This window comes from Zea mays, chromosome 2 (assembly GCF_902167145.1).
Source record: "Zea mays cultivar B73 chromosome 2, Zm-B73-REFERENCE-NAM-5.0, whole genome shotgun sequence".
Lineage (NCBI taxonomy): Eukaryota > Viridiplantae > Streptophyta > Magnoliopsida > Poales > Poaceae > Zea > Zea mays.
Window position 1 is genome coordinate 218,228,682 of NC_050097.1, and position 51,883 is coordinate 218,280,564.

The 51,883-nt window shown below is 43.9% G+C and overlaps 1 protein-coding gene across 1 annotated transcript; it reads left to right on the forward strand.

The window, feature by feature from the left end:
• The first annotated feature begins 42,867 nt into the window (after positions 1–42,867).
• LOC100193070 (Aldolase-type TIM barrel family protein-like) lies at positions 42,868–48,431 on the forward strand. The gene is made up of 12 exons (NM_001308364.1): positions 42,868–43,070; positions 45,366–45,512; positions 45,588–45,712; positions 45,794–45,840; positions 45,953–46,030; positions 46,117–46,241; positions 46,499–46,562; positions 46,685–46,747; positions 47,220–47,289; positions 47,431–47,531; positions 47,766–47,870; positions 48,024–48,431. Exons 2-12 carry the CDS (start codon positions 45,367–45,369, stop codon positions 48,201–48,203), a joined length of 1,104 nt encoding a protein of 367 aa, NP_001295293.1. The 5' UTR covers positions 42,868–43,070; position 45,366; the 3' UTR covers positions 48,204–48,431.
• The last annotated feature ends 3,452 nt before the right edge of the window (positions 48,432–51,883 follow it).

Consider the following 51,883-nt stretch of genomic DNA (forward strand, 5'->3'; position numbering starts at 1 on the left):
CATCAAGCACCAAAACGGGATCAATCTTGGCCCCTTAACCCCATTTCCTCACCAAAATCTTCAAATAAGAACACAAAGGCAATAAGAGTACATGAGATGAACTTGGAATAAGTTACCCTCTCATCGGAGTGCAGTGGAAGTCTTTCATGGTCCAAGTCCACCTTTTCCCTTTCAAATCTCTTTTGAGACTAAAACAAGCAAACTCAAGCATAGGGTTAGTCTCAAAGGGTCAAGTTGTAGCACAGCTCCCCCTAAATATGTGCATCACTTGCAAAAAGGACTTGTGAGGTCCAGGGAGTGTTTGTACAACTTGAGCACCACAATAAGCAACAAAATGCAGAATGAACATGATCAAGGGCATAAACACATGTATGCTACAATTCAATCCAAGTTCCGCGAATCTAAGACATTTAGCTCACTACGCAGCCTGCAAAAGGTCTTCTCATCTAGAGGCTTGGTAAAGATATCGGCTAGCTGATTCTCAATGCTAACATGAAACACTTCGATATCTCCCTTTTGCTGGTGGTCTCTCAAAAAGTGATGCCGGATGTCAATGTGCTTTGTGCGGCTGTGCTCAACAGGATTTTCCGCTATTCGGATAGCACTCTCATTATCACATAGGAGTGGGACTTTGCTCAGATTGTAGCCAAAGTCCCTGAGGGTTTGCCTCATCCAAAGTAGTTGCGCGCAACACTGTCCTGCGGCAACATACTCGGCCTCAGCGGTGGATAGGGCAACGGAAGTTTGTTTCTTAGAATTCCATGATACCAGGGACCTTCCTAAGAATTGGCACGTCCCCGATGTACTCTTCCTATCGACCTTACATCCAGCATAGTCGGAATCTGAGTACCCAATCAAGTCAAAGTTAGACCCCTTTGGATACCAGATCCCGAAGCAAGGCGTAGCGACTAAATACCGAAGAATTCGCTTCACAGCCAATAAGTGACACTCCTTAGGATCGGATTGAAATCTAGCACACATGCATACGCTAAGCATAATATCCGGTCTACTAACACATAAATAAAGCAAAGAACCTATCATGGACCGGTATGCTTTTTGATCAACGGACTTACCTCCTTTGTTGAGGTCGGTGTGTCCGTCAGTTCCCATCGGCGTCTCTGCGGGCTTGGCGTCCTTCATCCCAAACCGCTTTAGCAAGTCTTGCGTGTACTTCGTTTGGGAGATGAAAGTGTCGTCCTTGAGTTGCTTCACTTGGAACCCAAGGAAGTAGTTCAACTCGCCCATCATCGACATCTCGAATTTCTGCGTCATAACCCTGCTAAACTCTTCACAAGACTTTTGATTAGTAGAACCAAATATTATGTCATCGACATAAATTTGGCACACAAAAAGATCACCATCGCAAGTCTTAGTAAAAAGAGTTGGATCGGCTTTCCCAACCTTGAAAGCATTAGCAATTAAAAAGTCTCTAAGGCATTCATACCATGCTCTTGGGGCTTGCTTAAGTCCATAGAGCGCCTTAGAGAGCTTATACACGTGGTCGGGGTACCGTTCATCCTCGAAGCCAGGGGGTTGCTCCACGTACACCTCCTCCTTGATCGGCCCGTTGAGGAAAGCGCTCTTCACATCCATTTGGTACAACCTGAAAGAATGGTGAGCGGCATATGCTAGCAAGATACGAATTGATTCTAGCCTAGCCACAGGAGCAAAAGTCTCCTCAAAGTCCAAACCTGCGACTTGGGCATAACCTTTTGCCACAAGTCGAGCCTTGTTCCTCGTCACCACCCCGTGCTCGTCCTATTTGTTGCGGAACACCCACTTGGTTCCCACAACATTTTGCTTGGGACGAGGCACCAGTGTCCAAACTTCATTGCGCTTGAAATTGTTGAGTTCCTCCTGCATGGCCAACACCCAGTCCGGATCTAGCAAGGTCTCTTCTACCCTGAAAGGCTCAATAGAAGAGACAAAGGAGTAATGCTCACAGAAATTAACTAATCTTGAACGAGTAGTTACTCCCTTGCTAATATCACCCAATATTTGGTCAACGGGATGATCCCTTTGAATCGTCGCTCGAACTTGGGTTGGAGGTGCCTGAGGTGCTTCTTCTTCTTCAACTTGATCATCCTGTGCTCCCCCTTGATCATGCGCCTCCACTTGAGGTACCTGTTCGTCATCTTGGGATGGGGGATGCACCATAGTTGAGGAAGACGGTTGATCTTGCTCCAATTGTTCCTGAGGCCGCACATCTCCAATCGCCTTGGTGCGTATCGCGGCCGTTGGAACATCTTCTTCATCTACATCATCAAGATCAACAACTTGCTCTTTTGGAGAGCCATTAGTCTCATCAAATACAACGTCGCTAGAGACTTCAACCAAACCCGATGATTTGTTGAAGACCCTATACGCCTTTGTATTTGAATCATAACCTAATAAAAACCCTTCTACAGCTTTGGGAGCAAATTTATAGGTTCTACCTTTCTTCACAAGAATATAACACTTGCTCCCAAAAACACGAAAATAAGATACATTGGGTTTGTTACCAGTCAGCAGCCCGTATGAAGTCTTCTTGAGGAGGCGGTGAAGGTAGACCCTGTTGATGGCGTGGCAAGCCGTGTTCACGGCTTCCGACCAAAAACGCTCGGGGGTCTTGAACTCTCCAAGCATAGTCCTCGCCATATCAATGAGCGTCCTGTTCTTCCTCTCTACCACACCATTTTGCTGAGGTGTGTAGGGAGCGGAGAACTCGTGCTTGATCCCTTCCTCCTCAAGGAACTCCTCCACTTGAAGATTCTTGAATTCGGACCCGTTGTCGTCCTTATCTTCTTCACCTTGAGCTCAAACTCATTTTGAGCTCTCCTGAGGAAGCGCTTGAGGGTCCCTTGGGTTTCAGACTTATCCTGCAAAAAGAACACCCAAGTGAAGCGGGAAAAGTCATCAACAATAACTAGACCATACTTACTTCCTCCTATGCTCAGATAGGCGACGGGTCCGAAGAGGTCCATATGCAATAGCTCCAGAGGTCTTGAAGTGGTCATCACATTCTTGCTGTGATGTGCTCCTTCCACTTGTTTACCTGCTTGACAAGCTGCACAAGGTCTATCTTTTTCGAATTGTACATTGGTTATACCTATCACGTGTTCTCCCTTTAGAAGCTTGTGGAGGTTCTTCATCCCCACATGTGCTAAGCGGCGATGCCACAACCAGCCCATGCAAGTCTTAGCCATTAAGCATGCATCTAGACCGACCTCTTCTTTTGCAAAATCAACTAAATAAAGTTTGCCGTCTAGTACACCCTTAAAGGCTAGTGAACCATCACATCTTCTAAAGACAGACACATCTACATTTGTAAATAGACAATTATATCCCATATTACATAATTGACTGACAGATAGTAAATTATATCCAAGAGACTCAACTAAAAACACATTAGAGATAGAGTGCTCATTTGATATTGCAATCTTGCCTAAACCTTTCACCTTGCCTTGGTTCCCATCACCGAATATGATTGAATCTTGGGAATCCTTATTCTTGACGTAGGAGGTGAACATCTTCTTCTCCCCCGTCATGTGGTTTGTGCATCCGCTGTCGATAATCCAGCTTGAGCCCCCGGATGCATAAACTTGCAAGGCAAATTTAGGCTTGGGTCTTAGGTACCCAACTCTTGTTGGGTCCTACAAGGTTAGTCACAATTTACTTAGGGACCCAAATGCAAGTTTTATCACACTTGCATTTTGCCCCTAATTTCCTAGCAACTATCTTCCTATCCTTTCTACAAATAGCAAAGGAAGCATTTAAAGCATGATAAATTGTAGAGGGACCATTCATAACTTTTCTAGGAACATGAACAATATTCTTCCTAGGCACATGATGAATATTTTTCCTAGGCATATCTCTACCATGCATATAGGAAGAACTGGAAGCATACATAGCATAAGAGTCATAGGCATGTGAATCAAAAGCATTACAACTCCTATGAGACTGTCTTCTATCATTGTACATAAAAGCATGGTTCTTTTTAGTACTACTTGCCATAGGGACTTTCCCTTTCTCCTTGGCGGAGATGGGAGCCTTATGGCTTGTTAAGTTCTTGGCTTCCCTCTTGAAGCCAAGCCCATCCTTAATTGAGGGGTGTCTACCAATCGTGTAGGCATCCCTAGCAAATTTTAGTTTATCAAAATCACTTTTGCTAGCCTTAAGTTGGGCATTAAGACTAGCCATTTCATCATTTAACTTTGCAATAGAAGCTATGTGTTCACTACAAGCATCAATATCAAAATCTTTACATCTATTGCAAATAACAACATTTTCTACACAAGTTGTTGATTTACTAGCTATTTCTAACTTAGCATTCAAATTATCATTAATGCTTCTTAAGCTAGAAATTGTCTCATGGCAAGAAGATAATTCACAAGAAAGCATTTCATTTCTCTTAACTTCTAAGGCATGGGATTTTTGAGCTTCTACAAATTTGTCATGTTCTTCATACAACAAGTCCTCTTGTTTTTCTAAAAGCCTATTTTTATCATTCAAGGCATCAATCAATTCGTTAATTTTATCTACCTTGGTTCTATCTAGGCCCTTAAATAGACATGAATAATCTATTTCATCCTCATCACTAGATTCGTCCTCACTTGAAGAAGCATAGGTAGAGTCTTGAGTACATACCTTCTTCTCCCTTGCCATAAGGCATGTATAACGCTCGTTGGGGAAGAGAGATGACTTGTTGAAGGCGGTGGTGGCGAGTCCTTCATTGTCGGAGTCGGACGAGGAGCAATATGAATCCCACTCCTTGCCAAGATGTGCCTCGCCCTTTGCCTTCTTATAGTTCTTCTTTTTCTCCCTCTTGTTCCCTTGATCTTGATCACTATCATTGTCGGGACAGTTAGCAATAAAATGACCAAGCTTACCACATTTGAAGCATGAGCGCTTCCCCTTGGTTTTGGTCTTGCTTGGTTGTCCCTTGCGCCCCTTTAGCGCTGTCTTGAATCTTTTGATGATGAGGGCCATCTCTTCATCATTAAGTCCGGCCGCCTCAATTTGTGCTACCTTGCTAGGTAACGCCTCCTTGCTCCTTGTTGCCTTGAGAGCAAAAGGTTGAGGCTCATTGATTGGACCGTTTAGAGCGTCGTCCACGTACCTTGCTTCCTTGATCATCATTCGCCCGCTTACAAATTTTCCAAGGACTTCTTCGGGCGACATTTTGGTGTACCTGGGATTCTCACGAATGTTATTCACCAAATGAGGATCAAGAACAGTAAAGGACCTTAGCATCAATCGGACGACGTCGTGGTCCGTCCATCGCGTGCTTCCGTAGCTCCTTATTTTGTTGATAAGGGTCTTGAGCCGGTTGTATGTTTGTGTCGGCTCCTCGCCCCTTATCATCGCGAATCGTCCAAGCTCGCCCTCCACCAACTCCATCTTGGTGAGCAAGGTGACGTCGTTCCCCTCATGTGAAATCTTGAGGGTGTCCCAGATCTGCTTGGCGTTATCCAAGCCGCTCACTTTGTGGTATTCATCCCTGCACAATGAAGCTAGAAGAACAGTAGTAGCTTGTGCATTCTTATGAATTTGCTCATTAATGAACATGGGACTATCCGAACTATCAAAGTGCATTCCACTCTCTACAATCTCCCATATACTAGGATGGAGAGAGAACAAGTGACTACGCATTTTGTGACTCCAAAATCCGTAGTCCTCTCCATCAAAATGAGGAGGTTTACCAAGTGGAATAGATAATAAATGAGCATTTGCACTTTGAGGAATACGCGAATAATCGAAAGAAAAGTTCGAGTTAACCGTCTTTCGTTTGTCGTAGTCGTTGTCGTCGTTGTCCTTGTGGGAAGAAGTGGACTCATCACTGTCGTCGTAGTAGACGATCTCCTTAATGCGCCTTGTCTTCTTCTTCTTCCCATCTTTTCGTGTATGACCCGAGCCTGAGTCAGTAGGCTTGTCATCCTTTGGCTCGTTGACGAAAGACTCCTTCTCTTTATCGTTGATCATGATACCCTTCCCCTTAGGATCCATCTCTTCGGGCGGTTAGTCCCTTTGTGAAGAGAACGGCTCCGATACCAATTGAGAGCACCTAGAGGGGGGGTGAATAGGTGATCCTGTGAAACTTGAAAACTTAAGCCACAAAACTTGGTTAATCGTTAGCACAATAATTGCCAAGTGGCTAGAGAGGAGTCAAAACACAATAACCACAAGAAATCAATCACAAAGATGACACAGTGGTTATCCCGTGGTTCGGCCAAGACAAACGCTTGCCTACTCCACGTTGTGGCGTCCCAACGGACGAGGGTTGCAATCAAACCCTCTCAAGCGGTCCAAAGACCCACTTGAATACCACAGTGTTTTGCTTGCTTTTTCTCAATCCCGTTTGCGAGGAATCTCCACAACTTGGAGCCTCTCTCCCTTACACTTAAAGTTCACAAAGAAGCACAGAGCAAGGGAGGATTAGCAACACACACAAGACACAAGAATCAGAGTGTCAACACGCACACAAGTCGCAACAAGAGCTCGCAACACAACTCAATGAGTTCACAACTCCACTAGAGCTCTATATGCTATCACAATGAAACAAATGCACGGAATCGAGGTCTTGGTGCTTAGAAATGTTGTAGGAATGCTTGGGATTCTCCTCCATGCGCCTAGGGGTCCCTTTTATAGCCCCAAGGCAGCTAGGAGCCGTTGAGAGCATTCTAGGAAGGCTGATCTTGCCTTCTGTCGACTGGCGCACCGGACAGTCCGGTGCACACCGGACACTGTCCGGTGCCCGATTTCCTTCCAAAAATGGCGCAGTCGACCGTTGACAGCCTGAGAGCCGTTGGCGCACCGAACATGTCCGGTGCACACCGGACAGTCCGGTGCCCTCTTCTAGCCGTTGGCTCGGCCACGTGTCTCGCGCAGATCGCGCGGCCGACCGTTGGCTCACCGGACAGTCCGGTGCACACCGAACAGTCCGGTGAATTATAGCCGTACGTCTCCAGAGAATTCCCGAGAGCGGCCAGTTCGCTCGAGCCAGCCTGGCGCACCGGACACTGTCCGGTGCACCACCGGACAGTCCGGTGCTCCAGACTGAGCAAAGTCTTGGCTGCTCGAGCCAAGGCATTTTCAATTGGATTTTTCCTGTTTCCAGCACTTAGACACAATACATTAGTCCACAAAACAATGTACTAAGTCTGAGAAACATACCTTTATTCTTGATTTGTACTTTGTCCACCTTTTACACTTAGGCACTTGTGTTGGACACTAAATCACCAAAATACTTAGAAATGGCCCAAGGGCACATTTCCCTTTCAATTCTTTTTGCCAATCTTAACATGCAACAAAAAGAAAAGTTGAATGAATTGATTAGTGTTATTCATGAGAAGGATGAACTCTTGGATAGCCAAGAGGACTTCCTTATTAAGGAAAACAAAAAGCATGTTAAGACTAAAAATGCTTATGCTCAGGAGGTAGAGAAAAATGAAAAATTAACTGGTGAGCTTAGCACTTGCCATGACACTATTTCTAGCCTTAGAAATGAAAATGCCAAATTAATTGCTAAGGTTGAGAAATCAAATGTTTGTGATGATTCAATTGTTAATCTTAGAAATGATAATGCTAGTTTAATTGCTAAGATTGACATGTTGAATGAATCTCTTGCTAGCATTAAGTTTGAGAATGAGAAATTAATTGCTAAGGCTAAGGAATTAGATGTTTGCAATATTTCTATTTCCAATCTTCAAGATGAGAATGCTATTTTACATGATAAGATTGTTGAATTAAATGATTGCAAACCCTCTATATCTACCGTTGAGCATGTTTCTATTTGTACTAGATGTTGAGATATTAATATTGATGTTATTCATGATCACCTTGCTATAATTAAACAACAAAATGATCATATATCTAAACTAGATGCTAAAATTGCCGAGCATGAACTAGAAAATGAGAAATTTAAATTTGCTCGTAGCATGCTTTATAGTGGGAGACGCCCTGGCATTAAGGATGGCATTGGCTTCCAACAGGGAGACAATGTCAAGCTTAATGCCCCTCCTAAAAGATTGTCTAATTTCGTTAAGGGCAAGGCTTCCATTCCTCAGGATAACGAGGGCTATATTTTATATCCTGCTGGTTATCCTGAGGACAAGATTAGGAGAATTCATGCTAAGAAGACTCATTCTGTTTCTCACCATGCTTTTATTTATAAGAATGAGGCTTCTAGCTCTAGGCGTTCTACCCATGTTAAAATGCCTAAGAAAACTCCTATTGCATAAAATGATCATAACATTTCATTTAAGACTTTTGATGCTTCATATGTGCTTACTAACAAATCAGGCAAAGTAGTTGCCAAATATGTTGGGGGCAAACACAAGGGCTCCAAGACTTGTGTTTGGGTACCCAAGGTACTTGTTTCTAATGTAAAAGGACCCAAGACCGTTTGGGTACCTAAGAACAAGGCCTAAATTTGTTTTGTAGGTTTATGCATCCGGGGGCTCAAGTTGGATCATCGACAGCGGGTGCACAAACCACATGACTGGGGAGAAAATAATGTTCTCCTCCTACGAGAAAAACCAAGATCCCCAAAGAGCTATCACATTCGGGGATGGAAATCAAGGTTTGGTCAAAGGATTGGGTAAAATTGCTATATCACCTGACCATTCTATTTCCAATGTTATTCTTATAGATTCTTTAGATTACAATTTGCTTTCTGTTTCTCAATTATGTAAAATGGGCTACAATTGTCTTTTTACGGATGTTGGTGTTACTGTCTTTAGAAGAAGTGATGACTCAGTAGCTTTTAAGGGAGTGTTAGAGGGTCAGCTATACTTAGTAGATTTCAATAGAGCTGAACTCGACACTTGCTTCATAGCTAAGACTAATATGGGTTGGCTCTGGCATCGCCGACTAGCCCACTTTGGAATGAAGAATCTTCACAAGCTTTTAAAGGGAGAGCACATTTTAGGACTAACAAATGTTCATTTTGAGAAAGACATGATTTGTAGCGCATGCCAAGCAGGGAAGCAAATTAGTATTAATCATCCACACAAGAACATCATGACGACTGACAGGCCACTGGAGTTACTCCACATGGATCTATTCGGTTCGATAGCTTACATAAGCATCGGCGGGAGTAAGTACTGTCTAGTTATTGTGGATGATTATTCTCGCTTCACTTGGGTATTCTTTTTGCAAGAAAAATCTCAAACCCAAGAGACTTTGAAAGGATTCTTGAGATGGGCTCAAAATGAGTTCGGCTTGAGGATCAAGAAAATAAGAAGCGACAATGGAACGGAGTTCAAGAATTCTCAAATTGAAGGCTTTCTTGAGGAGGAGGGCATCAAGCATGAGTTCTCTTCTCCCTACATGCCACAACAAAATGGTGTAGTGGAGAGGGAGAATAGAACTCTATTGGACATGGCAAGGACATGGCAAGGACCATGCTTGATCGGTTTTGGGCCGAGGCAGTCAACACCGCTTGCTACGCCATCAACCGATTATATCTACACGAATCCTCAAGAAGACATCTTATGAACTCCTCACTGGTAAAAAGCCCAATGTTTCATATTTTAGAGTCTTTGGTAGCAAATGCTTTATTCTTGTTAAAAGAGGTAGAAAGTCTAAATTTGCTCCTAAGGCTATAGAAGGCTTTTTGCTTGGTTATGATTCAAACACAAGGGCATATAGAGTCTTTAACAAGTCTACTAGACTTGTTCAAGTTTCTTGTGACATTGTGTTTGATGAGACTAACGGCTCTCAAGTATAGCAAGTTGATCTTGATGAGCTAGATGATGAAGAGGCTCCGTGCATCACGCTAAGGAACATGTCCATTGGGGATGTGTGTCCTAAGGAATCCAAAGAGCCTCCACAAGCATAAGATCAACCATCTTCCTCCATGCAAGCATCTCCACCAACCCAAGATGAGGATCAAGCTCAAGATGATGAAAATGAAGATCAAGAGGATGAGCCACCTCAAGAGGAGGACAATAATCAAGGGGGAGATGCCAATGATCAAGACAAGGGAGATGAACAAGATCCAAGGCCGCCACACCCAAGAGTCCACCAAGCAATCCAACGAGATCACCCCGTGAACACCATCCTCGGTGATATTCATAAGGGGGTAACCACTCGATCTCGTGTTGCTCATTTTTGTGAACATTACTATTTTGTTACCTCTATTGAGCCACACAGGGTAGAGGAAGCACTTCAAGATTCGGATTGGGTGCTGGCGATGCAAGAGGAGCTCAACAACTTCATGAGAAATGAGGTATGGCATTTAGTTCCACGTCCTAACCAAAATGTTGTAGGAACCAAATGGGTCTTCCGCAACAAGCAAGATGAGCATGGTGTGGTGACAAGGAACAAGGCCCGACTTGTGGCCAAGGGGTATTCACAGGTCGAAGGTTTGGATTTTGGTGAAACCTATGCACCCGTAGCTAGGCTTCAGTCAATTCGTATATTACTTGCCTATGCTACTTACCATGGCTTTAAACTTTACCAAATGGACGTGAAGAGTGCCTTCCTCAACGGACCAATCAAGGAAGAGGTCTATGTTGAGCAACCCCCAGGCTTTGAAGATACTGAGTATCCTAACCATGTATATAAACTCTCAAAGGCGCTTTATGGGCTCAAGCAAGCCCCAAGAGCATGGTATGAATGTCTTTGAGATTTTCTTATCACTAATGGCTTCAAAGTCGGAAAGGTCGATCCTACTCTCTTTACTAAAACAATTGAAAATGATTTGTTTGTTTGCCAAATTTATGTTGATGATATCATATTTGGGTCTACTAACAAATCTATTTGTGAAGAGTTTAGTAGGATCATGATACAAAAACTCGAGATGTCTATGATGGGGGAGTTGAAGTATTTTCTAGGATTCCAAGTCAAGCAACTCCAAGAGGGCACCTTCATCAGCCAAACGAAGTACATTCAAGATATACTCACCAAGTTTGGAATGAAGGATGCCAAGCCCATCAAGACACCCATGGGAACCAATGGGCATCTCGACCTCGACACAGGAGGTAAATCTGTAGATCAAAAGGTATACCGATCGATGATAGGATCCTTACTCTATTTATGTGCATCTCGACTGGACATTATGCTTTCCGTATGCATGTGTGCAAGGTTCCAAGCCGATCCTAAGGAAGTTCACCTTAGGGCTATAAAGAGAATCTTGAGATATCTAGTACATACACCTAAGTTTGGTCTTTGGTACCCCAAGGGATCCTCTTTTGATTTATTAGGATATTCTAATGCTGATTGGGCAGGGTGTAAAATTGATAGGAAGAGCACATCAGGGACTTGTCAGTTTCTGGGGAGATCCCTGGTGTCTTGGGCTTCAAAGAAACAAAACTCAGTAGCTCTTTCTACCAACGAAGCCGAGTATATTGCCGCAGGCCATTGTTGCGCGCAATTGCTTTGGATGAGGCAAACCCTTAGGGACTATGGCTACAAATTTAGCAAAGTCCCTCTCCTATGTGATAATGAGAGTGCAATCCGCATGGTGGATAATCCCGTTGAACACAGCCGCACTAAGCACATAGCCATTCGGTATCATTTTTTGAGAGATCACCAACAAAGGGGGGATATCGAGATAGCCTATATAAACACCAAAGATCAATTGACTGATATCTTTACCAAGCCACTAGATGAGAAAACCTTTACCAAACTTAGGAATGAGCTAAATATTCTTGATTCTAGGAATTTTGATTGATTCTTTGCACACATAGCTCATTTATATACCTTTGATCATATCTCTTTTATGTCTATGACTAATGTGTTTTCAAGTGAATTCTCATGCTTAGTCATAGAATTGAAAGGAAAATAGAGTATTCGGCAAAGAAGGCGCTTCCACTCAACTCCATTGGTATTTGCCGATATTCCGCCTCGTTCTCAACTTTGTGAAAGGGAAATAGGGTCAAACCTTTTCCTATATGAATTTTGGTGGTTGAATTACCCAACACAAATTATTGGACTAACTAGTTTGCTCTAGATTATAAGCTCTACAGGTGCCAAAGGTTCACAATAAACCAATACAAGTCAAAAGAAAGGGTTCAAAACTAAGGAGCAAATTGTACCGAAGGCAGCCCTGGTCTGGCGCACCGGACAGTCCGGTGCACTAGGGAAATCGACGCTGAACTTGCCAGCTTCAGGAATTTGGGAGGCCGCTCCGCTATAATTCACCGGACTGTCTAGTGTGCCAGCGGAGCAACGGCTACTTCGCGCCAACGGTCGTCTGCAGAAGGCATTAAATGTGCTACCGTGCGCGCCTACGCGCGCAGAAGTCAGAGCAGGCGTCAGAAGGCGCACCGGACTGTCCGGTGGCCCCACAAGTCAGAGCTCCAACGGTCGAACCCTAACGGTTGGGTGACGTGGCTGGCGCACCGGACAGTGTCCGGTGGCGCACCGGACTGTCCGGTGCGCCCATCGACAGAAGCCATCCCCAACGGCCATTTTGGTGGTCGGGGCTATAAATACCCCCAACCACCCCACATTCATTGCATCCAAGTTTTTAGACTTCAAACCTCATACAAGAGCTATAGCATTCAATACAAGACACAAACAAAGAGATCAAATCCTCTCCCAAGTCCGGAATCACTCCAAACAAATTAGTGACTAGAGAGAGAGAGAGACTTTTGTGTTCTTTTGAGCTCTTGCGCTTGGATTGCTTTTCTTCTTCCTCATTCTTGTTTCCACAACACTTGTAACCAAACAAGAGACACCAATTGTGTGGTGGTCCTTGTAGTGGACTTAGTGTCCCATTTAATTGAGAAGAGAAGCTCACTCGGTCTAGGTGACCGTTTGAGAGAGGGAAAGGGTTGAAAGAGACCCGGTCTTTATGACCACCTCAACGGGGAGTAGGTTTGCAAGAACCGAACCTTGGTAAAACAAATCACCATGTCATCCGCTCTATTTCCTTGGTTGATTTGTTTTGCGCCCTCTCTTTCGGACTCGTTTATATTTCTAACGCTAACCCCGGCTTGTAGTTGTGCTTAAGTTTATAACTTTCAGATTCTGCCTATTCACCCCTGAAAGGGAAATGTGCCCTTAGGCCATTTCTAAGTATTTTGGTGATTGAGTGCCAACACAAGTGCTTAAGTGTTAAAGTATCCCAAGTGATGGACAAAGTGCAAATCAAAAGTAAAGGTATGTCTCTAGACTTAGTACATTGTTTTATGGACTAATGTATTGTGTCTAAGTGCTGGAAACAGGAAAAATCAAGTTGGAAAAGAGATGGCTTTGTTCAGCCAAAGTCTGCTCAGTCTGGGTGCACCGGACTGTCCGGTGCACCAGGCTGGCTCTGGCGAACTTGCTGCTCTCGGGACTTCGACGGTGGTGTACGACTATAAATCACCGGACTGTCCGGTGGTGCACCGGACTGTCCGGTGAGCCGTTCACAGGCGAAGTCGTCGCTCTCGGGAAGTGATTAACGACGTACGGCTAAAAATCACCGGTCTGTCCGGTGGTGTACCGGACTGACCGGTGAGCCAACGGTCAGCCGGGCCAACGGTCGCCCGAGGATTCCGCGCGTGACGCGTGGCCGAGCCAACAGTCACATTGGAGCACCGGACTATCCGGTGTGCACCAGACAGTGTTCGGTGTGCACCGGACAGTGTCCGGTGCGCCAACGGCTCTGAATCTGCAACGGTCGGCTTCGCCAAATAAGGAAAGAAATCCGCACCGGACAGTGTCCGGTGGTGCACCGGACTGTCCAGTGCGTCAGGCGACAGAAGGCAAGAATTGCCTTCCTGGATTGCTCTCAATGGCTCCTAGCTGCCTTGGGGCTATAAAAAGGACCCCTAGGCGCATGGAGGAGTACACCAAGCATCCTTAGAGCATTGTTGATCACTCACACTTCATTCTTGCGCACTTGTTCGACATTCTTAGTGATTTGAGCTCCGTTCTAGTGAGAACCTCGTGATAGTCTTTTGAGCTCAAGTCTGAGTCTTGTGTGTGCGTATTTGCTGTGATTTTTGTGTCTTGTGTGAGTTGCTCATCCCTCCCTTACTCCGTGCTTCTTTGTGAACATCTTTGTAAGGGCGAGAGACTCCAAGCTATGGAGATTCCTCGCAAGCGGGATATAGTAAAGCTAAGCAAAACACCGTGGTATTCAAGTGGATCTTTGGACCGCTTGAGAGGGGTTGATTGCAACCCTCGTCCGTTGGGACGCCACAACGTGGAAGTAGGCAAGTTTTGTACTTGGCCGAACCACGGGATAAACCACTGTGTCTATCTCTGTGTTGATCTCTTTGTGGTTATTGTGTTTTTGCTAAGACTCCACTCTATCCACTTGGTATTATTGTGCTAACTCCTAATCAAGTTTTGTGGCATTAAGTTTCAAGTTTTATAGGATCACCTATTCACCCCCCTCTAGGTGCTCTCAATTGGTATCGGAGCCGTTCTCTTCAAGAAAGGTACTAATCGCCCGAAGAGATGGATCCTAAGGGGAAGGGAATTGTGATCAATGATAAAGAGAAGGAGTCCTTCGTCAATGAGCTGAAAGACGACAAGCCTACCGACTCGGGCTCGGGCCATAAACGAAAAGATGGGAAGAAGAAGAAGACGAGGGGCATCAAGGAGATCGTCTACTACGACGACAGCGACGAGTCCTCTTCTTCCCAAAAGGACGACTACGACTACGAGAAAAAGAAAACGGTCAATTCAAACTTTTCTTTCGATTACTCTCGTATTCCGCAAAGTACAAATTCTCATTTGCTCTCCATTCCACTTGGTAAACCTCCTCACTTTGATGGAGAGGACTACGGATTTTGGTGCCACAAAATGCGTAGTCACTTGTTCTCTCTTCATCCTAGCATATGGGAGATAGTAGAGAGTGGAATGAAATTTGATAGCTCGGATAGTCCTATGTTTATCAATGAACAGATTCATAGAAACGCACAAGCTACTACTGTGTTGTTAGCCTCTTTATGCAGGGACGAGTATCATAAGGTGAGCGGCTTGGACAATGCCAAGCAGATCTGGGACACCCTCAAGATCTCTCATGAGGGGAACGACGTCACCATGCTCACCAAGATGGAGTTGGTGGAGGGCGAACTCGGGAGATTCGTGATGATAAGGGGCGAGGAGCCAACCCAAACGTACAACCGGCTCAAGACCCTCGTCAACAAAATAAGGAGCTACGGAAGCACGCGATGGACGGACCACGACGTTGTCCGCCTAATGCTAAGGTCCTTTACTATTCTTGATCCACATCTTGTGAACAATATTCGTGAGAATCCTAGGTACACCAAGATGTCGCCCGAAGAAATTCTTGGGAAATTTGTAAGCGGGCGGATGATGATCAAGGAGGCAAGATACGTCGATGATGCACTAAATGGACCAATCCAAGAGCCTCAAACTATTGCTCTCAAGGCAACGAGGAGCAAGGAGGCGCTACCTAGCAAGGTGGCGCAAGTTGAGGCGGTGGGGCTTAATGATGAAGAGATGGCCCTCATCATCAAGCGCTTCAAGATGGCGCTAAAGGGCCGCAATGAGCATCCCAAGAAGAACAAAACGAAGGGAAAGCGCTCCTGCTTCAAGTGCGGTAAGATTGGTCATTTTATCGCTAATTGTCCCGATAATGATAGTGACCAGGAACAAGAGAAGAAAGGGGAAAAGAAGAAGAAGTACAAGAAGGCTAAGGGCGAGGCACATCTTGGCAAGGAGTGGGACTCGGATTGCTCTTCATCTGACGATGAAGGACTTGCCGCCACCGCCTTCAACAAATCGGCCCTCTTCCCCAACGAGCGTCACACATGCCTCATGGCGAAGGAGAAGAAGGTATGTACTCGAAATACTACTTATGCTTCTTCAAGTGAGGACGAGTCTAGTGATGATGATGAAATAGATTATTCATGTTTATTCAAAGGCCTAGATAGAACCAAGGTTGATAAAATTAATGAATTAATTGATGCCTTGAATGATAAGAATAGATTATTAGAAAAGCAAGAGGATTTGTTGTATGAAGAACATGACAAATTTGTAGAGGCACAAAAATCTCATGCTTTAGAAGTTAAAAGAAATGAAATGCTTTCTTGTGAACTATCTACTTGTCATGAGACAATTTCTAGCTTAAGGAGCATAAATGATGATTTTAATGCTAAGTTAGAAATAGCTAGTAAATCAACATCTGGTGTAGAAAATGTTGTAATTTGCAATAGGTGTAAAGATTTTAATATTGATGCATGTAGCAAACACCTAGCTTCAATTTATAGATTGAATGATGAAGTGGCTAGTCTTAATGCCCAACTTAAGACTAGCAAAAGTGAATTCGATAAGCTAAAATTTGCAAGGGATGCCTACACGATTGGTAGACACCCCTCAATTAAGGATGGACTTGGCTTCAAGAGGGAAGCCAAGAACTTGACATGTCATAAGGCTCCCATCTCCATCAAGGAGAAAGGGAAGGCGCCTATGGCAAATAGTATTCAAAAGAACCATGCTTTCTTATACCATGATAGGAAATATTCTAGGAATGTTCATCATGATAGAAATTGCAATAATGTTGTTTCACATGCTTATGATTCATATGCTATGACTGCTTCTAGTTCCCATGTTGTGCATGGTAGAGATATGCCTAGGAAAAATATTCATCATGTTCCTAGGAAAGTAATTAATGAACCTTCTACAATTTATTATGCTTGCAATACGTCCTTTGCTATTTGTAGAAAGGATAAGAAGGTAATTGCTAGGAAGTTAGGGGCAAGATGCAAGGGAGATAAAACTTGCATTTGGGTCCCTAAGACCATTGTGACTAACCTTGTAGGACCCAACAAGAGTTGGGTACCTAAAACCCAAGCCTAAATTTGCCTTGCAGGTTTATGCATCCGGGGGCTCAAGCTGGATTATCGACAGCGGATGCACAAACCACATGACGGGGGAAAAGAGGATGTTCTCTTCCTACGTCAAGAACAAGGATCCCCAAGATTCAATAATATTCGGTGATGGGAACCAATTCAAGGTGAAAGGGTTAGGAAAAATTGCTATTTCATCCAAGCACTCTATTTCTAATGTGTTCTTAGTTGAGTCGCTTGGATATAATTTGTTATCTGTTAGTCAATTATGCAATATGGGATATAATTGTTTATTCACAAATGTAGATGTGTCTGTCTTTAGAAGAAGTGATGGTTCATTAGCTTTTAAGGGTGTACTAGACGACAAACTTTATTTAGTTGATTTTGCAAAAGAGGAGGCCGGTCTAGATGCATGCTTAATTGCTAAGACTAGCATGGGCTGGCTGTGGCATCGCCGCTTAGCACATGTGGGGATGAAGAACCTTCACAAGCTTCTAAAGGGAGAGCACGTGATAGGTCTAACTAATGTGCATTTCGAAAAAGATAGACCTTGTGCAGCTTGTCAAGCAGGTAAACAAGTGGGAAGCTCTCATCATGCCAAAAATGTGATGACAACATCAAGACCCCTGGAGTTACTTCATATGGACCTCTTCGGACCCGTCGCCTATCTAAGCATAGGAGGAAGTAAGTATGGTCTTGTTATAGTTGATTATTTTTCCCGCTTCACTTGGGTATTCTTTTTGCAGGATAAAACTGAAACCCAAGGGACCCTCAAGCGCTTCCTAAGGAGAGCTCAAAATGAATTTGAGCTCAAGGTGAAGAAGATAAGGAGCGACAACGGGTCCGAGTTCAAGAACCTTCAAGTGGAGGAGTACCTTGAGGAGGAAGGGATCAAGCACGAGTTCTCCGCTCCCTACACACCACAACAAAATGGTGTGGTAGAGAGGAAGAATAGGACGCTCATCGATATGGCGAGGACGATGCTTGGAGAGTTCAAGACCCCCGAGCGCTTTTGGTCGGAAGCCGTGAACACGGCTTGCCACGCCATCAACCGGGTCTACCTTCACCGCCTCCTCAAGAAGACTTCGTATGAGCTACTAACCGGTAACAAACCCAATGTTTCGTATTTTCGAGTTTTTGGGAGTAAATGCTACATTCTAGTGAAGAAGGGTAGGAATTCTAAATTTGCTCCCAAAGCTGTAGAAGGGTTTTTGTTAGGTTATGACTCAAATACAAAGGCGTATAGGGTCTTCAACAAATCGTCGGGTTTGGTTGAAGTCTCTAGCGACGTTGTATTTGATGAGACTAATGGCTCTCCAAGAGAGCAAGTTGTTGATCTTGATGATGTAGATGAAGGAGACGTTCCAACGGCCGCAATACACACCATGGCGATTGGCGATGTGCAACCACAGGAACTCGAGGAGCAAGATCAACCTTCTTCCTCAACAATGGTGCATCCCCCAACTCAAGACGATGAACAGGTTCATCAAAAGGAGGCGTGTGATCAAGGGGGAGCACAAGATGATCATGTGATGGAGGAAGAAGCACAACCGGCACCTCCAACCCAAGTTCGAGCGACGATTCAAAGGAATCATCCCGTCGACCAAATATTGGGTGATATTAGCAAGGGAGTAACTACTCGTTTTAGATTAGTTAATTTTTGTGAGCATTACTCCTTTGTCTCTTCTATTGAGCCTTTCAGGGTAGAAGAGGCCTTGCTAGATCCGGACTGGGTGTTGGCCATGCAGGAGGAGCTCAACAACTTCAAGCGAAATGAAGTTTGGACACTGGTGCCTCGTCCTAAGCAAAATGTTGTGGGAACCAAGTGGGTGTTCCGCAACAAACAAGACGAGCACGGGGTGGTGACAAGGAACAAGGCTCGACTTGTGGCAAAAGGTTATGCCCAAGTCGCAGGTTTGGACTTTGAGGAGACTTTTGCTCCTGTGGCTAGGCTAGAGTCCATTCGTATTTTGCTAGCATATGCCGCTCACCATTCTTTCAGGCTGTTCCAAATGGATGTGAAGAGCGCCTTCCTCAACGGGCCAATCAAGGAGGAGGTGTACGTGGAGCAACCCCCTGGCTTCGAGGATGAACGGTACCCCGACCACGTGTGTAAGCTCTCTAAGGCGCTCTATGGACTTAAGCAAGCCCCAAGAGCATGGTATGAATGCCTTAGAGACTTTTTAATTGCTAATGCTTTCAAGGTTGGGAAAGTCGATCCAACTCTTTCCACTAAGACTTGCGATGGTGATCTTTTTGTGTGCCAAATTTATGTCGATGACATAATATTTGGTTCTACTAACCAAAAGTCTTGTGAAGAGTTTAGCAGGGTGATGACGCATAAATTCGAGATGTTGATGATGGGCTAGTTGAACTACTTCCTTGGGTTCCAAGTGAAGCAACTCAAGGATGGCACCTTCATCTCCCAAACGAAGTACACGCAAGACTTGCTAAAGCGGTTTGGGATGAAGGACGCCAAGCCCGCAAAGACTCCGATGGGAACCGACGGACACACCGACCTCAACAAAGGAGGTAAGTCCGTTGATCAAAAGGCATACTGGTCAATGATAGGGTCTTTACTTTATTTATGTGCTAGTAGACCGGATATTATGCTTAGCGTATGCATGTGTGCTAGATTTCAATCCGATCCAAGGGAGTGTCACTTAGTGGCCGTGAAGCGAATTCTTAGATACTTAGTCGCTACGCCTTGCTTCGGGATCTGGTATCCAAAGGGGTCTACCTTTGACTTGATTGGATATTCAGATTCCGACTATGCTGGATGTAAGGTCGATAGGAAGAGTACATCGGGGACGTGCCAATTCTTAGGAAGGTCCCTGGTGTCATGGAATTCTAAGAAACAAACTTCCGTTGCCCTATCCACCGCTGAGGCCGAGTATGTTGCCGCAGGACAGTGTTGCGCGCAACTACTTTGGATGAGGCAAACCCTTCGGGACTTTGGCTACAATCTGAGCAAAGTCCCACTCCTATGTGACAATGAGAGTGCTATCCGCATAGCGGACAATCCTGTTGAGCACAGCCGCACAAAGCACATTGACATCCGACATCACTTTTTGAGAGACCACCAGCAAAAAGGAGATATCGAAGTGTTCTATATTAGCACCGAGAACCAGCTAGCCGATATCTTTACCAAGCCTCTAGATGAGAAGACCTTTTGCAAGCTGCGTAGTGAGCTAAATGTCTTAGATTCGCGGAACTTGGATTGATTTATAGCATACATGTGTTTATGCCTTTGATCATGTTCCTTATGCATTTTGTTGTTTACTTGTGGTGCTCAAGTTGTACAAACACTCCCCGGACCTCACACGTCCTTTTGCAAGTGATGCACATATTTAGGGGGAGATGTGCTATAACTTGACCCTTTGAGACTAACCGTGTGCTTAAGTTTGCTTGATTTAGTCTCAAAGGTAGATTGAAAGGGAAAAGGTGAACTTGGACCATGCAAGACTTCCACTGCACTCCGATGAGAGGGTAACTAATTCCAAGTTCATCTTCATGTCCTTATTGCCTTTGTACTCTTATGTGAAGATTTTGGTGAGGCAATTAGGTTTAAGGGCCAAGATTGATCCCGTTTTGGTGCTTGATGCCAAAGGGGGAGAAAATAAGGCCAAAGCAATAAATGGATCAGCTACCACTTGAGAAATTTTGAAAATAGTAGAATAGAGCTTTTGGTTTGTCAAAACTCTCTTGTTGTTTCTCTTTGTCAAAAGTTGGTCTCCTGTGGGGAGAATGTTTGATTATGGGAAAAAGGGTGAGTTTTTGAATCTTTGATCAATTTCTCTTGGAATACCTCTCTTTATGTCTCTACAAGTGAAGTTGACTTAGAGATAGGAAATTGAGTTTGATTTGCAAAAACAAACCAAGTGGTGGCAAAGAGTGATCCATATATGCCAAATTTGAATCAAAACAATTTTGAGTTTTCATTTGCATTGATATTGCACTTGTTCTAGTTGCTTCATGTTGTGTTGGCATAAATCACCAAAAAAGGGGAGATTGAAAGGGAAATGTGCCCTTGGGCCATTTCTAAGTATTTTGGTGATCGAGTGCCAACACAAGTGCTTAAGTGTTAAAGTATCCAAAGTGATGGACAAAGTGCAAATCAAAAGTAAAGGTATGTCTCTAGACTTAGTACATTGTTTCATGGACTAATGTATTGTGTCTAAGTGCTGGAAACAGGAAAAATCAAGTTGGAAAAGAGATGGCTTTGTTCAGCCAAAGTCTGCTCAGTCTGGGTGCACCGGACTGTCCGGTGGCACCAGGCTGGCTCTGGCGAACTTGCTGCTCTCGGGACTTCGACGGCGGTGTACGGCTATAAATCACCAGACTGTCTGGTGGTGCACCGGACTATCCGGTGAGCCGTTCACAGGCGAAGTCGTTGCTCTCGGGAAGTGATTAACGACGTACGGCTAAAAATCACCGGTTTGTCCGGTGGTGCACCGGACTGACCGGTGAGCCAACGGTCAGCCAGGCCAACGGTCGCCCGAGGATTCCGCGCGTGACGCGTGGCCGAGCCAACAGTCACATTGGAGCACCGGACTGTCCGGTGTGCACCGGACTGTCCGGTGTGCACCGGACTGTCCGGTGCGCCAACGGCTCTGAATCTGCAACGGTCGGCTTCGCCAAATAAGGAAAGAAATCCGCACCGGACAGTGTCCGGTGGTGCACCGGACTGTCCGGTGCGCCAGGCGACAAAAGGCAAGAATTGCCTTCCTGGATTGCTCTCAACGGCTCCTAGCTGCCTTGGGGCTATAAAAAGGACCCCTAGGCGCTTGGAGGAGTACACCAAGCATCCTTAGAGCATTGTTGATCACTCACACTTCATTCTTGCGCACTTGTTCGACATTCTTAGTGATTTGAGCTCCGTTCTAGTGAGAACCTCGTGATAGTCTTTTGAGCTCAAGTCTGGGTCTTGTGTGTGCGTATTTGCTGTGATTTTTATGTCTTGTGTGAGTTGCTCATCCCTCCCTTACTCCGTGCTTCTTTGTGAACATCTTTGTAAGGGCGAGAGACTCCAAGCTGTGGAGATTCCTCGCAAGCGGGATATAGTAAAGCTAAGCAAAACACCGTGGTATTCAAGTGGTTCTTTGGACCGCTTGAGAGGGGTTGATTGCAACCCTCGTCCGTTGGGACGCCACAACGTGGAAGTAGGCAAGTTTTGTACTTGGCCGAACCATGGGATAAACCACTGTGTCTATCTCTTTGTTGATCTCTTTGTGGTTATTGTGTTTTTGCTAAGACTCCACTCTAGCCACTTAGTATTATTGTGCTAACTCCTAATCAAGTTTTGTGGCATTAAGTTTCAAGTTTTATAGGATCACCTATTCACCCCCCCTCTAGGTGCTCTCAACCCCCCTCTAGGCGACTTTCAATTGGTATCAAAGCCCGGTGCTTCATTAGAGCGTAACCGCTCGAAGTGATGTCGGGAGAACACGCCAAGAAGGAGATGGTGACCGGCGAGAAGCCCGCCACAAGCCACGTGAAGGCTCCATCGGGAGAGTCCCGAAACAAGAAGAAGGAGGAATCACCTCCTCACAAGTCGCATCGGAGTGGTGAGAAGAAAAAGAAGATGAAGAAGGTGGTCTACTACGAGACGATTCTTCGTCGCCATCCACCTCCGGCTCCGACGCGCCGTCCGTAACTTCTAAGCGCCATGAACGCAAGAAGTTTAGTAAGATTCCCCTACGCTACCCTCGTATTTCAAAATGTACTCCTTTACTTTCCGTCCCATTAGGCAAACCACCTATGTTTGATGGTGAAGATTACAATATGTGGAGTGATAAAATGAGGCACCATCTAACCTCACTCCACACAAGCATTTGGGATGTTGTTGAGTTTGGTGTACAGGTACCATCCGTAGGGGATGAGGACTATGATTCGGATGAAGTTGCCCAAATCCTGCACTTCAACTCACAAGCCACCACAATACTCCTAGCCTCTCTAAGTCGAGAGGAGTATAACAAGGTGCAAGGATTGAAGAGCGCCAAGGAGATTTGGGACGTGCTCAAAACGGCGCACGAAGGAGACGAGGTGACGAAGATCACCAAGAGGGAAACGATCGAGGGGGAGCTCGGTCGTTTCATGCTCAACCAAGGAGAAGACCCGCAAGCCATGTACAACCGGCTAAAGACATTGGTAAATCAAGTGCGCAACCTCGGGAGCACCAAATGGGATGACCATGAGATGGTCAAGGTTATTCTTAGATCACTCGTATTTCTTAACCCTACTCAAGTTCAATTAATTCGTGGTGATCCAAGATATAAACTAATGTCTCCCGAGGAAGTGATAGGCAAATTTGTGAGTTTTGAATTGATGATCAAAGGCTCCAAGAAGATCATCGAGCAAGGCGCCTCCTCCTCCGTACCCGAAGCACAACCCGTTGCATTCAAGGCAACGGAGGAGAATAAAGAAGACTCAACACCGAGTAGGGTCCCCATCGACGCCTCCAAGCTCGACAATGAGGATATGGCACTCATCATCAAGAGCTTCCGCCAAATCCTCAAGCAAAGGAAGGGGAAAGATTACAAGTCCCGTTCCAAGAAGGTTTGCTACAAATGTGGTAAGCCCGATCATTTTATCGCTAAATGTCCATTATCTAGTGATAGTGATAGGGAAAATGACAAGAGGGGAAAGAGGAAGGAAAAGAAAAAGTATTACAAGAAGAAGGGTGGCGATGCACATGTTTGCCGGGAGTGGGACTCCGACGAGAGCTCCACCGACTCCTCCGACGACGAGGACGCCGCCAACATCGCCGTCAACAAGGGCCTCCTCTTCCCCAACGTCGGCCACAAGTGTCTTATGGCGAAGGATGGTAAGAAAAAGAAGGTAAAATCAAGATCCTCCACTAAGTATGCCACTTCTAGTGATGAGGAAAATTCTAGTAATGATGAGGACAATTTGCTTACTCTTTTTGCCAATCTTAACATGCAACAAAAAGAGAAATTAATTGAATTGATTAGTGCTATTCATGAGAAAGATGAACTCTTGGATAGCCAAGAGGACTTCCTTATAAAGGAGAACAAAAATCATGTCAAGACTAAAAATGCTTATGCTCAGGAGGTAGAGAAAAATAAAAAATTAACTAGTGAGCTAAGTAGTTGCCGTGACACTATCTCCAACCTTAGAATTGAGAATGCTAATTTAATTGCTAAGGTTGAGAAGTCAAATATTTGTGATGATTCAATTGTCAATCTTAGAAATGATAATGCTAGTTTAAATGCTAAGATTGATCAATTGAATGCCTCTCTTGCTAGCCTTAGGAATGAGAATGAAAAATTGATTGCTAAGGCTAAGGAACTAGATGTTTGCAATATTTCTATTTCCAGTCTTAGAGATGAGAATGATATTTTGCATGCTAAGATTGTTGAGTTAAATACTTGCAAACCCTCTACATCTACCATTGAGCATGTTACCATTTGCACTAGATGTAGAGACATTAATGTTGATGATATTCATGATCACCTAGCTTTAATTAAACAACAAAATGATCACATAGCTCAACTTAGTGCCAAAATTAATGAGCATGACCTGGAAAATGAAAAATTTAAATTTGCTAGAAGCATGCTTTATAGTGGGAGACGCCCTGGTATTAAGGATGGCATTGGCTTCCAACAGGGAGACCATGTCAAGCTTAATGCCCCGCATAAAAGATTGTCTAATTTTGTTAAGGGCAAGGCTCCCATGGTTTAGGATAACGAGGGCTACATTTTATACCCTGTCGGTTATCCCGGACACAAAATTAGGAGAATTCACTCTAGGAAGTCTCACTCTGGCCCTAATCATGCTTTCATGTATAAGAGTGAGGCATCTAGTTTTAGGAAAACAACCCATGCTAAATTGCCTAAGAAGAAAACTCCTAAAGCATCAAATGATCATAATGTTTCTTTCAAAACTTTTGATGCTTCTTATGTGCTAACTAACAAATCAGGCAAAGTAGTTGTCAAATGTGTTGGGGGCAAACACAAGGCTCCAAGACTTGTGTTTGGGTACCCAAAGTTCTTGTATCTAATGTCAAAGGACCCAAAACTGTTTGGGTAACTAAAATCAAGAACTAAATTTGTTTTCTAGGTTTATGCATCCGGGGGCTCAAGTTGGATCATCGACAGCGGGTGCACAAACCACATGACAGGGGAGAAAAAGATGTTCTCCTCCTACGAGAAAAACGAAGATCCCTAAAGAGCGATCACATTCGGGGATGGAAATCAAGGTTTGGTCAAAGGATTGGGTAAAATTGCTATATCACCTGACCATTCTATTTCCAATGTTTTTCTGGTAGATTCATTAGATTACAACTTGCTTTCTGTTTCTCAATTATGTAAAATGGGTTACAACTGTCTTTTTACGGATACAGGTGTTACTGTCTTTAGAAGAAGTGATGATTCAGTAGCTTTTAAGGGAGTGTTAGAGGGTCAGCTATATTTAGTAGATTTCAATGGAGCTGAACTCGACACTTGCTTAATTGCTAAGACTAACATGGGTTGGCTCTGGCATCACCGACTAGCCCATGTTGGGATGAAGAATCTTCACAAGCTTCTAAAGGGAGAGCACATTTTGGGACTGACAAATGTTCACTTTGAGAAAGACAAGATTTGTAGCGCATGCCAAGCAGGGAAGCAAGTTGGTGTTCATCATCCACATAAGAACATCATGATGACTGACAGGCCACTTGAGCTCCTTCACATGGACCTATTCGGCCTGATAGCTTACATAAGCATCGGCGGGAGTAAGTATTGTCTAGTTATTGTGGATGATTATTCTCGCTTCACTTGGGTATTCTTTTTACAGGATAAATCTCAAACCCAAGAAACTTTGAAAGGATTCTTGAGACGGGCTCAAAATGAGTTCGGCTTAAGGATCAAGAAAATAAGAAGCGACAACGGAACGGAGTTCAAGAACTCACAAATAGAAGGCTTCCTTGAGGAGGAGGGCATCAAGCATGAGTTCTCTTCTCCCTACATGCCACAACAAAATGGTGTAGTGGAGAGGAAGAATAGAACTCTATTGGACATGGCAAGAACCATCCTTGATGAGTACAAGACTTCGGATCGGTTTTGGGCCGAGGCGGTCAACACTGCTTGCTACACCATCAACCGGTTATATCTACACCGGATCCTCAAGAAGACATCATACGAACTCCTCACCGGTAAAAAGCCCAATGTTTCATATTTTAGAGTCTTTGGTAGCAAATGCTTTATTCTTGTTAAAAGAGGTAGAAAATCAAAATTTGCTCCGAAGGCTGTAGAAGGCTTTTTACTAGGATATGATTCAAACACAAGGGCATATAGAGTCTTTAACAAGTCCACTGGGCTAGTTGAAGTTTCTTGTGACATTGTGTTTGATGAGACTAACGGCTCTCAAGTAGAGCAAGTTGATCTTGATGAATTAGATGATGAAGAGGCTCCGTGAGTCGCACTAAGGAACATGTCCATTGGGGATGTGTGTCCTAAGAAATCCGAAGAGCCCATTCAAGCACAAGATCAACCATCTTCCTCCATGCAAGCATCTCCACCAACCCAAGATGAGGATGAGGCTCAAGATGATGAAGGAAAAGATCAAGATAATGAGCTACCTCAAGAGGAGGGCAATGATCAAGGAGGAGATGCCAATGATCAAGACAAGGAGGATGAGCAAGTTCCAAGGCCGCCACACCCAAGAGTCCACCAAGCAATCCAACAAGATCACCCCGTGAACACCATCCTAGGAGATATTCATAAGGGGGTAACCACTCGATCTCATGTTGCTCATTTTTGTGAACACTACTCTTTTGTCTCCTCTATAGAGCCACACAGGGTAGAGGAAGCACTTCAAGATTCAGATTGGGTGCTGGCAATGCAAGAGGAGCTCAACAATTTCATAAGGAATGAGGTATGGCATTTAGTTCCACGTCCTAACCAAAATGTTGTAGGAACCAAGTGGGTCTTCCACAACAAACAAGATGAGCATGGTGTGGTGACAAGGAACAAAGTCCGACTTGTGGCCAAGGGATATTCACAAGTCGAAGGTTTGGATTTTGGTGAAACCTATGCACCCGTAGCTAGGCTTGAGTTCATTCGTATATTATTAGCCAATGCTACTTACCATGGCTTTAAGCTTTACCAAATGGACATAAAGAGTGCCTTCCTCAATGGACCAATCAAGGAAGAGGTCTATGTTGAGCAACCTCCCCGGCTTTGAAGACAGTGAGTACCCTAACCATGTTTATAAACTCTCTAAGGCGCTTTATGGGCTCAAGCAAGCCCCAAGAGCATGGTATGAATGCCTAAGAGATTTTCTTATTGATAATGGCTTCAAAGTTGGAAAGGCCGATCCTACTCTCTTTACTAAGACCATTGAAAATGATTTGTTTGTATGCCAAATTTATGTTGATGATATCATATTTGGGTCTACTAACAAATCTATTTGTGAAGAGTTTAGTAGGATCATGATTCGAAAATTCGAGATGTCTATGATGGGGGAGTTGAAGTATTTTCTAGGATTTCAAGTCAAGCAACTCCAAGAGGGCACCTTCATCAGCCAAACAAAGTACATTCAAGACATACTCACCAAGTTTGGGATGAAGGATGCCAAGCCCATCAAGACACCCATGGGAACCAATGGGCATCTCGACCTCGACACGGGAGGTAAATCCGTAGATCAAAAGGTATACCGGTCGATGATAGGTTCTTTACTCTACTTATGTGCATCTCGACCGGACATTATGCTTTCTGTATGCATGTGTGCAAGATTCCAAGCCGATCCTAAGGAAGTTCACCTTAGGGCCGTAAAGCGAATCATGAGATATTTAGTTTATACACCTAAGTTTGGTCTTTGGTACCCCAAGGGATCCTCATTTGATTTAATTGGTTATTCCGATGCTGATTGGGCAGGGTGTAAACTTGATAGGAAGAGCACATCAGGGACTTATCAGTTCTTGGGAAGATCTCTGGTGTCTTGGGCTTCAAAGAAGCAAAAATCGGTCGCTCTTTCTACCACCGAAGCCGAGTACATTGCCGCAGGCCATTGTTGCGCGCAATTGCTTTGGATGAGGCAAACCCTTAGGGACTATGGCTACAAATTTAGCGAAGTCCCTCTCCTATGTGATAATGAGAGTTCTATCCGCATGGCGGAAAATCCCGTTGAGCACAGCCGCACTAAGCACATAGCCATTCGGTATCACTTTTTGAGGGATCACCAACAAAAGGGGGATATCGAGATTTCTTATGTGAGCACCAAAGAACAATTAGTCGATATCTTTACCAAACCACTAGACGAGCAAACTTTTACCAAACTTAGGCATGAGCTAAACATTCTTGATTGCAGGAATTTTGATTGATTCTTTGCACACATTGCTTATTTATATACCTTTGATCATATCTCTTTTATGTCTATGCCTAATGTGTTTTCAAGCGTATTATTATGCTTAGTCATATATATTGAAAGGGAAATGGTGTATTCGGCAAAGAAGGCGCTTCCACTCAACTCCATTGATATTTGCCGGTATTCCACATCATCCTCCACTATGGTATAATCTTTACTCATATTTTTGTTTACCAAAGGGGGAGAAAGTTTGATGAAAGGGCTTATATCTCACTCACAAGTATCCGTTTTTGGCGATTCATGCCAAAGGGGGAGAAAGTATGAGCCCAAAGCAAAAGGACCGCACCACTACCGAATTTTAAAAATGAAGTTTTTCAAATGGATATCTTATTGTTCAAAAAGGGGAGAAAGTAGTATCTTCAAAACTTGCAAAACACTCTTGAACACTAAGAGGAGAATTTTTAGGGGGATTTTTTGTTTTAGTCAAAGGAAAAGCATTTGAGACAGGGGGAGAAAATTTCAAATCTTGAAAATGCTATCTTCATCTTATTCATGTACCTTTGACTATTTGCAAAATGATTTTGAAAAGGATTTTACAAAGGATTTGCAAAAACAAAAGTCGTGGTGCAAATGTGGTCCAGAATTTTAAATAAGAAGAAAACCATCCATGCATATCTATGGAAATAATGTTATTGGTTTCATTCCAAGCAACCTTTGCACTTCTTTATGCAAACTAGTTCAATTCTGCACTTTTACATTTGCTTTGGTTTGTGTTGGCATCAATCACCAAAAAGGGGGAGGTTGAAAGGGAAATAGGATCAAACCTTTTCCTATATGAATTTTGGTGGTTGAATTACCCAACACAAATTATTGGACTAACTAGTTTGCTCTAGATTATAAGCTCTACAGGTGCCAAAGGTTCACAATAAACCAATACAAGTCAAAAGAAATGGTTCAAAACTAAGGAGCAAATTGTACGGAAGGCAGCCTTGGTCTGGCGCACCGGACTGTCCGGTGTGCCACCGGACAGTGTCCGGTGCACCAGGGAAATCGACGCTGAACTTGCCAGCGTCAGGAATTTGGGAGGCTGCTCCGCTATAATTCACCGGACTGTCCGGTGTAACACCGGACTGTTTGGTGTGCTAGCGGAGCGACAGCTACTTCGCGCCAACGGTCGTCTGCAGAAGGCATTAAATGCGCTACCGTGCGCGCCTGCGCGCGTAGAAGTCAGAGCAGGCACCAGAAGGCGCACCGGACAGTCTACAGGACCTATCCGGTGCACCACCGAACTGTCCGGTGGCCCCACAAGTCAGAGCTCCAACGGTCGAACCCTAACGATTGGGTGACGTGGCTGGCACACCGGACAGTGTCCGGTGGCACACCGGACTGTCCGGTGCGTCCGTCGATAGAAGCCATCCCCAACGGCCATTTTGGTGGTTGGGGCTATAAATACCCCCAACCACCCCACATTCATTGCATCCAAGTTTTCAGACTTCAAACCTCATACAAGAGCTATAGCATTCAATACAAGACACAAACAAAGAGATCAAATCCTCTCCCAAGTCCGGAATCACTCCAAACAAATTAGTGACTAGAGAGAGAGACTTTTGTGTTCTTTTGAGCTCTTGCGCTTGGATTGCTTTTCTTCTTCCTCATTCTTGTTTCCACAACACTTGTAATCAAAACAAGAGACACCAATTGTGTGGTGGTCCTTGTAGTGAACTTAGTGTCCCATTTAATTGAGAAGAGAAGCTCACTCGGTCTAGGTGACCATTTGAGAGAGGGAAAGGGTTGAAAGAGACCCGGTCTTTGTGACCACCGCAACGGGGAGTAGGTTTGCAAGAACCGAACCTCGGTAAAACAAATCACTGTGTCATCCGCTCTATTTCCTTGGTTGATTTGTTTTGCGCCCTCTCTTTTGGACTCGTTTATATTTCTAACGCTAACCCCGGCTTGTATTTGTGCTTAAGTTTATAATTTTCAGATTCCGCCTATTCACCCCCGCTCTAGGCGACTTTCACTTTGGTATAATCTTCACTCATATCTATTTAGTTGCCATTGGAGAGAAAGTAAAAGGGCTTATATTTCACTCACAAGTATCCGTTTTTGGCGATTCATGCCAAAGGGGGAGAAAGTACGAGCCCAAAGCAAAAGTACCGCACCACCACCGAATTTTAAAAATGAAGTTTTTAAATTGGTATCTTATTGTGTTCAAAAAGGGGGAGAGAGTAGTATCTTCAAAACTTGTAAAACCCTCTTGAACACTAAGAGGAGAATTTCATTAAGGGGGAGTTTTGTTTAAGTCAAAGGAAGAGCATTTGAAACAGGGGGAGAAAATTTCAAATCTTGAAAATGCTTCTTTCAATCTTATTCATACACCTTTGACTATTTGCAAAAGGTTTTGAAAAGAATTTTACAAAGAATTTGCAAAAACAAAACTCGTGGTGCAAGCGTGGTCCAAAATTTTAAATAAGAAGAAAACCATCCATGCATATCTAGTAGAAATAATTATTGGTTTAATTCCAAGCAACCTTTGCACTTCTTTATGCAAACTAGTTCAACTCTGCACTTTTATATTTGCTTTGGTTTGTGTTGGGATCAATCACCAAAAAGGGGGAGATTGAAAGGGAAATAGGGTCAAACCTTTTCCTATATGAATTTTGGTGGTTGAATTGCCCAACACAAACAATTGGACTAACTAGTTTGCTCTAGATTATGAGTTCTACAGGTGCCAAAGGTTGAACACAAACCAATATAAAGTCCAAGAAAGTGTTCAAATAAAAAGAGCAAATGACAACCGAAGTGTGCCCTGGTCTGGCGCACCGGACTGTCCGGTGTGCCAGCGGAGCAACGGCTACTTCGCGCCAACGGTCGTCTGCAAAGGAACAGTGAAAGTAAACAGTGTGCGCCTGCACGCGCAGAAGTCAAAGCAGTGCCAGAAGGTGCACCGGACAGTGTACAGTGACTGTCCGGTGCACCACCGGACTGTCCGGTGGCCCCACTTGTCAGAGTTCCAACGGTCGAACCCTAACGGTTGGGTGACGTGGCTGGCGCACCGGACAGTGTCCGGTGGCGCACCGGACTGTCCGGTGCGCCATACGACAGCAGCCCCTCCCAACAGCCACTTTGGTGGTTGGGGCTATAAATACCCCCAACCACCAACACTTCAAAGCATCCAAGTTTTTAGCTATTGCATTCAATACAAGAGCTCTAGACTTCACTCCAAGACACAAACAAAGAGATCAAATCCTCTCCTAAGTCCAAAGATCATTCCAATCAAATAGTGACTAGTGAGAGAGTGATATTTGTATTCTTTTGAGTTCTTGCGCTTGGATTGCTTTCTTCCTTCCTCATTTCTTGTTCTCAAGTGTTTTGTAACCAAGGCAAGAGACACCAAGTGTGTGGTGGTCCTTGCGAGGTCTAAGTGACCCGTGAGATAAGGAGAAAGCTCACTCGATCTAAGTGACCATTTGAGAGAGGGAAAGGGTTGAAAGAGACCCGGTCTTTGTGACCACCTCAACGGGGAGTAGGTTTGCAAGAACCGAACCTCGGTAAAACAAATCACTGTGTCGTCCGCTCTATTTCCTTGGTTGATTTGTTTTCGCCCTCTCTTTCGGACTCGTTTATATTTCTAACGCTAACCCCGGCTTGTAGTTGTGCTTAAAGTTTGTAAATTTCAGATTCCGCCTATTCACCCTCCCTCTGGGCGACTTTCACCCCTAAATACTCCCCATATACCCCACTACAACTATAAAATATTATTTTCTATACCTACTTTTCATCTACTATCAATTTTTCATCAACTAACAATTACTCGTGGACCCACAACACAGTGCCGGAGAGGATGAATAGTGAACCGTTGGATTGAGGGGGGAGAGAAGAGGATCGGCGCGTGGGGGGAGCATAGGGAGCAGTGTTGTGGGCCAAGGGGAGGGAGTTGTATCCACTAGTAAGGGGAGGGGGCTGCTCAGTGGAGACCGCTGCGGCCAGCCTAACCTTCCCAACTCCAAATCGGTTATACACGTGGTGACGTGGACGCATGTTTCCCTTTCGCTTCATCGATCCTACGTACAGTTGTCAGACACGTTACCATATGGCCTAGGCGCTTGTATGCTTGAGAAGAATTTATTTATACTGCAAATTAGACTGCATGCGTTTGGAATGCTACAACGGTAATCCATGGAGACAAATTACTGTAGAAGCCGTAGCCACAGCTGGATTAAAACTATAGCAATTCACAACTATTTAGGCTGCTACAGCTGTTTGTATGGTTTTGTTCTGTTTTGTTTGTTTTTTAGATCAACGACACGAGATAGTGTAAGTTGCTAGGCATTTAGTCATTTTCATGTTTAATTTAACATATTATAATTGTAAAAATATCTACATGTACCGATGTACGTGTAAAACAACGGAGCAAACACATACATAAAAACCATGAAAGGAACGTACACCTAAAAGAGGGGAGGTAAATTAGTACGTTTATTTTTTGCACTAATCTAGACCTCTAATTTTACTTCTTAAACAAATCCTACGCGGATAACCAAACAATCTAGTGCAACTAATATTTTCTCTAAATATTGTTATCTTTACCGCTAAATGGAGTTATACAACCTAGATTCCAAACCTACCAAACTAACCTATTATAAACTAAAAAGGTAAAGCAAGCATATAACCAAATGTAACAATGTAAACGTGGAAGTTTAAATTAGATAGAGATACAAACTTCTATTGACGCGTCGATATTTTTACCGATGTATCAGGAATCACACAAGATTCTTATTAATCCTCATTGGTGCCCCTAGGCAAAGGGAAGCTCACACTATGGCCAAGCACCTCGGAGAGGTAACTTCATAGATAGTCACATGTCTTCTTCACGTTCAAATGGTGCTCTACTTACGACCTCTCTCGAATGCGCCTCATCATCTTCACTATTAAGTTTCTGACTGAGACATCACGTGCCTCATTCTCTTCGGTACACAGTGGTGGCCACACCATAAATGTGGCTGGTGTGGTCTCGCAAGACTCTCGCCCCACTCGGTACAATTACAATAGCACACACAAGAGTCGATGGTTTTGTAACTTGTCTAACCTCACTCTAATCAACTAGACATAACCTAGAGCAAGCGCAATGGACCAGTCTAACTAACCTAAGCACTTTGCAAAACACTCACACTAATCGTCGAGTGATCCTATTAGCACTTAGGTGTTTTGAGATATTGAAAATGTGTCTCAACACACACTGAGTTTCTCAGCTCTTCACATCTTCAAGTGCCCGATTCAGTGGTATATATAGAGTCCCAAGCCAAAACAGCCATTAGAAGGAAGCAGACTTTTCTGTGTCACACCAGGTCGATCTGGTACGCCAAGTGTATACACTAGACCGAGTTCAATGCTCTTCCATGTCAGGTAGCCATTATTGTTCTGGCAGATTCTCTATTCCTCATCAAAGATTCGGTGTGCCACTGGTGTACATCGGACTAGTTTGATGCCTGCCATTTCACTTGACCCTTGAACCTCTAGGGTACAATGTGCACCGAATTTGGACCGGTGTGCCAGCAGGATTGGATGCAAACTACACTCTCTCTGTGTGTTTGGTTCGGTGTTCCAGTTTGGTGTTTCTCCAGATGGTTCGGTGCACCCTGATATAGCACAGTTTTGTATTCTTCATGTTTCTTTACTTGGCATTCACGTGTCTTTGTGCCTTGGACTCTCGCTTGATGTTGGTAAGTTTTCAATGAGTCTTCAAATGTCTTTTTTGAGGTGTTGCTCCCTCAATGTCTTAGTCCAAGTCCACTCTGCATCCTTTAAACTAAAAACATAAACACCAATAAACACATTAGTCCAAAGGTTATGTTGATCATCAAACACCAAAACACTTAATCAAATGGACTGAGGTCCATTTCCTTACAAAACATAATGACCATAGCAGAAAATATGTTGAATTTAATAAAGGCTTGAATTGACTTGCTCAAATATAAATACATAAAGTAAGAAAAGGATTAGAAGACGTCTTACTTTTGCTAGGGTCTTGAAGAGTCGTTACTGCCCACTAATCCTCGTTGGAGCACCCACATAATGATATTGCTCCCATTGGTTCATATAAGGACCAAATGCTCTATATAAGATGATTTTTTTTGTTACTCTAGTATGGTGAACTGCTCACGATCATGTACAAGCTTGAGTTGGGTCACTCATAACCTCTATTAGTGATCACTAAGATCCTAATCGCTACCTAATCGTCTAGGTGATGTCGATCACCAAAAGTACAAGCACTAGCTCTCACTTTACCTTATTAAGTCTAATTAGGGTGGTGGATGCACATAAGCTGCTCTCAATACATTAATGAGGATGCTAATTGTATGATTATCCACCCTCAAGTTCCTAACTAGGAAGGCTCTTCCTCACTCTCAAGTGATTGATTCAACAGAAAAAAATGGGCAAGAGGCCTCAATAGGGTGAGTTGGGGTGTATAAATAGCCTCAAGGGGTGAAACTAACCGTTACACCCTCACTCAACACAGTTGGAGGCACCAGGCATGTTCGGTGCTCACCAACCACTACACCAGAAAAATTAGTGCCTTCCTAATGGCCAGTCTATAAAAATAGCAGTTACTCTATGTGGTATCCAGTGCTCATATTGATGCAACACCAGACACATCCAATGAGTACAATATTGAATACATAGTTGCAGACCTCTCTGAGTACCTTATTAATCCAGTGGTCGGTTTTTTACTTCGGTTTTTCGATAAAACCCAAATACCAAACTTATACTCAAGACAATACATACAACAAGTTTACATGATAGATTACACATAATTTTAAAAAGTAAAAATTATATAGGTACAAATATTTAGAGATACATCATACATCACATACAAATATGTGAATAACAATTTAATTGTATCACACATTTAGTTCACATAATCGAATAGTCAAATTTGATAATTGATAAAGTTTGGTATTTAGTTTTTTGGTATTTCGGTTCGTTATACGGTGAAAACCGATTACGATACCGAAAACCGAACTTTTTAGATACAAAAACCAAAATCGAACCAAACTACCGAAAAAACCAAAATTTCGATTCGGCTCGGTACGGTTCGGATTTCGGTTTATGGAAAAAAAGTGACCACCCCTACCAACAGGGACTAATGACTGGCGAGTCGATGAAGGCGAAGAGGATCGTTTTTAGAAGACCCAAAATATTGTAGAAGCCAGCTAGAGCTATTCGGACTACTACAGTTGCAATCCATATAGACAAAATAATATAGAACCAGTAGAAGCCGGTACGGATTAAAGCCAAGCGAACAGACGAAACCTTAACTAAATGGGTGCATAGCCATCCTAGGAGAACTCAGAACTACATCTATAGAGGGCATCACTCTTGACCTCCTTGTTATCATCCCATCTTGCAGCAGCGTCGATCCTTGTGTCAACACTTAGCAATGGAGGATAAATATCATCTCCCACCATCGCCAAAGAAGGATGCACAGGAGAAGGAGAAGGCGGAGCCGCGGAGGGGAGCGACGCAGCACGAAGAAGGCGCAACCGGATGATTAGATATTTTCACGAGTCCGAGAATGTTAGAGAATTTAGGCCTAGCCCAAATATTAAATCCTGTAAACCCCAAAGGCTCGCTCACACATGTATGGTATGGTGGTAGCTTTAGTACCACATTGCTATTCTAGGTGGAGTGAAGCCAACTTAAATACTTGAGCTGTCTCCACCTAGTTGAAGATATTGAGGAGGAGAAAAGGGATAACATGCGTGTGCGCTTGTCTCGCCGGGCTGGGAGGGGAAATGGGCGCGGGCAGACGAAATGCACGTGAATGGTTCGGCAATTTCTCGCCTCCGCCCTTGCGGGTGCACGACCACCTTTTGCTACTCGATATTTTTATATGTATGGAGAAAATTGCGCTGATCTATTCCAGCAGGCAATTATTCTCGCATTATTTATGATCGATTTAATTGATTATGGGTCAATCACCTTAGTGCTGTGATCACGTGGCTAATTACTTACCTTAGCCGCGTCATGTACATATAATGGAGGCAAAACGTTGTCTCTAGAATAGAACATAAACTCCATTAGTGTTGTGATCACGTGGCTAATTACTTACCTTAGCCGCGTCGTGTACATATAATGGAGGCAAAACGTTGTCTCTAGAATAGAACATAAACTCCACCGGGTTCCAAATCGTTGCGTTGCCTTCGTCTTCCCTATCCCGCTGCCAACATGACATTGGGGTTGGGAGAGTAGGATCTCCGAAGCCTACGTCCACTCGTGTATAAGGTTTTTGGGTTCGTCTTCACGACTGCTCGCCGCTCGTCTGCTTCCTCTGCACCGACGTCGATCTGATCCGTGTACTATTACGCTATTCTAGCGTCGAACCACTGTAAGCATGTGTATATTTGTCTTACTTCAATCACTAGCACTAGTTTGTAAACTGCTAGTGGATTATAGATATGTGAAATATATTGTTGTTTTTTTATTATTGACGGAATCAATTTGTTTACCACTAAATTGCTATTATTTCCAACATAGAAAATGTTGTAACGAGAGTTTCAAGTACAAAAGGTGCAACGTTTGACACTCTTCATGTGCAGCATAACGAAGTCCCTACCGGCCGGCTACCGTACCAGATGAGCATGTACATGCACCAGAGTACACATCAGAGATGTCTCATGGACGTACTATTTAGAATTTTAATGTATTTATTACTTTGATTTGACAAATGACTCTCGGTTTGCTCCTAGTTCGTCCAACAATAATTCACGGTTCTCTGTGTTTCGCAGCGGCAAGTATGAGCTTCACATTTTTCCTTTTTAAGTATCATATGAAAACCTTTTTTTACAGTATAATTTTTTTTCGAAGTTCCACAACTTTCTTAATTACCTCACTCACAACTAAGAAATTTTATATCCGTTTGGATATAGATATTGGAGTGTGGAATTGAGAATTGGAATTAGTTTTCTAAAATTCTGTTTTTTGGTTGCACATGAAATTAAGATTTAAAATCGAAGACCAAATTCTCTAAAATTAGACTATAACTAGAAACACTATCTCCGAATACAGAGCATTCACTTCTCTGTATTGTATGGAATTAGACCGTACAATTACAAAATCTAATTCAGTAACATCCAAACAGTAGAACTGAAATTACATCTTATTTCAATATCATGATAGATTTGGTATTGAACCCAATTCAATTATCCAAACGGAGCATTACTTATTTTTTGGACGAGATTTACTCGACTTTTAAGAAAGCAAGTCACAGAGTTTAACAACCATAATCCTACGCAACAGTGGGGTTACCAGTTTACAAGAGGAAAACAAAACATCCTGACTGTCAGCAATAACTGGCTCGACCAACAGAGCAAAATATCACCCAGATTTTGAAATACAGCCATATTGATCCGACACTGCATCATCACGCCTCGGCTTGAATTTCTGCAGCCACATCTTCGTGGACTCCACCGTATTTTCCAGGCCAGATATCTACTCTACCTTCACCAACGTTCCCCAATGCTGCAAGTAAGAAATCACATTATACAAGATTATAGTTGTGCAGTTAGGGAAAACATTCTCCATTAGCATTTTGTTACGGTTCCTCTAAATGGCCCAAACCATACCCGCTAACAGGAATAAGCTCCTTGTTTTAGAACACTATAGAACTTAATGAATTATCTTGATTATAAAACAAGTCCTCCACAGAAGAAGGGGAATTACCCTATTCAAAAAATACGATTCCAGCATTTCCGAAGAAATTTCGACAGAATGCAACGGAAGAAAATGAGATCAATAGACTCAAGATCCTGGGCAAAGAGCACACGACTGCTCCCATTCCAGCCCTTTTAAAAAAACCAGTTGTGGCCTACAATTTCCTATTATATATAATTGCCATAAGAAAAATATTAATCTTCAACGGCAGCCTGCACTTCCAAATAGTTTTAAGCACTCTGTTTCTTTCTAACACCCCTGTCAGTTCCGAACCTATACAGCGATTTAGCAGTGAAGTTCTTAGTACTATTAAGAAATTTTACCTCGGGCACGGGTTTGAGTTTGCAAAACGACGACCCTGGAGGATTTGTACCCGTTACCATCTCTAAATTAAATAGGAAGAGTTACTCTTTCGGATAATGGATAATATGATTTTTGTTTGGTTTAGTGTACTTGAAAAGTGATAATAATATACGTCGTGATGTCGCTAACCTAAGCCGCAGGACCTGGCTCTAATTAAGGAATGAAAGAACAACTAACCAAACCGAATGAAGTCCTTATTACATATACGGCCGCTGTTACGTCAACCATCATTCCCAAAAAAAACTACTACTGTTGGAACGCGCGCGAGAAAAGTCATAGATAGACTTGATTATGGGCAGGTTTTCTCGGTAGACCTTAGGTTACAGTACTACAACCAAATCTGCAGGACTTCCCCTGATACAGTTATTGGCATTTTGTAATCGCTATAGTTTGCCGAATTTCAAATTTTAGGACAGATCATAGGGTAATGCAAATGGGTAGTGCTATATACATACGACCCATGACACATGTCCGACTCAGCAGCTCTGTAGACCACCCGTAGTTTAAGATCGCATCAATCAATGGTAGATTTCTGGTGGTCGTACGTCAGTCGGACTAATCTGGTCATACGCATAGCGTTTCTAAATGCAGATGAGTTACATCACACATGTAACCTTCTCTTCACTATAAAATGATATATAGATTTTAAAGTTACTATGTAAAATTTTAAATCTTTAAATATCTTTATATTTCATGACGGACGAAGGGGGGCAGTATCTAAATGCCATCATCACAAGTTCACAACTCACATGGACTACGGTGGTGGTGGTCAAGCAAGATGGGAAGGAACATAACATAGCTGGTATATAATTTGCTATTCGTATTAGCAAATGAATCATGGCAGTTAGCAGTACAATTGATTCTTCCAAAAGAAATTAAGAAAGAAAGAAAAGCATTGTGCACTGTATATGTTGTACCCTGCCTGCCTGTCTTGATCATAGATAGATACATAACATACCTAACAAAGCATTAAGCCTGCGTGTTTCCACGAGCAGCATTGATCGAGAGTGTGTGTGCACCCATTTATGGACCAAGCATGCGCTAGGGTGCGCGAGAGGTGGCAACAGTAACCATATGCAAGAGATCGAAGCCTTTGGGCTTGTACTGAGGGAGGGCACAAGGCTGTGCCTGTGCCCCTTGCTTTCTGCGAGAAGCAGCGTACAGGGGAGGAGTGCATCTGCCACACAGCCATAGTAATTGCTTCGCATGAATGGTGATCCATCCATCGACATCCTCTCCTGCCATTGCAGCAGACTCCAGCAGCAGGCCACATGCTAGCTCCTGCTGCGATGCAACGGTACCGTCGCCATTGATGATGCGCCCGGCCGCCATATAATTGGGGGTTGCGTCGTCAATTCGAGCGCAGAAGTTCTGTCGATCGATACCCATCCATCCATGCATGCATGGGGCTCTCCTCTGTAGAGTTTGTATGTGCATCCATGATCCATCCATACATCGTTGTTGGGTGTCGTTGGCAACTTTGCGTACATGCATGAGAGAACAATCAAAGAGACAGAGCAGAGAGTTGCATGATGCACTGCACTGGAACGACTTTGATTTGTTTGGTGTATGACAACAGGCTATGTTTAACTCCCCCCTCTTTCTTCTTCATATCCACTGTTCCTGAATCCTGAGCATAAGGCCTAAGAGAACCCCTCTGATAATTGAGTTGATGTTTACGAGCAGGATCGACGAGTAATCAGCCTAGCATTATACTGTGCTCGTCAACATTCTTCCGAAGCGGCCGGATACCTGGATTGGTTGTAAGAAGTGCCAGGACAACTCCTACATAGAGCACTTCCATAGCAAACTGGAGATGGAGACGACCTGAGCGTTTTCGAGTTTTAAGACTGTCTCCAGCAACGTCCTCTATATACATCCTCTATATCCGTCCTTTACAGTCTTCTCTAAAAGATTCCATCTCCTATATCTACTTTCTCTCCAACAACGTCCTCTAAATCACGTCATCTATATGTAAATACCTATATTAAAGACATTTTTAATTTTTTAATTTTTGTACATACGTATTTGTCATACTCTCAAATGTATTGTACATATTTTAGTTTTATTAAACCGGTTGTTTAAAGTATTCAAATAGATAGAGAACCGTTTAGAGAAACTCTACATATAGAGGATTCAGCAGCGTTCTCTAAATTTAGAGAACCGTTTAGAGTACGTTGTTGGAGGGAGTAGAGAACGTCCTCGTCCTCTAAATTTAGGGTACAGAACCCTTTAGAGGGTCTTGTTAGAGCCAGCCTTAGAGGCGGGCAGATCGATCGACCGTCTCTAACAAACGATCCTTGTTAATGGTTCCAGAGGCAATCGGCAGTAGGAGTGGAAACAAGAAACAGATATAGATGGATAGTAGATCATCTGATGTTCTACCCTTATATATTTAAATGGATTTGGGACAAGATGCAGATAATTAGAAATTAAACAGAATAACAGATACAGAGAGTGAGAGACTAGATATTTATTCGGGTGTAGTGACGGATAAGGACATTATTTGGTCAAATACATACGGATACTGAATAATTGTCAGATAATGTATGAATTATTTATCTCTACTATACTTAAAGTATCAGTTTCAACGGTCATCCTACATCATTTTTTTAAAAAAAATCTCTACATTTCTTCCAAATCAACTCAGTGTAAAATATTAAAAAACGGTGCAGCGGGTGGGATATGATAAAAGGCGGTGCAGGAGATGGGGTTTGAATCAACACCATGATGAAAGAAGGGTGTAGGACACAGGGTGAAACTATCTAACCAGTAGAACATCATACTAAAGTGTTTATAATATTAAACATACATTATATATATATATGACTTTTTTATAAAATAAAAAAATAATCATGTCGGTTGAGGCTATGGCCCAAGCACCGCATGGTGCTCGTGCCGGGTTGGTCCAGACACTATTAAATGGGTCGTATCTCAGACCGGCTCGCCAGACATGACTCATTTGGCCATCTATACATCCGCACGATAATGATGGTCCTCGCTTCAGTTGCCACCACCTCGTTCGCCATTCTACTTTTCTCTCTCCCCTCATACCTCCACCTCCGCGCCACCTCATTCTCGGCAAAGGGCGTAGGAGCAGACGCCTCCTCCCCGTATTCGTCCGACACCGACTCGCACAGTAGCTATTGCACGTCCACGAGGACGTTTCACATCATGCACGCACCATCGTTTTCGCCATCGTCGGACGTCCCGTTCGTCTTCCCGTCCTTCGCCCAGTTCTTACTCCCCAACCTGCTGCCCTCGCCCACGGCCGCAGCCATGAGTCGACCGCCGCTCGTCGACACGGGTACGAGGCGAGTCGGTCATGCTCCTGGCCTTTCTCTGTGCGTGTCATCGAGGAGGACATGGTGGCGCCTGCCACGCTTAGGTTATCTTAGCGATGAGGAGTCTAGGTCTGAGATATTGGACAACTAAGGCCCGTAGCGTGGCAGTAGTCGGCATATTCTACGGAGTTGACGGATCCAGGGCTGGGAAAACACTCGCATTCTCTCGCCCTTCTCGGACTGACGCCTGGTGCAGGTGCCTCTTGGTTTGAAGCTGATCCGGCTGGGCTTCTTTCTCCGTTTGCGTGCTCTCTCTCTATATCTAGCGGTATACTATCTATATCGCCTCCAGATGCCCAGGTCTTCGTCGTGTCCTTCTCCGGCAACGAACAGATATGCCCGCCTCTTCCCTTTCCCTCCTGCTCTACGAAACCTTGGAAGTGGGGAAAGCGAGGGATGAGGGTCTCTGATTTGCTGCCCATGATACCCGTGCGTTCATAAAAATATTATGCGAAGAGTGGAGACAACCAATAAAAAATCTTGAGATTTTTTGTGGATAATTTATATGGTATTGTTTTGACCCGTCGCAACGCACGGGTAACCGACTAGTTATTCACTATAATTCAGTTCACACATAAGAAAGTTACACCGCGAGCATTGCATAATAGTGCTAGGAATACGGGTCGAGCTTTTTGGACCAGCACGAGCACGACCCAAAAACATGAGCCCAAAACACGGTTCGGTACGAAATAATATGAACCAGGCTAGTACGGTCTGAAGGTGGGCCTAGGTCGGGCCACAAATTCTAACCCGTCGAGCCCCCGACACGACCCACACACATGGACCGAGCTTGGATCAGCATGGCCCAATAAAGCTCATATTGTTTAATTTCTTTAATTTAGTAAAATATATAATTTATATTGTTGTAATATTTATACTTTATATTATATGGTCAAATGATGTTATCATTGTTTAATATCTTTAATTTAGTAAACTATGGACCTTGTTTGGTTGCAATATTTGGATTTTATATGGTTTAAATGTATGGGCTAGGCTTAGCGGGTACGACGTGCTTTAGAATCGGACTAGAGCGTTGTTTCTACCCTGGCTGATACGGTATGAACAAAAGTTTTTTTTTTTGACATTCTTGGCCCGAGGCCGTTTAACCGAAGCACGATAGGCTCGAAACCAGCCCAATTCCCAACACTATCGATGACAATATAGCATATGTTGAGATCATACAATAGTCAAAGTCCAATCCAATTATGCTTACTCTCGCGACTTCGGTGTTCGAGGAAATTCATCTGCCCAACCCCAGCAACATGATTTAGAGTTAAAAAAATCAGAGTACCTGGACACAACAAAACCAGGCTCGGTACCTAAAAAATGAGGACTTTGGATGAACAAGCGGGAGATTTATTATTTTAATGGCATGTTAAGGAAAAGGTAAGAGTGGTAGGTGAAGCATTGCTGTCAATTTGACTCTAGGTGCAAATATCAGGCTGCGGCCGGCACTGGCTTTGTCCTCTACCTTAGTTTCTGACATCATCACATCGCACCGAGGGCGAGGAGGCAAAGGAATAACCTGTGAAGCTGCTGCCATCCACTCATCTTTCTGCCTTGATTGCAGTCATTCCTCCCCCAAGTCCATAGAGTGATAGAGGTATGGAGGCTGCGGCTCACTGTTCATTCTTCATTTCACTCATGCATGAGTTTCCTCTCGGTTTTGGGTTCCAATCATGTAGCAAAAGCCTATTTGCATCTTCTTGATTTCCGCCGAACCCTAGGTAGATGATTATGTTAGATGCTGCTACAAATCTTGAATGCTGCCCAACTGCAAGCAATAAAAGGTATCGCCATACTAGAGGGCCGGTCAATTTTGTACAGTCCGCGCCTATATCCGGCGTTCACCCAGATATGGCAGTTGTCTTGAATTCAGTGGGGCACTCGTTCGGTTGTTTTTCTTCAGAAAAATATCTTTCAGTTGTGTTGACCTTCTAATAAGCGTCACTTCACTTCAGACCTGACTACTTGTTACGACGAGCGCTCAAGTAGGACAATCTCGACTTCCCTGTGCTTTCTAGTGCTGCAGATGCTCATGTATTCTAACTATCTCAGTTTATTTAACCTTTGCAGCAGAAGATAGCAGTATGTTTGGTCCTAACTTAGATATGTATATATATATCTGAAAGCTTAAGTATTTTTTGAAGAGAAGGTGTCTAGAAGCCTCAGTAACAACATGGGTTTCAGCTATAGCAGTCTTCTCGCCTTTAAGACAGAGAAGAGATTAATTCAGAGTTCAGAAAGAATAAGTGCTGTGGGTGCGTCTTATCATTTATGTGGGGTACATCTCTGTTGAAAATTGGAATATTCTCTTACAAAGTCTGTATGATCGTGACATAGGAGTTGTATACATAAATACACCAAAGGGCATCATGCATTTACATGTATTTAGCATGCCAGCGCACTTCTGAAGAATGAAGTGTGATAGCTGAACAGATTCAGTTCTGTTTCAGTCGTGATGAGTAGGACCGAGACTAAATCTGAACAGTGATTTCAGAATCATTTTAGATTTCTCGTTTCACCTTCATTGCTCACTGCTGATTACAGACCAAGAGTAGAAATCCACTTTGCTGCCTTTTATTGTTTGTGCATTGTTGTGTCTGCTCTAGCCAGAGTCGCTACAAAGGTATGATCTGCAGTAGTTAATTTGCAGTACATAACTACTACACCTAAAACTGCAAGTTGGAACCCAATGTCTTCACTGAGAAGTGAAAACATATGTAGTTCAATTAGACAGTATGTCCTTTTCCATCTGATGGTTGAAATTTTCAGTTGCAATACTACAATCTGCTGGCTTCATCGAAACTAATTCACAAATTTTGAGTTCACTTCAATATGTAGATGCTAGTTTTGTCACATGGTATTTATTGCTATATTCCGTGTACATCTGGTAGCTTGGTTTTATCTTGCATTTGCATTTCTAGGAGGGCTCAATTGTTTTGGTTAAATGAACATGTCCTACTCTCTCAGTCCCAAAATATCTGATGTTATAGGATTCAAATTTTGTCCATAAATAGTTATCATTCTTGCTTTCCAATGCATCTTTCTCTTCTTTTGATATACCGTTTTCTTTTACCAACATATCTCTATCTCTATTTCTTTCCATCTCTCTCCTCGGTTTTTGTGAACCACACCTTTTTACTTCGTCTAAATTCTCGTGTTCAAACTTAAAACGATAACTATTTTGGAATGGAGGGAGCAGTGTTTCTTAAGGGATTGTTTGGGAGAAAGGTTATTGGAGGGGATTGAAGGGGTTGAAATCTCCTTGCTATTCAAATTTGAATAGCAAGGGATTTCGCCCCTCCAATACCCTTGCTCCCAAACATGCTCTAAAAGGGTTGTGAGGGGGCATGGTTGGCAAAGACGAGGCAGCAGTAATTTTCTTTAATCTAGGGCTGTGGATGGATACCAAAAATTGTAGTTTGTCCACACATGTTTGGTTATCTTAAATCTTCTTCTGATACCCAGTATGTAGATATTCCTGCTTATCTATTGGGAACTCTTAGAGAAAACATATACTGTACAACTTCAGGTCAATCTACTTTGCTTAACTCTAGCATCTACTAGTTTTGGACTAGTTTGAACAGTTGAGGAACAATGTGAAGTGGTAATTTTCTATTCCAAAATTGAGGAACAATCTAGAGTGGTAATCTTCCATTCCAAATAGAAGGCAAGAAGTAAAATGACTATATTACTCTAGTTGTTATTTTTGAAGCATTTAAGTATCCTAAAGTTTTTTATATGTGTCCAAAACTCCAAATTGAAATGACTTAGTGCCTGCACTGAAAAAGGAACATTTTGTATGCTATTTTTCTAAAATTTTGAACCTAATTTATGACTGTAATAGATATGTTTGCAACATATGAATGACCTTTTTAACAATTTAATGAAGCAGAATGGAGGATAATCTACCAGTTAATGTCCGGGAATATCAAGAACTTGCTAAGAAAGCACTACCAAAGATGCACTATGATTATATCAACGGAGGAGCAGAAGATGAATATACACTGAGGGAGAATATTGCAGCATATGGAAGAATTCTGTACTGTTCGCCTCATCAATACTTTTAAACCTCATTAAGAAGTGGGTCCTTACTTTTTTGTTGTGGATTACACAGGTTACGGCCACGAGTCCTTATAGATGTGAGCAAGATAGACATGTCAACAAGCTTATTAGGATATAATATGCCATCGCCAATAATTGTCGCACCTACAGGGGCACACAAATTAGCCAATCCCGAAGGTACAAAATCAATTCATCCAAGTTTTAAATGATAAAACCTTCTATCTATTTCCACAACCCTTGTTTAAATGTTCATCTCAGGGGAGGTGGCCACAGCAAGAGCTGCCGCAGCATGTAACACCATAATGGTAACTTTCTGATTTTTATGTGTGTGTTGAGGGGGTGTCTTCTGGTGAGTGGTGATGTACTCAACTTTAGGCCCTCTGTAGATTGTTACACGTGTTCATATATGTCATGCAGATGCTTTCCTTCTCATCAAGCTGCAGGATCGAGGAGGTTGCCTCCAGTTGCGACGCTATTCGCTTTTATCAGTTATATGTATGATGCCTTGCCATTGATTTTTTTTAGTAAATTCCACTTTCTGGTGTTACCTGATTTCTGGAAGTTTTCATCGTGTACCTTAGGTGTACAAGAGAAGGGATGTTTCGGCAACATTGGTACGGCGGGCTGAAAGTTTAGGATTCAGGGCAATTGTTTTGACAGTTGACACGCCTGTGCTTGGCAGGCGTGAAGCTGATATCAGAAATAAGTACAGCGCTTGTATCGTTAATGAAATCTCCTAAAATTGAGGGAAATTATGTTCATTTACAAAATTCATAATTCCAGTTTCCTAACCCGTTGCTACTGAAGGTTAAAATTTTAAGCTACTATCTTATACCATATTGTAGATCGTTGATACATTTATGCGGAGCATTGCAGTAGCTTCAACATCAGAATGTTGCAAAAAAACAATCCCATTTTCTTTTATCTTGAGATGTTCTGTAACTGAGCTGATTGTTCATGCAGGATGATTGCTCCACCTCTGTCAAACCTTGAAGGTTTAATGTCATTAGACGACTTTGACGATGCTGTGAGTGAAACATTTGCTCGATAAACCACTCATTTAGAACTCCAAAAAAAATAGTGGATGAACTTCTTTCCTTTCTGAAAAACTGAACCATTATCGTCTTGCAATCTTGATCTTGTTGTTAGGAAGGCGGCTCCAAGCTGGAACGATTCTCACGGGAGACGCTGGATCCATCATTGTCATGGAAGGTAGATAACACAGAGCAGCTGGTAGCCGTCCCATAAATTTTCTTGAATGTTGAATTCCATAGCACGTGGTCCAGCATCCACAGTACTGGGCAAGCATATGCAAGGACGCATCAACATCGGGCATCAGGGCTGTATGCTGGATACTGAAAGACTGTTCTTTGAACGGCCGTATGGCACTTAATATAACAGCATGCTGGTATAGCGACGGTGGCCTACCGGCATCGTCTCTCCTGCGATCCTGTCCCAAGGACACGTTACTGGCCTTGAATTGCATGCGTCGCAGTATTGGCTACAGTAGTTTCTCAAAAAAAATCCTTGGATACAGCGGCCTTGGGTCACTGTACCTGCCGTTCGTTGCCAGCATTTTTTTAGATAATAGAATGAAAAATCCGGTTTCACCTCTCTTGGAATCAGGCGAGTGGTTGATGATGGCCTGATGGGGTGTGTTGTTTTGCTGAATTTGTGCGTGCAGGACGTGGAGTGGCTCAAGTCCATCACCAGCCTGCCGATTCTGCTCAAGGGCATCGTCACCGCGGAAGACGGTAATGAATAACTAGCACAAAATGTACTCTACCAGCGGTTGGATCACTGGCATGCTTGGTGCTGAACCGGAGAACTGGTTACCTGTATGGTCACTGTCTTGTCTCACTGAACTGTGACGACTCTGTGGCGGCGTCGAGCAGCGAGGAAGGCCGTGGAGGCGGGGGCGGCCGGCTTGATCGTGTCCAACCACGGCGCCCGGCAGCTGGACTATGCGCCGGCCACCATCTCGGCGCTCGAAGAGGTAAGGTAACTGACCGCCGGCCGGGCGGCGGCAGGCCAGCCACATTTATTCTCCTGGCCTGCAGGGCCACACATGCAAAACGCAACGGACGGGCTGGACCTGGACCCGGACCCGATCGCTCCCTGTGCGGGACGCATGCAGTCGGCCCGGCCGTGCTGCTGTTATTGCGACGTGCGGCGGCCGTGAACTGACTAGGACCGCCGGGGGGTCGGGGTGTCGTGCGTTGCATTGCAGGTGGTTAAGGCGGTGGCGGGGGCTGTGCCGGTGCTGGTGGACGGCGGCGTCCGGCGCGGCACCGACGTGTTGAAGGCGCTGGCGCTCGGCGCCAAGGCAGTCATGGTACGTACGTACGCACGCACGCCGCTAGCTCCTCTCCTACTCCTATCGCCGAGCAAGGGCTTGGTGGGCATGTAGTACGGTACGGGCAGTTTCGGGAGAGGAACCGAGCCGTGGACGTTGTGACGAGGATGAGCGCGTGGCGTGCGTTTGCAGGTGGGCAGGCCGGTGTTCTTTGGGCTGGCGGCGCGCGGGGAAGCCGGCGCGAGGCACGTGATCGAGATGTTGAACAAGGAGCTGGAGTTGGCCATGGCGCTCTGCGGCTGCCGTAGCGTCGCGGAGGTCACCAGGGCGCACGTCCAGACCGAGGGCGACCGGATCAGGGCCCTGCTGTGACTTATAAATAAGCGACCATATCCGAGGCCGACCACCGTGCTGTCTGGGTTGCGATATGATTTATATGATACGTGAGGGCATGTGATCGATTGTTGCCTCCACACAGATAAGCTTACTATTGCCAGAGCCTGGGCTGGACTATGCTTTCAGTGATTATCTAAATCAAATAGACTGAATGCTAAAGGGAACATCCAATGGTGTCCATCTATATAGCATTTGTTGGAGTCACATGTAGCCATTTGACTGCCCATCATTAAGGCCTGAAGTCAAGAGCTCAATCACCCTGAATCCCCTTCAACGAAGAAGCCCGTAACGTACAAGATCGTCCGGCACTCCGAGAGAAGCTGGACGCCGTCCGCATGTCGTTTGGTGCCGCCCCCGTCGCCCGCACCTACACCACCGTAAAGGCCGCTTCAGCTGGACTTGTGCTCGCCGGCCCGCGCGCCGCTTCAGCTGAATGGTGCTTGCGCTGCTTCGGTTAAGGTTTGAGCTATTGGCTGGTGACAAGATATATGGTCAAATGTGACCCCACATTTGTTTTCTACGCACAGAGAAGGTGTTTGCATTGCATTTTCCTTGCTAAGTGAGATTTAACGGTGTTCATGCGTGGCAAAGCGACAATAATAATGAACCCAAATTACAAACCGACGACAATGAAGGAAGTCTATATAATCTTCCATTCCACAAAACAGAAGAGTATAGAAATCAATGGCGCTCAAGGAATTTTCACCGCTTCTTTAGATCTGTACAAGTTCAGCTAGAGAGAGAGAGAGAGAGAGATAAACCAAAGTTTGGTTTCTTTCGCATGTCATTTTTTTTTTGCTGGACCGCAGACAGTACCTGCCTAGTCACTGTTGTCCTCTGCAGTCCCAGACCATGAAGATGATTTCACAATGATATAGGCACGAGGACAGGACGACCACGGCGTTTTAAATGCACTGCAGTTCCGTAAATCCGTCTGTTCAAAGGACACATGTGCCTTAAAGTCTACTATCGTAAGGCAGGCATACGAAAAAATATATTTATAGTTTCTTGCGCTTACACTTTTAGCTTCACAGGAATCTTGTCAGCCGAACAAAATGTATTCATAACTTTATACCTTCTTGTGTTGTTTCTTATATACTGACACACTACGTGTTGCTTAAATAATTGTTAGCAGAATCGACAGGCAAAACGAAGTAGATCGACCAATAAACCACAGAGCATGACACATAGATTTACATGAAAAACACTTCAACGGGAAGAGAAAAATCAAGGGCACCAGCCAGACGAAACTTTCACTATAATGTGAAGTGTTTACGAAACGTCTAAGATTGTGAAGTGTTTACTGAACGTCGTTCTTAGACGGCGGCAAGAGGAGTAATAAAGATGACGCGATGAAACGGGTCTCCGCTTCGCTTGCCAACACGGTCTCTTATCCAAAATTTGGATCACCAGTTCAACAATAATTACACACAGTCTGGTCAGATGAAATTGATGGTTATTCAGCTAAATATGACTCGGAGCTAACAGAACTGAGACAACCTGCACATAACAAAACCATATCCTTGGAGAGTGATGTTACCACCATCCAAGCACGGTACCTACCAAAAAAAAGATGAGCAAGCAGGAGAGTTATTATTTCAGTTCACTGTTAGGGAAAAGGGTAAGGAGTGGTAGATGGATCATTATTGCCAATTTTGATTCCAGGATCAGGATGTGGCCAGCACTGAGTTTCCGACATCACACCTGGGACTGGGAGGCAGGCACTGACCTCTGAACCTGCTGCCTTCCACAGCTCCTCCACTCATCTTTCTACCGTCCTTGATTGCAGTCCTTCCTTCTTCAATTCACTCATGTAGCCATGTATGAGGTTTTTTCTCTTGAATTCAGTGGGACAACCGTTATGTTTACCTTAGCCCTTAGTTCTGCTGCTAGCTGATTTCTGAAGTTTTCGTTGTGTATCTTAGGTGTGCAAGAGAAGAGCTGTTTCAGCAACATTGGTATGGCGGGTTGAGGCCATCTTCAGCTGATCCTTCGTCCCATCCACTATCTCATCCTCTGTTTTAAAATTTCAATCTGTAAACAATGTTATCTACAATTTCATGTTTCCTATTTTACTGTGTCCACTGAAGATAGTATGAGAGTTTAGGGTTCAATTCAGCTGCTTTGACAGTTGACAGGCCTGTGCTTGGCAGGCGCGAAGCTGATATCAGAAACAAGTACAGTGCTTGCTATCTTTGTTGAAACCTCCTAAAGTTCAGTGAAATTATGTCCTTTACAAAACCACCTGAAGGTTAAATTTTTTCTGCTACTCCGTCCGTTCCAAAATTTTCTAAGCTACGTACCTAGGTATACATTTTGTCTAGATATACAGTAAAAACAGTGTAGGTATAAAAGATGAGTGGTCCGGCATCCACAGTACTGGACTGGGCAAAGCATAGAGGGATGCATGGACGCATCAACATGGGGCTGTACTGACACTGGATACTGAAAGCCTGTCCGTATGACACATGTTGGTATAGGGACCGGTGGTGGCCTACGCACTGGCAACTTTCTCATGTGAGGCTGTGATCCTTGAATTGCATGCGTCGCCGTACTTGGCTACTGTGGCTTTGGATCACTGTACGGTCCAGTCCACCATGCCGTGACGGGCCATCTTGCTGACACTTACTAGACGGCTAGCAGTGTGCGTTGATGCTGTGTTGTTTTGCTGAATTTGTGCGTGCAGGACGTGGAGTGGCTCAAGCCGGCCATCACCTGCCTGCGCGCGGATCCTGCTCAAAGGGCATCGTCACCGCCGATGCCGATAATGAACTCTAATGACCGGCGGCCGCGGCGGTGGGCAGCGCGGAAGGTCGTGGAGGCGGGGGCGTCCGGCGTGATCGTGTTCAACCACGGCGTCCTGCGCGCAGTCAGCGGTGGTGGCCACCGTACCAGCTCGGCCCTCGGCGAACAAGTAACTGGCTGCCGCCCGGCCGACCGCATTTATCCTCACTACAGGAAAACGCACAGTTTCCGACGGCCTAAACCGTCGGAAGTAAATCCTAAACCGTCAGAAGTAACTACTTCCGACGGCTTAAGGCGGGTCCCGTCGGAAGTAACGCCGTAGGGAATACTCAGTCGGAAGTACCCGCTTTTCCGACGGGGCCGTCGGAAGTATGTTTATTTCCGACGGCCAAGGTGGGGCCGTCGGAAATAAAGCGAGGTGGGTCCCGCAGACGGCCGGCCGCCGGCGTCTGACGCCGTCACAGCTTATTTCAGACGGCCCCGTCGGAAATAAGTGGCCGTCGGAAGTAATTAAAAAACAGAGAAACAGATTTTTCCTGCTTTTGTTTTACAAACAATCATACAAAATACAAATTCAATCTGCACACAATATCCAGTTTTCAATAATTCATCCACAATCACATACAATACCACAAATATCCATAATTCATCGTTTCACATGAAACACACAGTTAAATTCACAAAATGTCCACCCGTCCATAAATTAAAGCACAAGTTCACAAGTTCACAATAGCACAAGTTCACAAGTTCCCAATACCACAAGTTCACAAGTTCCCAATACCACAAGTTCACAAGTCCATAGTACGAGAAAAACACAAGGAGACAGGCTACTCAAATGGAGGAGGTTGATCAAATGGATGGGGTTGATTTGATCCGCTAGCTCCTCCGCTGTTTAGAAGACCGTCCACAAA

What these genes read in the sequence shown, in the direction of transcription:
- LOC100193070 (NM_001308364.1), top strand. Translation starts at nt 45,367, where the DNA reads ATGGAGGATAATCTACCAGTTAATGTCCGGGAATATCAAGAACTTGCT. An exon ending in GCAGCATATGGAAGAATTCT is followed by an intron (nt 45,513 to 45,587) that starts GTACTGTTCGCC and finishes TGGATTACACAG; the next exon opens with GTTACGGCCACGAGTCCTTA. An exon ending in ATCCATCATTGTCATGGAAG is followed by an intron (nt 46,748 to 47,219) that starts GTAGATAACACA and finishes TTGTGCGTGCAG; the next exon opens with GACGTGGAGTGGCTCAAGTC.